At 38.1% G+C, this 72,089-nt stretch overlaps 1 protein-coding gene across 1 annotated transcript; it reads left to right on the top strand.

The window, feature by feature from the left end:
- The first annotated feature begins 48,042 nt into the window (after positions 1-48,042).
- LOC115923531 lies at positions 48,043-50,396 on the top strand. The gene is made up of 2 exons (XM_030984428.1): positions 48,043-49,622; positions 49,891-50,396. The coding sequence occupies exons 1-2, from the start codon at positions 48,574-48,576 to the stop codon at positions 49,994-49,996; spliced, it is 1,155 nt and encodes a 384-aa protein (XP_030840288.1). The 5' UTR covers positions 48,043-48,573; the 3' UTR covers positions 49,997-50,396.
- Positions 50,397-72,089: the final 21,693 nt, after the last annotated feature.

Genomic DNA, 72,089 nt, shown 5'->3' with positions numbered 1-72,089 from the left:
GGCCGCTGTGTTTAGAAAACGCGCAATTAAAAGGTCGGGTGGAAATGGGCGCGATTGAACCGTTTACCGCCCCTCCAACGGAGGCTTCTTCCCCTCCTGTTTTAAATACCACTCCCCATCTCCCCAGCCAGGCCTGCCATACATGCGGCAAGGCATTAGTGAGGAGCTAGGCTCCACCGTCCCCCAAGCTTTGCGCGAGCGAATTTGGAAGGGGGAATTTATCGAGCTGGGGCATATGCTCAAAGAAGGGTACCACACGTCAAACGATCTTACACTTGCCTTTGATCAGTCAAACGGGGGGTTTCACCTCCGCCCTCAATCTCGACCAATTTTAATCCGCTCGATTGAGCAGTGGACGAGCGCGATGTTGACCTTTGTGTCAATTTACACTGAGAGGCATGGTTCGCGGTCGCGAGAGCTGCTTAAATACATGAATATAGTGAGGACGGCTGCGGCGTCCAACTACAATTGGCGCGAGTACGATATTCAGTTTCGGTTGCGCCAAGCCACTCGGCCTGAAGCGTCGTGGGGATCAGTCGACACGGAGCTCTGGTTGCTAGTGGCAACGGCGCAGCCCTTTCGCGGTTACGGGGCTGGCCCGTTCTCCGGCCCTGCCTGGCTCCCCCAAGGAGGTCAACAGCGACAGCGGCAGCCAGCCTTTCGGGGTGGATGGAGCTCGGGTCAGCGCCGAGGAGCGGGTTCGGCCCCTAGCCGCCGTCAATCTAGGCCAGGCTTCTGCTTTGCCTTTAATGCAGCCGGAAAATGTGTTAAAGGGAAAAGCTGCCAATACTTGCATAAATGCATTAAATGCGAAGCTGCCTCCCATGGGGAGTTTGCCTGCAATAAAGGGCAAACGTCCGCCAGCAAGTAGAGTTTTAGCGCCGACTCCAATTAAGTTAGTTCGCATGTTGCCTTTCCTTCGCACCTATGATAAGCATACAGAAGGAGAAAAGTTGATTGAGGGTTTTAAGAATGGGTTTTCGCTTGGGTTCTCTGGGGAGCGCGTGCCCATGTCTGCTAGGAATTTGAAATCAGCTTATGAATACCCCCAGATTGTTCGGAGAAAAATCGAAAAAGAAGTACAGCTAGGGAGAATTGTAGGCCCGTTTTCTGCACCCCCCTTCGATAATTTTCGTTGCTCCCCTATAGGTTTAGTGCCAAAGCGCATAGAGGGTGAATATCGGCTCATCCATCATTTATCTTCGCCTAAAGGCTCGTCAGTCAATGATTGCATAGATCGGGAGGAGTGCACTGTCAGATATTCGGACTTTGACGAGGCGGTCAAGTTAGTGGTCGCGCTCGGCCGTAATGCCTTCATGGGGAAATCAGATATCAAATCAGCATTTCGATTGTTGCCTGTGAATCCAGCTGATTTTGACCTCCTTGGTATGTGTTTCGACGGTCAGTTCTACTTCGACCGGTGTATGCCGATGGGTTGTTCGGTTTCCTGTGCAGTTTTTGAGAGGTTTAGTTCCTTCTTACAGGCCTGCTGTCGACGCATTGCGTCATCACAGGGCATCCTTCATTATCTCGACGATTTCTTTTTCGTGGGCAGGGCGGCTGACGAATGTGCCCACCTGATGCGGTGCTTTAGGGCGATGTGTGATCGATTTGGCATCCCTATTGCTGACGAGAAGACGGAGGGCCCAGTGCAGGTTATTACCTACTTGGGATTGGAGATCGACTCCACCGAATTGCAGGTCCGGGTGCCGAAGGAGAAACTGAGGGTCTTGCTAAGCATGCTGGATGATTTCGCGTCCAAGTCAAAGTTGACATTGAGGCAGTTGCAATCTCTTACGGGCAGTCTGAATTTTGTCTGTAAGGCTATAGGTCCTGGTAGGGCATTTCTCCGCAGATTAATCGACTTGACGAGAGGTGTGCACAAGGCCCACCATAGAATTCGGATTTCAAAAGGTGCCAAGGCTGACCTCTTGGCATGGAGGGAGTTTTTACTGCATTTCAATGGGACAGTTTGCTTCGGGGACAGCGTATGGAGGCGGAATGATTTCTTTCAATTTTACACGGATGCAGCAGGAAGCATCGGCTTTGGCATATATTTTGAGTCACGGTGGGCCCAGGCACGTTGGCCCGAGGAGGTACTTGATGCCCATTATTCAATTGGGTTTTTGGAATTGTTTCCAATTGTCGTAGGGGTAGCCATGTGGGGGAAGAGAATTTCAGGAAGGAAGGTGGTTTTCTGGTCGGATAATCAGGCCGTAGTGGCAGTCATTAATAAGCAATCGTCTACATGTTCTCATATCATGGGCTTATCCGTCGCTTAGTGCTTTTGTGCTTAAGGTGGAACATCCACTTTAAGGCAAAGTATGTGCCTGGCGTCGATAACGAAATTGCTGACTCTTTATCTCGTTTTCAGATGGAGAGGTTTCGACGCCTTGCCCCGGACGCCGAGCTCGCCGGTACCCCCTTCCTCCCCATCTGTGGAGCAGCTTCTTAATGAGCGACGTGTCTTACTAGGTTCATCTAGGGCTCAGAATACCATGCGAACCTATGCCTTGGCATGGTCTACCTTCCAGATTTTTAGGGGTGATTATCAGTTTGACACTTTGCAAGAGCCCAATATTGAGCAAATCGCGTTGTTTATATCTTACATGTCTTGGCACAAATTTGCCGCTAGCACGATAGCGGCCTATGTTTCGGGTTTGTCTTTTTACTTGCGCAGCAACGGGAAGGAAGACGTCACACAATTGTTTCCAATAAGACGTTTAATTGACGGGTGTAGGCGGAGGCATTCAAGAAAAGATGTTAGATGCCCTATTACATTGACCATATTGCGGAGTCTGATATCTGCGCTGCCTTCCGCTTGTTCGAATTCTTACGACTGCAAATTGTTTACTGCGGCGTTTTTAGTAGCGTTTTTTGGCTTTTTGCGTGTGGGGGAATTTACAGCCAAGAATGGGGTAATCCCGCTCGCGAGCGGTGACGTAATTGTTTCGGGGGAATCCCCTAATCGCAGGCTATTGATAACGGTCCGTTTCTCCAAGACAGACCAGCTGGGTGTGGGTTGTGTAATCACCATCCCGGAGAGCGGTTCTGTGATGTGCCCAGTGCGTGCAGTGACTGAGTACACACGCATACGGCCAACTCAGGGCGCTGCTTTCTTTAGGCAATTTGATACATCTCCCTTGACTAGACCACACCTCCCTGACTAGACACAGGTTTACTCGTGTTTTACGTCTGTGTGTATCTTTCTTAGGGCTTCATTTACAATCATACACATCTCATTCCTTTCGTATAGGGGCGGCTACTTCCGCTGCGATGAAGGGTTTTACTGAAGAGCAGATTAAGAAAATGGGCCGATGGACCTCTCAGTCATTTCGCCGCTATATAAGGGTCGACCCGAAGTGATCAAGTTTGTTATTGGGCGCGGTTTAGCAAACAGTTAGTTCGTAGGCTGAGCAATTGATTTTTACCGTGACCTCGCCCCCCCTCCTGCTTCTTCCCTATTGCTAACTTTTTCAGATGTTTTTAGTTTTAAAAAGAACACGAAAAGTCGTCTATTATTTAATAGGCTTGGGAAATGTAATATATCTCAGTGTGTTGGATGTTTGGAACCCAAGATGCTGGCCGTTTGTTTCTTGTTTTCTTCCCCCTTTTTGCAGCCTCTTCACTCACACTCACCACTGGATTGCGTACCGAGCCTCAGGTATGGGACTCAATGGTGCACTGGGCAGATTTCCTTGCAACAAAACGGCGGGAAGGAAACCTCGGCCTCCCAGTTCGAGTCACGTGGATGGGGACGCGGGGCTTCGTCTGATGGATTCGAGGGATTACGTCAGCAACTTTCTCCACGCAGTAGACTCGCCCACGCAAGCGACAGTTCTACCAAGGACGTCTATGACCCCTGTTACACATGCGTCGGCTTTTAAAGCGGGCCCCGGAGGCGGCCTCACACCGGCAATTTGAAGCCGCCTCGAGATCATCAAACCCCTGTTACACATGATCTCGGGCCCGCAATTTTGCGTCTACACATAGGCCGGCCTCACGTCGCCTTTTCACGAGCTGATGTTGGGGCGGACTCCAGAAAGACAGAAAGAGAAAGTGATAGAATGATAAAAACAAAGAATAACATAAGAGAAGGTAATAGAAGGGAGAAACAAAGAATAACATAAGGAAAGACAGAAAGAGAAAGTGATAGAATGATAAAAACAAAGAATAAGATAAGGAAAGACAGAAAAAGAGAGTGATAGAATGATAAAAACAAAGAATAACATAAGAGAAGATGAAAGAAGGAAGAAACAAAGAATAACATAAGGAAAGACAGAAAGAGAAAGTGATAGAATGATAAACACAAAGAATAACATAAGGAAAGACAGAAAGAGAAGGTTATAGAAGGAAGAAACACAGAATAACATAAGGAAAGACAGAAAGAGAAAGCGATAGAATGATAAAAACAAAGAATAACATAAGGAAAGACAGAAAGAAAAAGGATAGAATGATAAAAACATTTCACATAAGGAAAGACAGAAAGAGAAAGTGATAGAATGATAAAAACAAAGAATAACATAAGGAAAGACAGAAAGAGAGAGTGATAGAATGATAAAAACAAAGAATACAGGTTACGTCACTTCCGCTTATAAGCCGGCCCGAGTCCACTTTTGGTGTTACACATACCGATTGCGGGACTGAGGCCGGCCTCAAACCACATCCCGAGGTGGACTGAGTCCACCTGGCCTCAGTCCGGCTTTTCGAAAAAAGTTGGTGTTACACATACGTCGAGCCGACTCCGGGGCCGGCCTCAGTCCACTTTCAGACGTATGTGTAACAGGGGTCTATGGTTCTTTCTATTACGTCTATGGTTCTACCATGAGTTGGCGCAGACCGTGCACAGACCCTATACGCAATATCCACGCCAGCGGCTAAAACGATTACGGGGTTCGGACATTCTCCTTCGAGTTTCGTATGATTAGGCTAATATAAAATCGCCATGTCCTGTTTCCCGTACAGAAGGATAGCTTCGTTAGTTATTCTTAATTTTGGCTTCTATGTCGATTAACATCGAGATCTAATGTTTAAATGGGGTTAATTATGACAAATCAATTGTATCTTCTCGTGTGCAGTATTAACGATTAGGTTATCAAGATTAAAGTTACTGCAGGGAGGTGTTTTATTACAAGCCCTGGTTACTGTATCTTTTTGGCGTCTTGAGATGATATTTAAGACAATATAATATGTTTTCTTTTGCTTCTTCGTCTTCCAAATATGAGGTGTTCACTTCCGTACATTGATATTAATGCACATAGTATATTAATTGGATTGCTGGTGTAATAATGCCAGGCTTAACTTGCCTTCAGCCGTTAACAGTATTGCAGTTAACTCATTATATGATCAGACTCTTGTGCGTTCAATCGAATTTTCGAAGCTAGAATCACAAACATGAATCACAATTCAAAACGCCGTTACAAAAAGCAAGGTCACTGCGGTTTGCGTTCAAGCGATTTTTCATCAACGCTGATTCTAGCTCATTGCGAGCCAAGCCACTGCGCATCACACTGCGCAGTATGGCCCAGGAACTTCGGCGCGCGCTTTCTGGAATTGTTTACGGCCGACTGTCGACTGCTGTTTTGAGCATAGATCGCAATAATAAGACAAAGAATGAGAAGGTGATAGAAGGAAGAAACAAAGAATAACATAAGGAAAGACAGAAAGATAAAGTCGATAGAATGATTAAAACAAAGAATAACATAAGAGAAGGTGAAAGAAGGAAGAATCGAAGAATAACATAAGGAAAGACAGAAAGACAGAAAGAGAGAGTGATAGAATGCTTAAAACAAAGAATAACATAAAAGGTGATAGAAGGAAAAAACAAAGCATAACATAAGAATAGAAGGAAGAAACAAAGAATAACAAAAGAGAAGGTAATAGAAGGAAAATAACATAAAAATAGAAGGAAGAAACAAAGAATAACATAAGGAAAGACAGAAAGAGAATGTAAAAAAAGGAAGGAACAAAGAATGACATATTATGGAAGAACAGAAAGAGAAAGTGATAGAATGATTAAAACAAAGAATAACATAAGAGAAGGTGAAAGAAGGAAGAATCAAAGAATAACATAAGGAAAGATAGAAAGAGAAAGTAACAGAATGATTAAAACAAAGAATAACATAAGAGAAAGTGATAGAATTATAAAAACAAAGAATAACATAAGAGAAGATGATAGAAGGAAGAAACAAAGAATAACATAAAAAAAAGAAAGAAAGAGAAATTGATAGATGCTTAAAACAAAGAATTACATAAGAAAAGGTGATAGAAGGAAAAAACAAAGAATAACATAAGTATAGAAGGAAGAAACAAAGAATAACATAAGGAAAGACAGAAAGAGCAAATGATAGAATGATAAAAACAAAGAATAACATAAGAACAGGTGATAGAAGGAAAAAAACAAAGAATAACATAAGAATAGAAGGAAGAAACAAAGAATAACTTAAGGAAAGACAGAAAGAGCAAATGATAGAATGATAAAAACAAAGAATAACATAAGAAGAGGTGATAGAAGGAAAAAAACAAAGAATAACATAAGAATAGAAGGAAGAAACAAAGAATAACTTAAGGAAAGACAGAAAGAGCAAATGATAGAATGATAAAAACAAAGAATAACATAAGAAAAGGTGATAGAAGGAAAAAAACAAAGAATAACATAAGAATAGAAGGAAGAAACAAAGAATAACATAAGGAAAGACAGAAATTAAGAGCAAATGATAGAATGATAAAAACAAAGAATAACATAAGAAAAGGTGATAGAAGGAAAAAAACATAGAATAACATAAGAATAGAAGGAAGAAACAAAGAATAACATAAGGAAAAACAGAAAGAAAAAATGATAGAAGGAAAAACAAGGAATAACATAACGGAACAGGCCACGATGGTATAGTGAACGCAAATTGCATGCAAAGCGGGCGCGCGGTTTTTCCCAAACCGGAAGAGGCTTCGTCATACAATCATGATTGAGAACTCCGTCCGTTCAATCGAATTTTAGCGACCGTGATTCTTTTGAATCATGATACAAAACGCATCTTTTTCAGCGTTTCATGTTTGTGTTTTCAAACACGTTTATTTTTACGACCGACGAAAAAATCGCTTGAACGCATTGCGTTTTAAACTAAACGTCTTTAGAAACCGTGATTCTAGGGTGAAAAAGTGTCGATTAAACGCACCCTAATAGGAAAGTTTACATCCGTGGAAGCATAGAGGTGACCTGTATAAACACCACGTAATGCGATATATATGGCGGCGAGTTGCGTCACACCTCGTTTGGCGGCATTCTTGCGAATTTGGACGCCTATAATCGCTTATACAAGAAATATATTGTTGTGGTAATGTAAATCTAGAGCAAGCGGTCTGTTAGGAAGGGGAGACAAAATTTGATGTTATTAGAGGATTGTTTTATTGCCGTATTTATACAATTTTACGAGCCTGACTTGTCCGTAAGCTGGGAATACAATTAGTATTGCCCAGGGAAGTCGTTTGTGCTCACCACGTTTTTGGTTGGGGTATAGGGGGGGGGGGGGGGGTGAGCGGGTTCCTGTCCGTTGAAGCTGAGATTGCCTGGCTTATGCCGTGTGTAACGCTCAGGGTGTCCGGCTGGAAGTCATCTTCGCTCACCCATGCCTCTTGTCTGTGCAAAAAGCCAGCAAGAGATGGGGGAAGCCCGTTCGCATGGCCAGGCGAATGGAAGAATTGTTACGGCTAGTCAAGAGATATTACTTTGTCGCCCGACCGGGCCCCCTATTGGTTCCTTACAGATCGCTCTCGACATATTATAATGCTCGAAGTAATGATTTGCATTCATTGTTGTTTGTTATGTTTTCACTATAATTCCTTTGCTGACCAGTTTGATTGAAACGAGTTAATTATGGTAATCAACTCTCAATAAAGACCATGGTCAATCACACTTACAAAATACAAATTTGTTGACTTCTTCATTTGACTCAGAGTGGGAATAACAGATGACTTGTTAACAAGCATAGATGAAGGTCAAATTGTATGTGCGGTAATGCTAGATCTAAAAAAGGCTTTTGATACCGTTGACTATGTGTTACTATTGAGAAAATTATGTATGTACGGGTTAGATGAACCATCACAGCTATGGTTTTCGAACTATTTACATGGTCGAGTACAATCTACATCTGTTAACGGTATAATGTCAGATTTTTTGCCAGTTGAATGTGGAATTCCCCAAGGATCCATTTTAGGACCCCCTGCTCTTCATATTACATGTTAATGATTTGCCGCGTGGCCTCACCCACTGTAAAGTAAGCATGTATGCTGATGATACGGTAATATATTGTTCGGCAAATGATACCATAGAATTGAGTGAGAAGATTAATGAAGACCTAGAATATGTTGAAAAGTGGTTGATACAAAACAAACTAAATTTGAATATAAAGAAAACTGAATACATTGTATTCGGTACGAAGCAACGTCTGGAGAAAGTTAAAGATAATGATTTAAACATTACTATAGACAATACTGTGTTAACTCGAGTTAGTAAGTGTAGACACCTTGGGCTAATTTTAGATGAAAGGTTATCATGGCAAGAACATATTAATACTATTCATAAAAAAGCAAGTAACGGATTATATATGCTGAAATCTATAAGAAATATAGTAAATGAATATGAAATGAAATTGGTTTATAATTCACTAGTATTGTCTCACTTAAATTATTGTGATGTAGTATGGGGTGGATGTGGAAGTACACAGAAAAACAAATTACAAAAAATCCAGAATAGAGCAGCTCGAATAATTAATAGGTCCTCTTGGAATTCCTCATCAGATGAAAATTTAACAAGACTAAATTGGAATACACTTGACAATAATAGAACAAAGAATGTAGCAATTATGATGTATAAGATTGTCTCAAAACAAGCTCCTGAGTATTTAGTAGAAAGGTTTATATTTGCAGACCATACATACAATACACGTTCAAGTCTGTATAATGTGAAAACAATAAGACCAAAGACTGAGACTATGAAAAGATCTTTTAAATATAGAGGGGCCTTAACATGGAATAACTTGCCACATGAAGTACAAGGTGCTAAATCGTTAAATATTTTTAAGGCAAAGCTGACGTAATACGAAATAAGTGTGTGGGGAGGGGCTAACTTATTAGTTTAAGAGAGCTTTGTTGTTGTTTGTTTTTAAGGTTTTATAGTTGTATACAATTTTTATCTCATAATTTCAACCTATTTATCATTGTTATTTATGTTATATTACTCCTACGCAATATGTTTTAAATGTCTATTCGTGTGCAATATGATCTTTGTAATACGTTATCAGTTTTTGTCTCTTCAAAAACAAAAACAATTATATATGTAGTATTTAACTGATCCATATTCATAATGCTCTTAAGTATTTATTATTATTCCATACTTCATTTTACTTCTACATTCTACATTATGTGTGTTTTCTTTTGTTTATTGTTTTAAAGTTTGATTATTTAATATTTAACATGAATATATAATATGTTTTTAACTTATCTATAATCTTGTTAAACTTCTTTTTGTTTTTACTTTATATATATAAATATGCAAACAGATTATGATGATCATATATGTAACTTATTTAATTGTTTATCTTTTGGGTCTACCAATATAGTTCTAATTAAGTAAAGTGTTTTTAGCTTATTTCCTATTATTGTCGTGTTATGGTTGTGAATCTGTCAGTGTTATATTACTTTTGTTTATATGTCATGATTATGTTGTTTTTTATCGACACGGCCCTGATTGAAACCAGTCTGCGAACTGTTTCGGGCTTTTACCGTGTATAAATAAAATAAACTCAAACTCAACTCAACTCTTCGTTTTTGATAAATTAAAAGTTCCCTTTCAATCTTTAACTTATAATAATAATAATAATATGGATATTTATATAGCGCCCATATCCGCCAGGTTCTGACGCTCATGGCTTTTTACACATTATTACCCTGGTTGTAGACGAGCTGCCAAAGTAACTAGCGCTCAATCATAATCAGGTACCCACTTACACCTGGGTAAAGAGTGGAAAATGTAGATTAAAGCATCAGCGATGACATTGTCATTAGCGCGAAAGTGATTAATGTCTATACATCGTCTTCTTGGAGGATCATACTCCAGTGCATCAATCTGATCTTCCTTTTCCTAAGGAAAATCAGAGGGTTGTGAAGGAGGATGAATCTCCAGAATCTTGCGTCTGTGGAATGTTTGAATAAGACTGGTGATGAAAAAAGCATTGAGGCAGAGTTGTGTTGAAAAGAACTTGAGCTGCAAGGGAAGAAATAGATCTCAAAATGAAAAATCTAGAGATGAAAATGAAAGACATGGAATGTGAAAGGGGTGAGCCTAAAAGGTTTGCCGTTCCTATAGACATGTTATGATAGTCCCTACATTTTGTGATGGCCAACATTATTCCAATGTTCTCTGGTCGGGAAAACCCCAGGCAGTTTATGCCTCCCTGTCAGTTGATAACTGCATCCAAAACAAAGCTCTTGTGTATCTTAACTCTCTCATCATACCCTACCAATCTGCTCTTCCTGGCCTTCGCTCTTGTACTGAGTACAGCACCCTGCTACGAGTTCCTCGAACATACACCAAAGCTGGCGACAATGCTTTCTAGGCATGTGCTCCTCGACTCTGGAATGAACTTCCACGTTTTATTTGATTATCACCTTCGCTTGATGTCTTCCGATAATGTCTCAAAACTTTCCTCTTTGACCAACATGATCAACAACTTCTTCGATAATTTTGTATGTAAAGGGCTGTGAAACAACAGTTAGTTTGTAAGAGCGCTATAGACATGACTTAATTGTACTGTATTGTATTGTTGAGAATGATACTCTGAAAGAGTGATATTTGCGTGCTTATGAGTTGGTACCACATGCTTTAATATAATACAGGCACAGTTTCAGAAATTCTCGCAAGGGCGAGAGCCCGACTTTTGTTGAGTTTGTGCATGAAACGCAAACTCACTTTGATCGAGACGAGATGCTGTGTTTTGGATACGCTGGAGCTTTGAGGTTATTTTTGCAGAAAGACCAAAGAGAAGGGAAATGCAACAATTTAGCCTACATGTGACGAAATCATGGATAGACCATGGGCTGTACTCTGGTTGAGAAACCTACGAATTTCCCCCTATTTTCCTTATACATGTAGCTACAAAAGCAGATTTACAAATGGCATCAACATTTTTGGACAAAGTTAGGGAAGAACATTGTTACTATTGTTACGCAGATGACATACAAATCTATCTATCTTTTAAACCTACAGGCCCGAATTCACAAAGGAGGTGTGTCGACAAACCTAGGTTTATGTGCGTCCTATGACGCGTATCGACGCGTTTTTACAAACCAGGTTTATAAGATTTTTGTTTAAAAGCATTATATTTTTTCTCAAATGATCTCGATATATTTGTTTTCCGTCAGACACTCACATAATCACTTACACAATCAATCTTTCACATATACTTCACATAATCAATAAATCACAAAATCGACCTCTTACACAATCAATAAATCACACAATCAACCTCTAACATAATCGTTTAATCAAGCGAGCATTCAATCCATTCAATCCCTCATTCACATGCACCCAAACAATGCAATCCTACAACCCAGGCGCGTACGCAGGGGGCCGGGTTTGGGGGGGGGGGGTGGGGCTGGGGGTTGTTGTTGGGGTTAACCCCCCTTTATTTTTTATGTGTGTATTTTGTAGGAACCCCCCCCCCCTTTATTAAAAAGAAAGAAAAAAGAATGCTAAGTGGTGACCTTAAATAGGTAACCTTCCAAAATGGGACCAAACAAAAAATGCCCTCTTACCCCCCCCCCCCCGCTTATTCAGCGGCTGGCTGAGTCGTTGCGAAATTTTTGGGACCAAAACAATATATATATGTCCTCTTACCCCCCCCCCCCCCTACTTATCCAGAGTCGTTGCAAAAATTTCGGCCCGATTAAAAAATGTTAACCCCCCGCCCTTGAAAAAAATCATGCGTACGCTACTGATACAACCCATCAATTGATAAGTTGTATGACTAATCGGTCAACCAGGCAAGGCATATAAATTAATTTATGCAATCAATCAATCACTCAATAAGGATTAATCTATCAACTTAAAAGAAAGATAAATCGAGCTAAATAAAGCGTTCTAAACTAATCATACCCTAAAGATCACATTGTCACTTACCAAAGACTCGATTGCAGTACCTCAGGAACTTGTCATAGATTGCGTTGTGGACATCGGTGATGTTTAACCGTCTGTTTTGCACCGAATGGCAGAGAATCATGACATCAGTTCTATCTACCTCCGAGGGAAACTTGAAATCCTCAAGGCGACTGTAAGGCAGCTCTTGCTCATTGGTCGCATACCTTGAGAACTATTGTTTCAACAAAGTTTGCAACTTTTCATTTAGTTCTTTGACACTGTCTAGCCCCCAGGATGTGCAAATATAGATGACGGGCTTGCGGTATCTCGTTACCATCCCAACAGGGCCACTCGATGATGTCGTGCTAAAGATATTCTTACCTTTCTTATCTTTTTCAGATTTGTTTAGTTTTTGTTTGGTGTCAGAAGTGTTTATCTTGTGTTTATCAGAAGTGTTTACCAAGCGCTGTTTGACTGATATCATCTGTTGTAAGAATAAAATAATGTTTGTAAATGGTTTTAAAATACATTTGTATATATATATATATATATTTATATATATATATATATATATATATATCAAAATTTACATCAATTATGCAGCGACAAGAAGATTGTCTTAAAAATGGCTATAAGCCATGTACGTTATTTAAAGATATTATACGATTGTGACATAATTATGTGAGTAATAGTATCTGACGTAAATCAAGATGATTAAAGATATCAACAACATCACAGATAGTTATTGATAATTAAATGGTGATATTTGTCACTCAGAAACCGCATGTAGCTTATTGAATAAACCTGGTTAAATATGTAATAGGCTTGATATTGATCAGAGCTAAGCAAATCCGCTGGGATTGAGATGTCCATCCTCCACAGGGGCCCCTCTCACGAGCATTGCTTTTTGGGGTCTCAATTTGGATCATGTTTGTTCGTCATGTGTTTTTTAATAAACTGAAACTGAAACTGAACAGTATGATGCCTTCATTATTGTTCTCAAAAAGCGGTATGAAGAATGGAATAGCATAACTATTCAATTGAAACTATAAAAAATTGATTCAATTAAAAAAAAAAATTCACATTTTTTTTTCAACTCCCAAATAGTAAACCAAAATAGTACTCTCATATAGTACTTTTAAAAATAGGTCAAATATTTTTGGTCACGTGACGAGCTCTCAACCAATCAAAAGCCAACACATTTTTGATGCAGGATATAATAGCTACCATAATTGGCTGGCGAATTAATGGTAAGCTACTATAGATGGCATTTTCCATTGCATAAAAAGAGTAGTAAGTTACTATAATAGCAACGTCATTGAATCGATCGAAACAAATAGGCGCATGCGCAGATCGGCGAGCGGGATGTTTATTTTTTGTCGACCGTCTGCTACTGTTCCGAGAAACCAAAGTTCAGTGTGGTACAATGGCGTCCCCAACTAACGTAAGTTTACGGCTTTATAATTTATCGGTCCACTTTTGTTAACTGCAGTACTTCAGAAATGAAAAGGAATTGTTGTAAGTCATGTTGACTTCGTAAATAGTGCGAATCTCTTCAAATTTCATCGAAAATATTGACGGTTTTTGTTACGGTGTCGGTGATGAATTGTGTGGTTTGTTGATGCAGCTGTGCCGAACGGGATGGCCCCGCGAATCTCCCCCGGAGCTCTGGGGGCGATTTAGCGGCATCTCTGTGTGTGTGTGCGTATCGTTCATTGTCTGTGATTGCTTGTTGTATACGTCCGCGAAGGTCTGCTATTAATTAAATTAAACATCGAAATACATCATCCATGGTATTTCAAACGACTAACAAGGCTCCTTACGATGCAGAGTCACAGTTCGATATATTTTTGTTGATTATTTTTCTGTTTTAAGTTCAGTTGATTTGAAGTTGTAATTTTATTATTTTAATGAACCACTCACTCAGCTCACTGACTTGGTACTTGGTAGGATTCCTCCAAAAGGCGCTGTAAAAATATTTAAACTGGAGGTGTGTCGTTGTGTGCGGCCACCATCTTAAGCCTAAGGTGCTGGCTTAAGTGGTTTTAAGTTGGTTTTCAACTTGATGAGTCAGTGACATTGAATAACTGACTATGATAACCGGATTCAAGCTGACTCTGTGTTGTTAAATTGAATTAGTGACGTGGGCAAGTTGCGTTAGACCCAAAACTAAAAGCTGAATAATATGCTGCTTTATTTAGTTTAGTTCAAGACTCGAATGCTTTCCGTAGCTTTTAACAACAGCTTCAAACGAGCTAGGCCTAGTGTGTGTGTTGTGTCAGTTGTGACAGACATTGGGCACTAAATATAGATCTAGGTCTACCCTATATCTAGATTGTTGCGTATATAATGTGATTGCACCCCTGTCAAAATAGAGGTTCAGGGGTTTGTGTGAACCCCCCCTCTAACAATATTTTGTTTTGTTTTAAAGGCCCACTGCACTACTTGTAGCTACTTGCGCCCTCTATATAACAAACAATGCCTAATCGGTGACCATTGGTCCCCCATGATCCTCTTTTTCTTATGTTAACTGAGAGCTGAGTTGATGAGATAACCACCTGTCCAGTGATCTTGCAGGGCGGTATAATCCCTCCTGTAAACTATGGCAGATAAGCTTTAATATTTAATAAATTTTGCTAAAGAGGGGGGGGGGGGGCGTAGGGGTTTTAATTTAAAAAATATGGTCCTATATACCCCCCCCCCATGTTGAGCAACACATTAAACAAAAAAAAATGATTGCTTAACAACCCAATAAACAAAATCACGAGAAAATCACGTCGATATCAAGGTATCGACTTGAGGAGAGTAACGTTCTTCAAACACCGTACATTTACGTAAATGTGTTAATACGTTTATTGCATTAGGTAACTTAAAACACACGTACACTAAATCACGCAATTGTCACTGCAATATCACCATTATAATAACGTGATTATCCCTACCTTGGAGACCATGGTTTGTAAACCTAATACTCCCGTGTTTGTTTGGTTATGAAATTACATCTTCATACACGAAATTATCGCGTCACAGAAACACGTGAAGCGTTAATGATAGTTTTAGTCAAAATATCTGCGTGAAATTCACGTGAATATTACGAAGCTGACTTGAGATGAATCATGTTCTTCATTCACGTGAAATTTACGTCGAAGAGGAAGTATGTTACTGTAACCCGCGTTCAACCCAATAATTACGCAAATGTTACACAATAAACCAAAATAATGACGTTCTCATCCCGTTTCTGAACATCGTGTCTTGGATCTTCCATAAGCCGGAAGCAGTTTGGGATTAGAGGGGGTTGGGTGGGGAGGGGGGGGGGGGGTGCAAACATCCCAGAAGAGAAAGCTAGTTGTAACTGGTCCAGTTGATGAACCATTTTTAATGCCAACTGGTAACCCTGGAAATTGAAATGGGCTAAATGATCCAGTTGATCCAGGCCAGTTATAATTCAACTGGTCTAGCTGAGCCATTAGAACCATTTGGTAAAACTTCCAACCAGTTGAACAGCAACAATACTTCAATACTGGTACGTCTGTATTTCCAATGTAAGGGCATTGGAAATAAGTAGACTTACATAATTGAATTAATCGAAAAAAATTCGTATACTTGTACTTTATTGAAATTATTTTAGTTCACAGTTAATGTTTTCCTTATTCATGTTTAACTATTTATACGAAGTAGCGAAATGTCCTAATAACTGGTAATCTATATTTGTAGTATTTTCGAAATGAATTGCATATAACTAAATCATCAGTAATTAAGAAATATGCTGTAAATTCAGATAAATTGTTTAAAAAACATAGATCTGCACGCACCCCATATTCAATATGCAAATGAATTGGTGTCAGCTGGGTCAACTCGAAATATGCCAACGCTCAGTCATCAACTGGTGCAACTGGAAATGTGCACACTCCAGTTATCAACTGGTGCAATGAAAATATGCCAACAGTCAGTTATCAACTGGTGAACATAGAAATATGCCAACAGTCACGGGATTATCACCACGGAACTTAAATAGTAACTGTGAAACCATCAAGACACCCAAGAATAACTCATTTTCACACATGGAAAACACGGAATACCCAGCTTATATTAATAATCCGTTTGAGTCACCGCGGAACTGCTGGCAACTTTGACTACGATTTAAATAGGTGTTTTAAGACACCTAATCATGACTAATTTTTCACACCTAAAAGTCACGTATGCCCAGCTTAGATTAATAATCCGTTTGAGTCACGAGATCATCACCGCGGAACTTATGGCAACTTTGACTTCCATTTAAATAGGTGTTTTAATACACCTAATAATGACTAATTTTTCACACCTAAATATCACGGATTCACAGCTTAGATTTGTAATCAGTTTTAACTACGTGATCATCACCAAGAAAGTTATGGTAACTTTGAAACCATTTAAATAGGTGTTTTAAGACACCTAATAATGACTAATTTTTCACTCCTAAAAGTCACGTAAGACAAGCTTAGATCAATAATCCGTTTGAGTCACGAGATCATCACCGCGGAACTTATGGCAACTTTGACTACCATTTAAAAAGGTGTTTTAAAACACTTAATAATTACTAATTTTCACACCTACATATCACGTTTTCACAGCTTAGATAAGTAATCAGCTTGAGCCACGTGATCATAACCAAGAAATTTATGGTAACTTTGAAACCTTTTAAAGAGGTGTGTAAGACACCTCAGAATTACTAGTTGAATATAACCAGAGATTCACTGACAGAACAATAAGACGATTAGCCGGTGTAAGTAACGTGATTATTACCATCAACCTTGGATAACCTGTGAAACCAATCAATAAAGGTGCTTACAAGACCAAATAATTACGTATTTATCGCCACCATCGGTTAACTGACAAAAAACTCGTTGCTTGGTCAAGTGGTTATTTGGTCATAAACATTTGATTTACAGAGGTAAGTGGAATCACGTTACTCCAGTCGCGTGATAAACTGGTGGTTTTTAGGTTAGATGAAAACGTGAACAGGAGTACCTTTTTTGTTTAACTGAAGGCACGTGTCGATAACGTTTAAATCTAGTTCAAAAGGCACTATACTTTAAAATCACTTAAAATACACTCCCAAAAGAGGTTACTTTTTGGTGTTCTGTTTATTGGGAATGAATGAATGAATAACATTTGAAGGTTAATGTAACTTTGGTCTTTGCAGAAACAAAGAGAAGAGGAAACTACAGTAATTGCCAAATCGAGCATCTGTGCCAGTTTGTTCAGGGGAAGAGTGCCGTTTTATTCGGCAAGCAGGAAACTGCAGCGAACGGGTAAGACTTCTGAAATTTATATGATAAAAAGTTACGTGCTAATATTAATGGTACTTACATTCCCTCCTAAATGACTTTATTTTGAGGTGAGACCCTCCCCTTCAGATTTGGGACGTGAAGAGACCCCGCCCGCCCCTACTCCGAGAACGGACGGACCCAATGCGTGTTACCAAAATGTCCTTTCGTAACAAAAGAAAAAGATCGACCCGTATTGACTTTACACACCGTACTTTTGCTGAAAAGGGGGGGGGGGGGTCGCTTGGAACACGCATATGCGTACCCTAAATAACACTGAGTGGGGGGGGGGGCGGGGAAGAGACCAATCACTGCAAAATATCGAAGGGGCATTTTGAAACTGAAACAAATATAACTGATGCTTTTAATTGTATTTAATATTTGTAATGTTTGTAGTATTACGGGATGATTCTTTTTCACATTTAGTAAATGTATTTTTGCAAGGATTAGAACTTTAATGACATAAAATGTGCATATATATGCATGAGTACTATTGCATTCTTGTTCCTGAAACTGTAATATTACCTCCAATATATATTTTTATGTAGGTGCAGGCAGGGGCGTACGCAGGATTTTTTCAAGGGGGGGGGGGGGGGGGGGGTAAGCGGACACTTTTTTTTTTTTTTTGGTAGTCCAAAAAATAATCGCAGCGACTCAGCCAACCGAAAGTCGCTCAGTGGGGGGGGGGGGGGGGGGGGGGGGGGGTAAGAGGACCTTTTTTTTTTTTCTTTTTTTGGTATCGAAATTTGAAAAATTGACATTTTGCTCCGTTGGGGGGGGGGGGGGGGGTAAGGTCATCTTTTGAGGTCGGTCATGGGGAATATATAGAGATAGCCGAAATAAGACGGGTGAGTCTTCTTGCTTTAAAAAACAATTACGATGTGAAATAAAATCTGTGCCACTTTACAATTATTTTGTTGTTGTCTGTCTTTGAGTTGTGCATTGAAATTTATTACACAGCTCAAACAGAATTTTTTTAAAGACTAAGTAAATGTGTGCTTTCTTTCTTTAAAAAAAAGAGAACAATTTTACATATCTTTGAGAAGTTCTATAACGTGTTATCTATTTCTTCTTCTCTTCTTGTTTTGTCTTCTCAATCTCCAGAGAAAGGAGCGTTTGAGTTTAACGCAAGGCATGAGATGGTGCTAAGCGCCATGACGACCCAAGTCAAGGAGGGGATCTTGCCTCAGTCCAGCGAGACTGGAGCTTCGACACTGCCGGTAAATATTGATTATTACAGGAGAATCATAAAAACCCTCACAGTGTAGAGGGTGTATTGGAATTTACAATTTATCAATGTAATTTTATTTTTGAAAAGGTAATTTGATTAAATATTTCCTGTATTTGTTATATTGTTTATTTCAAAATTTTACTCAATGTATTATTGTCATATATATTTTTTTAAAATTAATATAAAAAGAGCAACTGCTCTGAATTTCTTGAGAATAAGCAAAACACCTAACCATGCAATTTCCATTTCAAATCTTTGACCAAAAGAGGGAATAGTATTTACAATTAAGTTTTGGCTTTGTTTTCATTTCTACTTCACAGTTGTCTCAAAATGCAGGGGCCGTGGAGCTTCTTGAAAGAATGGGGGAGGAGGCAGGAGCGGTGGAGGAGGAGGTGGAGGGGGATGAGGTAGAGATGGTTGTGGAGAGGGAGCCCAGAAGGGGGAAAATGAAGACAAAATTTGGTGGAAAAAAAATAGTGAAAAAGTCTAAGGGGGTGTCGTACGAAGAGTACCAAGAGCGTCTCCTGCAAGTTGTGCAGGAGAAGCTTGAAGTGATGAAAAAAAAAATGATTTGATGAAAAGTAATCATGATTTGATGAAAAGTATGCTGACAGTGATGTCAGAATACTTTTCATCAAATCATGATTGTGGAAAAGGATTTTTTTTTTCATTTTTAGAAAATTTACCGTTATTGATTTGATTCCATTGACTTCAAACCTATCAAGATTCTCCTGCTCAATATTTGGTAAGACGCTTTTGGTATTCTTCAAACTATGTAAAATTTCACCTCCCCCTTTCCATTCTCTCTCTCCTAAACCATCTCCATCTCCTTCTCTTCTTCCAAACATTATTGGTGCCTATATTGATGCTTCATGATCAATGTCTTACCAAGTAACTTCACTTTGTAAATCGCTCAACTCTCATCTGTGTAATATACGTAGGGTAAGAAAAATACTCCCCAAAGAAACTTGTAGCCATGCTATTCGATCGCTTGTGCTTAGTAGGTTAGATTACTCAAACTCCCTATTTATTAATGTGAATAAAACAAATATTGAGAGGTTGCAGGGCATCCAACATCATACCGCCATGATTGTTTTGAAAGCAAGGAAGCAGGATAGGGCTACTCCTTTATTGGAGCATTTACATTGGTTGCATATTGAGAAGAGAATTTCTTACAAGGTTGTTTTGATTGTTTATAAGTGCATACACAAATTTCAAAGGCTATTTCCAGGAATTTCTTCTTCTACCATATAGCAGATAAGCTGATGTGACAGAGGACCATTCAGTAAACAATGTATTTTAGATTTTGACCAGAAGGTAATTTGTACATTTTGCAGACAACATCTAATTTTGTCATGTGCGGCATGAATCACAATTATGTCAGATTATTCCTGTCTGTTTAAAGTTGATAGTGACCTAGAATCCAAATGAAACAAAGAATATCGGTAATTCTTGAGACATTATTGTCAGATTCTGTTGAGTGCATGATTCAATTATTTTTCGAAGTTAACAATACATGTGAAGAGTACATTTGAATATGTGCACCTCGTAATTGCACCTCTTGCAATAACCAAACTGAAAAAGAATCAGACTTAACTTGGCACAAAACATACCACTGTGCAGAACAAGTATCTGAAATATTAGAACCTAAGTAGAAACACTTCCACAAAGACAATTCCAAGTTCCGATATTTTTAAGAGGAACTTTTAGATGGTTTCATCTTTTGATTACTCTCAGATTTACACATGTTTATATTTTCAGCCTTTAAATGTATACTCCACCTTTAAGGGAAGATGGTAAATTGCACTGTTTTGCAAGTTCCATAGTCCAGTTAGGTACAAGTCAATCTTTAACCTTGTTGTTATAAAATACAGCATTAAATCTATACATTCACATTTAAATATACTGTATAGTGCTTGCAAACAAGTTATGACATTTATGAAAAGTAATTATTGATGAGTTCTGCTCGAAGAGCAATGCCAGTCAGCTGGTTCTGGTCTGCAGGGTGGTGTGGCACTTCATCCGGTTCCACTTCAATGACTTGTTCCGGTTCTTTAAGATCTTTAGCGATGTTGAAGAGCACGGCACAGGCAATCATGATGTTGCATGCTCTTGGTGCAGACATCTGGATCCCTTGTCCCATCAGGCACCTGAATTTGTTTTTCAATTGCCCATTCAATTGTTCGATGGTCACACGTGTTCTGCAGTGTGCCCTGTATACATAGTAGTCAGAAATATTATAACGAATAAATAATCCAACACTGTATTAATCATTTTTTGCAAGCCATCGTACATGCTACATCTCTCAGGATCTTTATCAACCCAACTTACCCTTTAAGAAAAAGCATTTGTAAATATAGATATAATATATGCTATTATCTTGCCAAGACCTTTTCTTCCTTTATTACATCATTAACAAAGACTCAAACTACAATTGTATTCATTTTGTACCAAAAGTCTTTTTTAAGTTATACATTATTTATATACTATTATAAGATCTAAATATTTATTTATCTTTTTTAACTTATACATTATTTATATTCAAATGAACATAATTTATAAATGTATATAAAGTGTATGGTATTATGATCTATGTGCAAATTTTGAGATGTACTTTGTACAAATATAGTTGGTATTATGTTATTAAACTGATACATTCCATCACTTTTAATCATTGAAGGGCTCTCTGATTATTTGTAACACTTTAAAGATTTTAGTGAACGTGATGGATTGAGTACTTGCCTGTTGTAATTTCTTTCAGCATTGCCTTGTGGGTCCCTTAGTGGGGTGATTAGCCAAGGCTGGAGGGGGTAGCCGGAATCTCCAACCAAGATGCCAGGTAGATCTCCGTCTGCGAAACGCCCTCCAATGCGACTGTTCTGTGTATTGAATTATGAAGAAATGTATCATTATTATTTTCTTTGCAAAATGTGATTAACAAAACAAAACAAATACAGTTCGGGCTTCTCTCAGTCCATAGCAAACAAATTGAGAAAGATGTCAGACATTACATTGTACTCTAATATATTTCTTTAATATCAATGTGACATTTATTTGTTTAAATTAAAATTATTAATATACACTGGATTAAATGGTTGATTGATGATGATAATGATGATGGTGATAATGATTTTAATGATGAGTAGGATGATAATCATGATATTGGCAGTGATGAAAATAGTGATCAGAGATGCTGATAAAACTGTCACATACCCTCAATACACGGCTGTCACGAGTGCTCCCAGGCCATCTTGCACACACGTTTGTTATCTTGTACCTCGCATTACAAATAAGCTGGACGTTTATGGAGTGCTTGCCCTTCTGATTTATAGTATAGATGTACTCGTCGTCAAGAAGGGGAGCCCCATGCAGTTCAACGTGAGTCTCCTAAGAGCTGCGGCGTGATGTATGGCATGTAGTACGGTAGACCGAAAGCTTCAGTCTCTCTAATCGTCGGTTGTTCCACTGAGTCTGGCTCCACTAGACCTCCGATTATAGAGACTGAAGTATGTCTCATCGGGACTGTACGGGACTGTACAGAACAAATGGTTCGGTTCGACCGGACCGCGATGAATGAGATATGCTACGAGATTTTCACTCTTTACATCCTCATAACTGCTGCAATTATAATAAAAATTAAAAATAACATATATAAAGCTTATTTGACTTACGATAGCTTGCTCATTTAGATCCTAAATTAATGATTAATCCGAGAAAGTCTCGTCGTCAACATTATCCGTCTTGGTTTTAGTTGATGAATATTCATTTTTTCTTTTCGAACGTCCAATAGCTACCGTAGCTACATACGAGTCAGCCCGGCTTGACCAACGAACTCCCACGAAACGAGTGCTCTGATTCTGATTGGCCATTGGCTATGTTTTGGTAGGAATTGACCCGGAAATATATATCGGCCGCCGGGTCATATAGCTCTATGTTCGAGTGCATGAACGTGCATGAACGTACTGTTTCACAGTTCAAAGATACAAATTGGATAATTCATATAAATAAGTCCGAAAATTTCACATTCTATGATAGGTTAGCACATTTTGAAAACTGTAATTAGGAGATATATAGACCGACCTAATTTACATCTGATTTAGAAATCAGAAAATTAGATCTAAATAAAGAAAATCGGGAAGAAAATGTCGTGAACGAAAAGATGTTCATAGCCACCCCCACGGTACGAGATCTCTGGGTTACCATCTGTATTGGGGAATGACAACAAATGTCAGTTTTGTTAAAGAAATGACCCAAATCAGATGGTTATTTCTGTCTAGTAGTACGGCTGCCATCTTGGAATGAAAGCTTACCGTTATTGATTGATGGTAGTTAACGCTACCTTCAGAGCTGTAGTAACGTTACCGCTGTTTCTGAAGTGCTTACCGCTATAAAAACTACGTTAACTCTTTATGCAATGGAAAGTTAACGCTAACTTTAAATTTAACGCTGTTTCTGGAAATAGGGGCTTAACGCTACGTTAAAAGTTGTATGCAACGGGGCCCAGGAACTTCACCAAGCTCTTCCTATCTTTCGCTTTAATCTCTGGGATCTTATCCATCATCCCATAGGTCATGACCAGGCCCGCCTTCTCAAAGGTGGACCCCCGGGTGTTCTTGAAATTATCCATCTACACTACCCTCACCTTGTCTTCCTCATTTGGGAAATCGTGAGCTAGAGGAAAAGACAAGAAGAACTATTTGAAAATCATGCTCATATAACATCTTCTTCGACAAACCGTACAAAGAACATGTCATCCGCCACTATAGTGCCAATTGACACAGTCGCTAGTTTTCCATGTGCGCCATTCGGCATAAAAGAAAAGGCATAAATAACAGAAAGATTGCTGTGTGGAGCACAACATTTTGCTAAATACACAATTTCTCATTTCGATTAGCAACATGAATATCCTTTTGACATCAGTTTAGAATAAGTCTACATTGGAAACGATTAAATAATCTCGAAGCATTAAATAAATGTATGGCATAAAAAATACACTGTGGCACTCGGAGATCATGTACGAGGCACCGAATAGTTCATTAGTTTTCTTCTCTTTCTTCCAATATTTTTGTGAGCAACAATAGTGACAAGTACTAATACCTTTGGTGATTCAATTTTGATACCCCATTGTGAGAAAAGACAATTATGTTTTGTTATTGTGATAGTCTTAAGTTCAGAGCAGGAATTTAGAACGAGACAACATAACCAAGATCAACATTTTAAATTTAAAAAATAGCTAAATGGCCCTTTGAGAGCCTGAAACTTTTCGAAGATAAAGAATAAGAAATCAGTTGCTTCTTTTTTGTACCATGGACCTAGATTAACCTTCCATAGCTTAATGCATTTGTTCAATTGTTTGCTTTATGCGCATGAGGTATCCCTGAACAGCAAATTGTTTACAAAGTTTTGTAAAGAAATTGACATACCATTTTGGTTGGAGCTGAACAATATATTTAGCCACAAATAGTATGTTTTTTTTCTTTCTATTGATGATTACTGAGCATGGGTGTTTTTTTAAAGAGAGTTAACAGTAATCTGTATCATCTCCTGCATGTTGATGGAACAGTGCAATTGAAAACGGTGTTTCGGACGCTACATTTTTCGTAGACCCTCATGTAAAGGTACTGTAACCCTTTTACAACCAACATCATATACTGTTGAACTTTGCAGGAATTATGAATATGTCACGTTTGTCCTATCTGTGAAATTTAGACTTTAGCAGTATCTTAGTATTCCAATATTATGCAAGGAAACCCATTTAATTTTTCTATAGACTCCACTGTCAGACACTATTGAGTGACTGACTGACTTCTCTTTTTTCTTTCGGAATAACATGCAAAAATGAGCTGTAAAGGTACATGAGCATTTGTTTACATCAATAACAAACTTCTTGTGATATGGCCAAAATTAAACTGATTGAATCTTTGCGCAGCACAAAAAATATGCCCATTTTAATATTTGAAGTAGCAGAAAATATATGAACTGCAGGACCTATCTATCATAACATTTTTTGAACACCTTAAGGCAGCTACCAACCATAACAAAGAAATTTGCAATACCGTTTACTACAGTACTATTTTATATGTAAGGGGTTAGGAAAATTACCCTGTAACCTGTAGAGGGCGGAGTGCTGAGACAAGCCGACACCCGGCACTCTTTGCTTGGCCCTCTCACAGGTGAGTTGAACGATTTCAGAACGATTTCATTTATTATTTAGATGTATCATGTGGGTTGATGTGATTATATTGAAAGCGAGGATTTAATTTTAAAATGTATGATACTTAGTTTAGCGTTATGATTTGTAATATATGCATTTACATAAATTGAATGCGCGGTACCAAAATTGGTAGTGCATGCGCGCTAATGTTGTACCTGGTTAGGGGTTAGGTCCTAGGACAAGGGCCAGGGTTACACTCTAATTTATGAGATGAGTATAGGTCTTGGTTCAGGAACGAGGTAAGTGAGAAATAAAGGGAGCATAGAAAAGAAGTGTTTATGATAGAAGAGTAACCCGACACATGCTCCGCCGACGATTGCTCCCCCGACATTTACTCCGCAAAACGCGACAATTGCTCCGCGACATTTGCTCCGTGACATTTGCTCCGCCGACAATTGCTCCGCCGACATTTGCTCCGCCGACATATGCTCCGCCGACATTTGCTCCGCCGACATTTGCTCCGCCGACAATTGCTCCGCCGACAATTGCTCCGCCGACATTTGCTCCGCCGACAATTGCTCCGCCGACAATTGCTCCGCTAAACGCGACAATTGCTCCGGTGACAAAATCCTCGAACGACAGTTGCTCCGCCGACATTTGCTCCGCCGACAATTGCTCCGCAAAACGCGATAATTGCTCCGGTGACATTTGCTCCGCCGACAATAATGCTCCGCCAACAGTTGCTCCGCCGACATTTGCTCCGCCTGAAGCGACACTTGCTCCGGTGACAATGTTGATGATAATAATAATAACTAGATTTGTAATACTTGTTTTGAACAAATATAGGTGGGCTGGTCTAACTAAAATTTGAGACAAAATAAAGGGCAAATTTAAGATAGCTTATTGTCTCAGCTACAACATACTCGAAGTTCAGCGTAAACGAAGCTAAAACGACGGAGATATTGCTCGCGAAAGACGGGAATGTAGAATCCAGTTTTGAAAAAAGTCATGTCCCATAGAGAATACACGCAAAAAGTGAAAAATTGATATTCCTCCTTTAATCGCAAAAATACGCCATGATGCTTTTGTCAAAATGAAAAATTGTGAGGTCTACATTCGTAGAAGATTGTCCCAGCTAGAACATATCAAGATTTGGAAGAAAATCGATCAACATTTACAGAGATACAATCAATTTTCAAAAAATATGCTGACGTCATAATATGCAAATTGAAATTATGAGTTCGGAGGCCATTTTGATGTCGTCGTGAGTTAATTGAGGGTCAAATGAGACAAGAAATCATATTTCCAATTCAAACTCTACAAAATATGAAACAAAATTTGGGGTCACCTTACATCCTAAAGAGCTACAATGGATATTGTATAGGCATGTTTTTGCCCATATATGCTATGTATTACAAAAGGTCGCACGCACGGACGTGTATCTTAAACGGACGCTCACTCCGTTATTAATGGTCAGAAATATGTTAACAAGGTATCAAAATGCTTGGGAAAATGTGCCAAATATGATGACAAAGAAAAGTTGGCGATTCTTTGTTGCAAAATGCCAGAACGCGCGAAAAAACACGCGCGCATGCGCGTGTGCGAGATTTTTTTAATAAAATGCTTATAATGGCCTAAACGTATGTAAAATTATTTTGAGACTATTTTGAGCATTTCAATATTTTGCGCGCGCATTGAAGAGCGGATGTACGCGCACGTTCGCGTTTTTGACCTAAAATTGACCGGACGAATATTGACCTAAAATTGACCGGACGAATATTGACCTTAATCATGATAAATATGAATAAAAAATAGCTTTTGGTTATGAAGATATGATCATGAGTTGATTTTCAGAAAAATCTACAAAATGGCGCCTAGATGACGTCATCAGTGAAGGTCATAGTTGAAAACGTTATTGTGTTTTGTACATATGCCTATACTTGTGCCAAATTAGAAGTCATTTGATTGAGTCATTTTCAAGTAATCGTGCTTACAAAAAAGTGGTTTGAAATAAGTAAAATAAATGATAAAGGCAATTCTAATAAAATTATAAGGTGGTCTGTACGATATAAAGCTCACCTGATAATAAAGGCAATTTTAACAAAACTATAAGGTGGTCTATATTGATACAGCCCACCTTATAATAAAGGCAATTTTAACAAAATTATAAGGTGGTCTGTATTAGATACAGCCCACCTGATAAATAAATAAAGGCAATTCTAACGAAATTATAAGGTGGTCTGTACGATATACAGCCCACCTGATGAATAAATAAATAATAAAGGCAATTCTAACGAAATTATAAGGTGGTCTGTACGATATACAGCCCACCTAACAATAAAGAATAATAAAGGCGATTTTAACAAAATTATAAGGTGGTCTGTATAAGATACAGCCCACCTGATAATAAAGGCAAATCTAACGAAATTATAAGGTGTTCTTTACGATCTACAGCCCATCTGATAATAAATAAATAAATAAACGAAGGCGATTCTAACGAAATTATAAGGTGGTCTGTACGATATACAGCCCACCTAATAATTACAAAAATAACATTAGTAACACCACCAACCATAATAATAATTGTTGTCATTATTATTGTGATACTGCTTCTAATACTACTCCTACTACATGTACTATAGGAAGAAGGAGGGGAAGAGGAAGAATCTTATTGTTTATTTTTTTGTATTATCGAGGCATACAAATGCACAGGGAGGTAAGAGAGGGAAAAGTAAGGCGACGAAGAGGGAGAGAGAGGGAGAGAGAACGAGAGGGGGTAGCCTATGGCCCGGGTTCAAATTCAGTCCTCTTTAATTTATTTGACCCCGTACTGATGATCATAATTTAATCTACCATATGATTGCCATGTGTACGCCACACCGAATAGCACTAGCTCACATTTTGTTATTGTTGTCAAGAACTTATTGGCATGCAGCCAGTAGATTTTCATCATGTGTTTGATCTTGTATTGAAAAAAAGATCAAACACATTATCATAATCTACAGAGTGCAACCAAAAATTTCTTAACAACAATTGAAATTTCTTTCAGGAAGCCTAACACTAAAAGCTGTTTGTGATTCAAAGAGCATCGTAGAGACGATGAACAAATAAGAATAATAATACATTCACTTATATTTTCCCAGCCAAATATTCCGAACAAAAGTATCAACCGAGGGTAATCAACTGTTAAACGAATTTATCATGAGTCCTTGGAAAATTAATTAATACTGCTTGTCAAATATTATTGAAGAACAGCAAAATCGAACGCGATTGTCGCTACAATTCAGAAATCATTGCTTGCATTGCTTTTCTCTCAAAATTACCGTGAGATATCAAGCTACATAGAACTATGATCGACACAAAAGATATTGTCTTGAAAACAGTCAGAAACATTAGAACTTGAATGAATAAAACATAATGCAAATGAATGAGACTAGAATAAATAGGACACAAGTTAATTTCTACCATTTAAATCATCGAGTACCAAATACCTGAGCTAAAATCGAACCAGATGCATTTAATGGTAAACTTAAAGACAATGATTCATGACAATTGTCAATTGTCATGAGTTTATCGTCTAGATGTATTGCAAAAGATAATCAGAATAATAATGATCAGAATGATACCTCTACTATAAGGCCTAATTCTACATGTACTATAATACACCACTGCCATTGTAGATTATGATGATAATACAGATGATAATAATGATATGATAACAATTATAATAATACTATATACTTATACTTATCGTCATCAAAATCATCATGTTCATATTTATCATAATGATATCAATAATAATGATTATAATAATTACAATAATAACTTATCTTAACGATAATAATCATGATAAGGATAATAATCACAATAACAAACATAATAATAACAAAAATAACATTAGTAACACCACCAACCATAATAATCATTGTTGGCATTATTATTGTGATACTGCTTCTAGTACTACTCCTACTACATGTACTAGGAAGAAGGAGGGGAAGAGGAAGAATCTTATTGTTTATTTTTTTGTATTATCGAGGCATACAAATGCACAGGGAGGTAAGAGAGGGAAAAGTAAGGCGACGAAGAGGGAGAGAGAGGGGGAGAGAACGAGAGGGGGTAGCCTATGGCCCGGGTTCAAATTCAGTCCTCTTTAATTTATTTGACCCCGTACTGATGATCATAATTTAATCTACCATATGATTGCCATGTGTACGCCACACCGAATAGCACTAGCTCACATTTTGTTATTGTTGTCAAGAACTTATTGGCATGCAGCCAGTAGATTTTCATCATGTGTTTGATCTTGTATTGAAAAAAAGATCAAACACATTATCATAATCTACAGAGTGCAACCAAAAATTTCTTAACAACAATTGAAATTTCTTTCAGGAAGCCTAACACTAAAAGCTGTTTTTGATTCAAAGAGCATCGTAGAGACGATGAACAAATAAGAATAATAATACATTCACTTCTATTTTCCCAGCCAAATATTCCGAACAAAAGAATCAACCGAGGGTAATCAACTGTTAAACGAATTTATCATGAGTCCTTGGAAAATTAATTAATACTGCTTGTCAAATATTATTGAAGAACAGCAAAATCGAACGCGATTGTCGCTACAATTCAGAAATCATTGCTTGCATTGCTTTTCTCTCAAAATTACCGTGAGATATCAAGCTACATAGAACTATGATCGACACAAAAGATATTGTCTTGAAAACAGTCAGAAACATTAGAACTTGAATGAATAAAACATAATGCAAATGAATGAGACTAGAATAAATAGGACACAAGTTAATTTCTACCATTTAAATCATCAAGTACCAAATACCTGAGCTAAAATCGAACCAGATGCATTTAATGGTAAACTTAAAGACAATGATTCATGACAATTGTCAATTGTCATGAGTTTATCGTCTAGATGTATTGCAAAAGATAATCAGAATAATAATGATCAGAATGATACCTCTACTATAAGGCCTAATTCTACATGTACTATAATACACTACTGCCATTGTAGATTATGATGATAATACAGATGATAATAATGATATGATAACAATTATAATAATACTATATACTTATACTAATCGTCATCAAAATCATCATGTTCATATTTATCATAATGATATCAACAATAATGATTATAATAATTACAATAATAACTTATCTTAACGATAATAATCATGATAAGGATAATAATCACAATAACAAACATAATAATTACAAAAATAACATTAGTAACACCACCAACCATAATAATCATTGTTGTCATTATTATTGTGATACTGCTTCTGGTACTACTCCTACTATATGTACTAGGAAGAAGGAGGGGAAGAGGAAGAATCTTATTGTTTATTTTTTTTGTATTATCGAGGCATACAAATGCACAGGGAGGTAAGAGAGGGAAAAGTAAGGCGACGAAGAGGGAGAGAGAGAAGGATAGAGAACGAGAGGGGGTAGCCTATGCCCCGGGTTCAAATTCAGTCCTCTTTAATTTATTTGACCCCGTACTGATGATCATAATTTTATCTACCATATGATTGCCATGTGTACGCCACACCGAATAGCACTAGCTCACATTTTGTTATTGTTGTCAAGAACTTATTGGCATGCAGCCAGTAGATTTTCATCATGTGTTTGATCTTGTATTGAAAAAAAGATCAAACACATTATTATAATCTACAGAGTGCAACCAAAAATTTCTTAACAACAATTGAAATTTCTTTCAGGAAGCCTAACACTAAAAGCTGTTTTTGATTCAAAGAGCATCGTAGAGACGATGAACAAATAAGAATAATAATACATTCACTTCTATTTTCCCAGCCAAATATTCCGAACAAAAGAATCAACCGAGGGTAATCAACTGTTAAACGAATTTATCATGAGTCCTTGGAAAATTAATTAATACTGCTTGTCAAATATTATTGAAGAACAGCAAAATCGAACGCGATTGTCGCTACAATTCAGAAATCATTGCTTGCATTGCTTTTCTCTCAAAATTACCGTGAGATATCAAGCTACATAGAACTATGATCGACACAAAAGATATTGTCTTGAAAACAGTCAGAAACATTAGAACTTGAATGAATAAAACATAATGCAAATGAATGAGACTAGAATGAATAGGACACAAGTTAATTTCTACCATTTAAATCATCGAGTACCAAATACCTAAGCAAAATTCGAACCAGATGCATTTAATGGTAAGCTTAAAGACAATGATTCATGACATTTGTAAATTGTCGTGAGTTTATCGTCTATATAGACGTATTGCAAAAGATAACCAGGATAATAAGGATCAGAATGATACCTTTACTACTAGGCCTACTTCTACATGACTATACTATACTACTGCCATTGTAGAATATGCTGATAAAACACATGATAATAATGATATGATCAACAATTATGACTAGACTTTAATTCGTCACTTTAACGAATTAGGTGATACGTATGCTATTTTTGTATCATGAAAGTGTGCCGATGATGATTTATTTGTTTTAAATGACGATGACAATGATTAAAAGTGGTAAAGCGCCCCCTTCAGGTATTCGATAGACAATTGTTATATGATTAATTTACTAAACAAGCTCAAACTTTCGCCTGATTGCAGAGCCTACCAATTATTGAACTGATATTTCGACGCACTACATACGCAACATAATGAACAAGTCTAGACTGGAATGTAGTATCATTCACCTCCCATAGGCATAAGACGCATATTAAGCAAACAATCTAATGACGTCATCAAAATGAATAAATATTGGTAATAATCTTGTGAAGAATTGTCTCAGCTACAACGTATCAAAATTTAGAAGAAAATTGATCAATATTTGCAGAGATACAATCATTTTCTGTAAATATGTTGACATCATAATATGCAAATTCGTATTTTGACTTCCAAGGCCATTATGATGACGTTAAAATGTACTCAATGGCCAAATGAGAAATTAAATCATATCTCCGACTCATATAATCAAAATAAAAGAACAATCGGGGGTCTAGGTGCATCCCAAAGAGCCTAATGGCATTACACGCAAAAACGCGCGTGCATAATTTTCGAAATTCTTCAAATGGCCTAGAACATACTCTGTTTTGATTAAAAAGTGAATTTGAGCATTTTAAAATTCAGACGCGCGCGGATTTTGATGAGATGTTATGTCGAACCTTGACCTGAAGTTCATGTGTTTTAAATATGGTTCAGTTTTGATAACTCGTTATGAAGATAAGATTTAAAGTTGATTTCCACAAAATAGCGCCTGGATGACGTCACGATGATTTTGAGTTACTGAAAAGTGTCACAATTCTAAGTTATGCTAATATTAATCATCATGGCAAGTTTCATGATAATGGCTTTATTCATTCATGAGATATCCTGCGAACAAATTAATGGCAGAATAATGAATGGGAATAATAATAACTTGAATTTGACAATTTAGGTTATGCGTATGTTAATGTTTTAAATAATGAAGAATGTATTTTCACGATTTCATATTATCTTCTAAAATGCTCTTCCTATTAAAGGTAAAAACCAGCATTGGAAACGCCCCAATTTCAAAAAATGAAAGGGAAGCTCTTATTACCAATTATGTGAAAGAATATGTTTTGACTAATGATGATAACATGATGATAACAATTTTGCCGGGAAACCGCCTACTAATTGATATCTTTTGTAAATTAGTTTATCTACATGGTCTGTGAGAGATAAACGCACGTGTCGCGCCCGTGTGCGTATAGTCCCATATACATCTTTCTGTGTACAGTGCTTGTAACTTTACGAAGACTGAGCCAAATTTCTTATCATTTTGATGATTCCAAAACCTTGCAGTACACACCAATACTTATATGCTAGATGATCAATCTTTTCTGATCGATTCCACAACGTTTCTTTCACAATGCAATCGCATGACCATAACTGGCCTTTACCTTTAAGGTCTATCCGTATGAAAAGTTTCAACTGTGTAGTATATTGACCATTATGGATCTATGGAAGATAGATTGAGACGAGATATGACAATTGACCCCATACAATAAGCAGTTACACCTTTGACCCTAATTGACATAACGAAGAATGCATTTTCACAATTTCATCTTCTTCCAAGAAATGCTCTACCCGTCATGTTTACCTAGATTGTGCTGCGCATAGATTCAATCGGATTATTTTGGGCTATTACAAGAAGTGGGTTATTGATGTGGACAAATGCTCATGTACCCTTTAAGCTCATATAATGTATTTTATTACCAGAGGGAAAAAAAATTGGTCAGTCACTCAATAGTGTCTGACAGTAAAGTATAGAAAGTAAAGGGGTTTCCTTGTTTAATTTGAATACTAGAAAACTGCTAACGTTTATATTTCATAAATAGGACAAACGTGACATATGCATAATTCCTACAATGTTCTACAAAATTTGCGAATTTAACTTTCGATTGAAAATTTCGACATGATTCTATCATCTGATCCAAAAAAAAAAGACACAACTTTTATAGCCCATAGTCTCAGCTATAACATACCACAATTTGGGAGAACATAAAGCACGAATAAGCTAGATAGTGCTCAAAGATTAATGTCATGTAGATCCATGATTTGAACTATTAAAATTGGCACCTTCCACAGGCTTAACACGCAAATTAAGAAAATCTGTCAAGTCACCTTAAATTGCAATTTTCACTATGATGATGTCATCAAAATGAAAAAATAATGTGTAGTTAACTTGTAGACAATTGCCTCAACTACAAGATATCAACATTAAGAAGAGAACCAATCAATATTTACAGAGATACAATCAATTTTCCATAAATATGCTGACGTCATAATATGCAAATTCGTATTTTGAGTTCCAAGGTCAATATGATGATGACACGATATACTTAATGGCCAAATGAGACATGGAATCACATCTCCGACTCATACTCTATCCGAATATGAAAAAAAAAATGGGGGTTCCCGTCCATCCCAAAGAGTCATAAGGGTTTTGTGTAGGCATGTTGTTGCCCATATATGCTATGTATTACATGAGCACGCGCGCACGGACGTTTATCTTGAACGGACGCTCATTTCCTTATTAATGGTCATAAAGAAATAAACATGGTATCAAATTGTTCGGGAAAACATGAGGAATACTGTGTCCAAAAAAAATTCAGGATGAATTATTTTGCGTTCGGCCGTGACAAACGAAACATAAGGTGATCTGTATTATATACAGCCCATCTGATAATACATTTATAATGCGCTTCATACAATGTTTCTAAACGCAAGAGAAAGAATAAAGGATAAGGATGTGGGAGGAAAAAGGAGTTACCTAGAAGTCATTTCGAATATACTGAAATAAATTTTCATCTATCACTGTACGTCCCATATGATGTACACTGAACACTCATTCCATGTCGTGGGAAGTTTTTAAAAAAAAGTAGAGCAGCAAGCCACTTTCCCCAATACGCGCATACCTCCTAGTTAATTTCAAACAGCTCATCAATATGTAAGACCTGAAATGACCTCAATGCAAGCAAGCAAATGCATCTTACTAGGTAAACCATCTGCAAGTAAAGCATTACAGGGGCGTCGCCAAAGGGGGGGGGGAGAGAAAAGGGGGGGGAAGAGAGTGCAAGGGAAAGAAAAGAAAAAAGAAAAGAAAAAGAAAAGAAAGGAAAAGAAAGAAAAGAAAGGAAAAGAGGACACTTTTTTTTTGGGGGGGGGGGTCAGCTTTTTTAGGTCAGCCATGGGAATTTTTTTTTTTTTTTAACATATTGCTCCGTTTAGTCTCATTTCACAACGCCCCCTATCGTCAGAGCATGGTCAGAGTCAGCAGCCTAACATGTTAGCCTATGGACGTTTTTTTTAAAAAATCGTTAAAAATTCATTTTTTGTTTAAACGAAAAGCACATCCACCCCGACGTACGTTATCACTTGGATCGTTGGAGCCCTCATGTCTCATTGACTTTTGAAAGTTCACCCACCGTAATATTTTTCAAAATAGGTTGCAAGCTCGTCATTGCCTATAATACACTTGTGAAACACAGTCTAACTTTGGACTCAGTTTGCCAAGCGATTTGAAGATTATAGGTCGAGCACACGAAACATAAAAAGCATGAATTATCATAGATCACTTCTGCCTATTTCATTATGTCCATTTCATCCAACCCCCCACCATAATTTTTCAATTTAGTAAAAGCAAACATTTAGCCGAGGTAAGCAAAAACATGAATATTCATGACACACCATGGACTATTCGGTTATTAACAGAGGGGTGCAATCGGTCATCACGTCAAACTCCCCTAATTGCCACCAAGTATTTCATATAATTATAAAGTTTGGTATGTTTCTTTTACTCACTCATGAATTATTAAATATCAATGATGGTTTAAAGAAATGTAAAAGAAATTTTAGTTGATATTTATTAACAAAGTAATTTATATTTAGCAAAGCAATCTCACATACAAAATACTATCAAGTGTCGTCTGCTACGCCGATTGTCGCCTGCTTCGTTAAAGGCACATATTTATCGTTTGGACTGTAAGGTTTACCAGGGAGATTTGTATTTTCCTGCACTACAGCGTAAAGCAGGAAAATGTTGTATATGCGGATCATTTTAATGATTACGTAATGGAAGTGGCGAGGCGGTATGGTTTGAATAACTTAGGCAGGTGAAAGTTATTGTATTGAGAAGGAAAGGAATGTTCAGAAAGGCATCGAGAGGGAAGTGGGCGTGGTAGCCATTCTAGCTTTGCACCTACATCAGTACGAGAATACACCCGACGGCGCGGTGGCCTGTACTTATAGCGCGGGAACACATCACACCCAATGGCATACACCCGGTACCCTGCAACACAGTGAAACATTCTAAGAAATTAAAAAATTATCTACAAAATGGACCTCTTGAATCATCTGAGAAGTAACTTACCCTATTCTGATTACTTCAATGAATGTCAAGATAACAATGGCTGCTTTTCCATCCAAAAATAAAACAATTTCTCGATAATTTCACAAAATATATTTGCCGCCGCATTCAATATGACGTCATTGACAGCTGATTGGCTAGTTTGGTAGTGACGTCGAACGAGCTATGTTTGTGTTGCAGTGATCGAGCGAGCGAAAATGAGACAATCGGAGCAATATGTAAATAACATTTTTTAAAAAATCCTAAGGGGGGGGGGGGGGGGGGGGTTAAGGGGGTTTAGGGGGGTTTACACACAGACAAATACCAAAGGGGGGTTAACCCCCCCCCCCCCTCTGTGTACGCGCCTGATATCAATGCAGAAGTTTGAAGTCGGTGAGATGTATATTGTCGGTCGGCCGACAATTTTGTTTTCCCTACGAATTGTGACTTTGTATCCGCTTTGACGACTTCGAGAGTGACTACAACTAACCTACTATGTTACATGCTTACATAGAAAGAATACATGTTTATGCTGTTGAACGTCTAACGTGTTTGTGCACAATTTCAGGGCGAATTCGATAAGAGATGGCTACTTCCAGCTCGGAGATTAGGAAAGGGAAGGAAGAACTACGACATGGAATATTGTCGTACAAACCAGGCGAGGCTGTACCTTGTGAGGATAAACGAGTGATGTTTCCTGATAAGCTTGTCATCGGTATGATATATCCGTACGGACATGCGCCCGACACAATCCTTGCTCTGAGACGTGCTCTTCATGGAGATGTAGAGCCAATTAAGATTGCCGATAAACGTCAAACATCTACTGATGATCAGGAGGAATATCTGACTGGTTCTATATCTGCCGTCATGAAAGATCGCTTTGGTTCGTATATAAAGACACTGTAATGTTGATTGAATTGTGATTGTTGTACTTCAAATGAAACTGCACCTCCAATCATAAAATCCGTATGTTTTGTTGGTAATATGATGAATGATATGCCCAAGGTCTGTCTTTGTTATTATCAAACCAACATAATGCCCGTTGACCCTAAATAAACCAACACTGCGAAGAACATATAGACACTGTAAACATTCAGGGTAGAGCAAAACAAATATTTAATTGTCTCTTTTGGTGTTCTTTATCGTTTTTAAAGCGTACTTCAAAATGAGGGATATTAGGTCCAGGCCTATTAAAAAGGATGGCGGTTTTGCAAAACCACGAGATTATCCAAACTGGGCTTGAAATTACCTTCAAGTTAAAATAATACTACGCTGAATTATATATCTTATATTCTCTATGATTATGTTAAAGGTAATACAAAGTTTTGGTACTGGGTCATGAATTTGGAAACATATGCGATCCTACCATATTCAGTGATGGTTATCGCAGTTGAAATCGAGTTTGAAGTTCTGAAATTTTAGATTTTTTAAAAAAAAGCTTTTTTGCCTTTATTCAGATCTTCATACTTATACAAAATGATGAATAGGAACACAATTGTTCTTACAGTATAAACATACATATAGTACATTGTCTCATACATTGTAAACACAGACATATTTAAAAAATATTTTCCATTTGTATCCAAACTAATGAAGTACACATTCAAAACAAGTGTACAGAATGTGCTCCAATTCCTTTAAAAAGGAAAAAGTGACAGTAATACTTGGATACAACATTTACAAAGGAACATTTTTTACAACATAATAAGCAAATCAATTAGTTCAATATAAATTAATCAATCTGAACAAAGATTTTCTCATATAAACAAAAAGTATAAGGTGAAGGTGCTGCTTCATAATCCATGATACAAAAAATTGTTATATTTACATATAATGATATGGTGCATTTTTCATTATAACTATATAAGGGTCTTGTATCAGTGGAGGTCTTTAACTATACCGTTATTTTAAAAAAATAAAAAAATAAAATATAACAAACAAGCAAACACGATAGCAGATAAGTGTCCGAATCGATGAGAAAGTGAGGGAGTGAACAGGAAACAGGAATTACAATATATATACAATCAGTTCCCCTGCCTTAAGGGGTAACATTTTCCCATTTTTGATAATGTATTGGCAGTTTGTCCTTTAATTTTGCTTTTTCACGTTCAACTTTTTTTGAGTTCTCTACAGCCTTACATATTTCTTTACTAGTTGGGAACTTTCCTTTTTTACGATTACTGTAAATCATATATTTGACCAAAATCAATACATGATTTAACAATATATTATCTTTCATATTTTTTCTGAAACCAAGCAACACATCAATCCATTGCATATTAAGAAACTGAAACATCTTTAAACTGTTTCCCATCTCATTCCATATTCTGGACCCTTCAGAACATTCAAAGAAGATATGACGATAGGTTTCTACTTCTTTTCTACAAAAGGAACATAAATTTGACTGTGTTAATCCAAAAAGATACAATTTATCATTACAAAATATGATGTTATGTAAAAGTTTATACTGAAATTCCCTTAACTTCCCATCTAGAGTGGAAAATCTGGGGATTGAGAAACATGTTGTAGTTTCCGACTTATCTAGATTTAAAGCTATTACCTCTGGATGTTTAAAAGCAAATGCATCTTGTATTATAGCAATAAAAATGTTATAGAGCATTTTGGAAGAGACAGACTCAAAAGAATACACTGTTTTGTTAATGATAAAGTTAATGTTGGAAAGATCAACAGTGTCATTTAGAGTATCATCTCTCCCTCTGCAAATTCTCTTAGTCTTCCAGGCAGCTGGCAATTTGGTGTATAGATCATTAAGAAAAAACAGATCGTCTACATGAAGACCTTTCCTTATGAAATAGTCCCCTGATCTCATATCACCTTCTGCGTCCGTCAAATGTTTAACTTGAAAAATGTTCACATGAAATAATTTTGCATTAGAAGGAATTATCCTACCTTCAATAAAAGTATTGTTAAAGATAATTTGATTTTCATTATGTGTTTCTTTTACCATATATTCCTTCTCCTTTAGATAATTCCAGATCTTTAAAAAATCCAAGTATATATTGGGTGCCTTAATATTGATTGTTTTGGGATTATAATTGCAAAGAAATATTAACTTTCCTCCTACCGTTCTGAATATACATTCAAAAAATTGTTTCCATTTCATGTCATTATTTTCACCAAGTAGTTTCTTAATCCACACTACACGCTGTGCATAGATCATGTACTTGAAATTCAACATTTTCAAACCCCCTTTATCATAGTTCAAATATAAAATATTCCTTTTTTATCTTATCATGTCCATTCCATATAAAATTAAAACATATCGTTTCAACTTCCTTGAAAACACTTGGTGGTACCGAAATTATAGAAGACACATATAGTAATTTAGAGATTGCAAAAACTTTAACCAATTGAATTTTCCCAAAAAGTGTTAAATCCCGTTGCTTCCACCACCCTAACAATCTTTTTATTTTGCTCAGTATTTCCTTATAATTCATTTCTTCTTTAACATTGATATCCAAAGAAAAGTATATTCCAAGAACTTTTACCAGAGAAACCATCTTACCCAATGTTATACCGGTCAAATTTTCATTACTGTGACCAGAAGAACCAAGCTTCATAATTTGTGTTTTGTCCCTATTAATTTTTAATCCAGATACCTGAGAGAAGGAATCTAATAATTTTTCTAAGATTTTCATGTCTTCTGTGTCTTTCAAAAAAATTGAACAGTCGTCCGCATACATTACTATCTTCGTCTGTATATTGCCTATCAAAATACCTTTTAATTTTTGTTCATTGCGAATAGCCACTGCTAATGTTTCTATGATTAACAAAAATAAATATGGACTTAAGGGATCTCCTTGTCTTACTCCCCTGCCTATTTCAAAATAGCCTGTGGAAAAGCCCCCATTCATGACACAGCCAACTACATTTTTGTACAAAACTTCTATCCATCTACAAAAATATGGGCCGAAACCATTTTTTTCAGTAAGAAATTCATATATGAGTGTGAGACAGTGTCAAAAGCTTTCTCGAAATCAACTGTTACTAGAAAACCCTGTACCTTGTATACCTGTGTGTAAAATATGACATCGTCAATAATTCTCACCGCTTCTCCTATATTCCTACCAGGCAAAAATCCAACTTGATCTACATGTATCACCTCTTCCAATACATTTTTTTATTTTTTCCGCCAACACTTTAGACAAAAGTTTATAATCCACATTAAGGAGGGTAATTGGTCTGTTATTGCGAATATATAAAGGGTTTTTATCTTCTTTTTTTATTACCGTTATTACACCCTGTTTCTGTGTGGTGGACAATTCACCCTTCTCAAAGGAGGCATTGAAGGAGTCCAAAACAAGCTTCCCTATATCAGGCCAAAAAATGCGATCAAATTCCACTGACAAACCATCATTCCCGGGCGATTTGTTTAAAGACTTTTTATTTAACATTGAAGTACATTCCCCAAATGTAATTTTCTCATCACACGACTTCTTACTAGCTTCACTTATATTTAAGTGAGACATATTAAAAAAGAGATCATCTGTCCTATCCATCTTTTCATTTTCTGAGTATACTTTATGAAAAAAATGTTTAACTTCTTTTAAAATTTGTTTTGGATCAGATGTTTCTTCATTCCTACCATCTAATTGTAATTTGTCTATAAATGTTTTTTTCTGATTGGATGCCAACAGTTGTTTAAAATAATTTTCATTGATTTCACTTTCTTCAAACCATTTTGCTAACTTTTAACCCGACTACTTTTTGATCATATAACACTTTGAGTTCCTTTCTCTTTGACTCTAAATTTTGTAAGGTATCATTATCTGGAGAAATAACCAATGAAAGTTCAAGCATCTGAATATCTCTCTGTATTTTGCGTAGGTTTTCCTTCGTTTCTTGTGCCCTACCTTTGGAATATTTCTTTGTTTTTTCATGAACTTTCATTTTAACGAAATCCCACAGGACTCTGGCGTCTGTAATATCTTTTTTCCCCTGATCTACGACAGATTTAATTTCTGCTCTCATATATTGAACATATTCTACATCTAAACACAGACTATTATTGAACTTCCAGTAAGATGGACCTATATTCTTAAAAAAAATTATCACCCAAAGGCAAGCCTAGATGAATGGCAGAGTGATCAGGAGCTATGGAGGGTATTATATTACACTCGGCAATTTGTTTCTCCAGTTCGTTTGAAACTATCCAATAGTCTAACCTACTTTGAATTAAAGGGGTATTTTGTCTGTAAGTAAATTGAATCGTGTCTATAGGTTTCTTTCCCTCCATATATCCAGCATATCAAACCTTCCAAGGAAATCCTCGAATTCTAAATTAAACTTGTGACCTCTAATACTCCCTTTACTTGAAATATCAAATTCAAAATTCCGAATCATATTAAAGTCGCCACCGATTATCATAAGGGATTTGTTTAAATTGAATTTATTTAAGCGAACACTTCAATTATTTAAAAAATCTATTTGTTCCTGCTTTTTTTCTCGAACTGGAAAATAAACATTACAAATAATGTATCTTATGTTTTGTACCTCAATTTCTAAAATAATGTACCTCCCGTCTGAATTACACTCACTTCTCAATACCTTCAACTTCAGTTTTTGTGAAATCAGAATACAAACTCCTCGACTGTGGTTGCTCCCGTGACTACAAAAACACTCCCCACTCCATTCCCTCTCCCATCGATCCTCAACATCGTTTGTACTAAAAGTTTCCTGAAAAAATTATATCTCCTTTCTGTCTACTCCACTTTACTATAGCGTTCCTTTTGGTAACGTCTCTAAGACCCTTAACATTCAATGAAACAAAATTCAACAGCTCGTTCTTCCTATCCATCATGCATTATTACATTTCCTAATATACATGTATATACGATCAATACCTCATTTGTCCTTAGATCATTAAATTGAACTTTAAATATCGACAAGTGTACCAATGATAGCATTTTTGCACCTTTCACCTTAACATAAAAAGACACAACACTAATACAAAGACAAAACATCACAACACACACACACAAACAAAAACTAACCAAAAACACACAAAGACGTGGACGCATCATAGCGCACCGAAAGGAACCGAGGGCCCGTCGCAAGAAGCTAAACCCCCTTTTCCGGACCATTTTAAGTAACTTTTTGTTAACTTGCTGTACTCCATCCCCCTACTCTTTAAAGTCCATATCACTTCTAACATATTCTCTCCATATATTTAGGTTCTAATAAATTATATTCAATGGGTATCTTATAAGTATCCATAAACAAAACAAGTCGTATGGACAATAACAGCTTTCTTGTGAAAAAAAGGAAAAAAAAAAAAAGAAAGAAAAAAAAAAGAAAAAAAGAAAAAGAGGACGACTGCTAATAAAAGTCTTCTTCTGAAATATGGAGACCTTTACCACAACAATTACTTTTTAAAAATAATTTCACAGTCATACAATTCTCTATAGTACAACTTTTTTAAGTACGTAGAAATTGGAAAATTAACAATAACACGCATTTCAATTGAAAGCGCAATGAACCATATTCAAGACAATATCATATGAAAAAATTTGGACACCATTCATTTCTTTATGACCACGTTTTGATCCATTTCATTCAGAAGTATGAAAATAAATCATTAGTTTGACCTAAATACATACTTATTTCCTCTAAATAAACATTATAAGAATTGGTCATAAATTAGGTATGAAATGAAATCTTTCCAAACTGTCTCATTTCCAAACTGATTCATTTCACCTGTCTCTTTTCATCTTAAGCAACGAGAGTCGTAATATATTCAATGTAAACGATTTTCAAAAACATTTCAAATACTGTACAATTTATGTACTTTTACATGAGGTTAAAATCAATGAGTTTACATCTTGAACTAATTGAACTCATATTGTATATTAAAACCAGAGAGTGTTCAGACAAGCATTATTGACATAATCTCTTTAAAGTTCACTTGTATATTTTTCAAGTGGCATCAGTTCGTACATAACTATCCCCACAAGAGAGCGAGAAAAAAAAATAAAAATAAAAATAAAAAATAAACTCCTAGTACAGTTCAGACCGAACTTTCAACACAGTCTTGACGACCTAAATTCATCACCACAGTCCTTATCGGTATCTTGGTAGGCATACCATAATAACTTGAAGCGTTGGAATAGCACAGTGAGTCATTCATTGATTTCCCTTCGTTATTGAACTGTGCGGTATAAAATTATAAATCTCAAAGAGCTCGTTTACAACTCATTTTGGCAAAGGCGGCATCAGTTTATGTCCGTTGATATACGCGTTTCATCCAATCACAGCACGCCATGGCGAATTAAAGTTGCCCTTTTCCCTGCATTCCAACTGCAAACTTGTTCCGATCAGCTTGATACGCGTAGATTTGTTTTCATTTTTCCTCATTTGGTACGCCTGTTGCTCCAACATAAATCTCTTTCTTTTGAGAGGTGCAGGTAGGTCCGTTACTAAACGGGTAGCAGGTCTGGCAGCAGCTTGACCTTCAAGGGTCACTGGACGCATTCTTGCTCTTTGTTGATATGCATTCAACACCGAATCTCTGTCCATCATAGCTAGAAACCGGACAATGATTGGATCATGACCAGTTTGACCACGCCCGGCATTCCGCTCATTCCCCTGCGTTACTATGCGTCGTGGCAGTCGATGGCTTTTGCAAAGAAGATTTTCTCAACCTCCTCCTTTGAGAATCCCAGTTCTTCAATAACGTTTCTCACAACTTGAACTACCTTTTCATCCTTCTTTTTCTCAACTCCGTATATAAGCAAGTTCATCTTGCGATCATGCAGCTCAAGAGCCATTAACTTTTGTGTCAGATCCGTTTCCAAATTCTCATTCTTTTTCCGCAATTTAGGCAGAGCGTCATTTTCAATATCGGTAAGCCTGGCTGAGGAATCAGCTACTGCTGCCTGCAAATCAGTCATGTTAGCGCGTATTTCAGCTATTTCCTTGTGGATTGATGTTACATTTGCATTCAGTAAGTCGAGCTTCTCAATAATTTTGTCGGTGATTTTAAACGAATTCAGAGTGACTCACCATGTCTGTCACTGGGGGCGCCATATTGTCTTTCTCCCCAGCACTGGGCTGCGTGTAGTCAGTGGGCTCGCGGAGAGACGTAGACCGAAGAAAGGCTCCTTCCGCGACCGTCTCACCGGGAGGTTCAGCCGACGTGGCGCTGGTTAAACTTGAAGCCTTCGTAGTTGCTGAAACAGTTTGGGTTAAACCACTTCTAGTTTTCCTGTCACGTAATAGATATGGTCCCTTGTTTGCCTTACTCCTTTCCTGTCTCTTGCTCATAGTAATCTTATAGGATGGAGCACAATATTATACCTCTGATCCGGGAAAAAAGGGGGAAAATTAGCAGACTCTAACTACGGAACCTCTCGTCCTCTTCATGCGTTCTGATCAATGATAATAAACTCTTTATGTTGTATAGCTCCCTCTCAAGGTTAAGATATTTATTAAGCTTTAAAACAATGTTTCTTGACTAAAATCGACCGATTAGCTATTCCCATTCGGAAATTATATATCACAATTACATATTCTTAGAATTTCATGGTCGCAGCTACCATTGTACGGCCGTAGTCGCTTTTCGAAATTTATCTCAATTTACCGGGAGCACCGGTACATTTTTATATTCAATTTTTCTCGAAAGTAGAAGTGTTTTAGGGGCTAAATTTTCTAGTGCTAATACATCCACAGGGATATCCAAATATATCAACATTGTAAAGAATCACTATCCACCCAATTTTCAATATTCCCAAAACTTTGTATTACCTTTAATATAGACGACTGTTTGTGGCACAGCAAGCGTGATCATTTGTTCTTCATGCACCCGAATCCCTTTGGTTTTGCACGGGGTGCTTACGAGCTCTATCTATAGGTCCCTTTCTCCATTCCGATTTCTTTAAAAACTTCGTAGGCATAATCTCTGGCGTCCAATCGAGGTCACCTTACCCTTCTTTCTCCCAAATTTCTCATTCGTTACCATCCAGGTGCCATTTTGGCTTTTCAGGCCGTATTTGAAGCCTTTCTTTCGGCCTATCCATCTCCACAGACTCCAAACAAATTGCTCTGGATAGACCGAATGAGGCTTTTTCGTGTGCCATGTAAAAATACGGGCTCTTTAACTCATAGCCTGGCATGAGGCTGCTTGCACGCTATTGTTACTCTGCTTCTTGCATGCTAGCACGCATTCGTAATAGCAGTTATTGTTCATGCCCATTGGACTGTGCCTAGCGTTTCGCACGCGCTATTGTTAGTACCAACGCGTTAATCCGATTATCTCGTTATAAATCTGGCACTTGGGGGATTAGCCCTGTGGCAGGATAAGAGTTAAAGTACAGGTCCAACTTACTTTCAGTAGAGGAAGAAAAATCTGACAAACCAATTAAAAACAGTTTGAGCAAAATCGAATAACTAATAAGAAATTTATGAATTTTTGAAAGGGTAGGTAAAACTATGAAACAATGAAAATCAATACACAAATTGCCAATTTGGTTATCAGTTAGTAACGTCATGCCCTCACTATTTATCAATCGTTTTATTTAGTTTAATCCCATTAATTTATCTTTTTATCCCCCAAACCTTTATTCCCCCATACCTTTGCCCAGGTTATATGATTTGTATCATATTGCATGCTTGACATTTCACAAAATCTTTTATAAACTTTGAAGAATTGATACTAATTTTCTGAATATTGGATATTCATAATTATTGATTTTTATGTAAATAGTTTATCAAAATTCACATTTTTCATGATTTAACTGGAACAAATTACTATTTACTAGTGCATCCACACAAAAACATATTTCTATCAATCTAACTTGGATGCTGGTGTGAAGAAATAAGATTCTTAGGGGAAAATTTATATTATCGATAAAAATAAAATAGTTAGTGGATAGTGAGGACATGACGTCACAGACTGATGAGTGAGTCTCCAACTTGTCTTGTGCTTTTAATTGTTCCACAGTTTTATATACTTTTTCAAAAATTCATAACTTTCCTATTAGTTATCCGATTTTGCTCAAACTTTTTTTGATCGGTTTGTCTGATTTTTCTGCTTCGATCTATTGAAAGTGAGTTGTTTTTGGAGTGGACTTGTACTTTAATGCATGTCTATCGTTTTAATACGATTGCAGTTCTAGTAACCATTATATTATTATTTGTCCCCCTTGTTTGTGTGTATGTTTTTTTATTTTTTAGATAAAGCATTTTGTGTAGGATTTCCTACCTGTAAGCAGGGAGAGTGTAAGAGATGGAGATACCGTCCACGAGGCCCATTAGAAGTCATCCATGGCACCGCGCGTATATTGTTTCCCCTACCGTAACCCCCTCCGAGACCGCATTAGCACTGAGCCTCCCTTTCCACCCACAGCCCAGCCCAGCGAGCACGTCGGCTTAGGTGTTGCCGGCCCGTTAAGTGGTGATGAATTGACAACTGTTAACACTCATCCAACAAATGCGGAAACATGTAACAAAATTTCATTTATAGTTCTCTCGGGAGATAAACCTTTGGACTACCTTCCGTTTTTATCTACAAATGTCGGAAATTTTCGGAAAATGGCAATAATTAGATGAGAAAATTACGATGATGAAAACCTTAAACTTGCTGATTGATTGATTGATTTCGCTGGTTCAAATGGTTATGTCTTCAGTAGAGTTATCCGAGCACGAACAAGACATTTGATAACCACTAGAAAGTTGCACTGGTCATATGCTGTGGATTCTTACAATTTTTTTTTTTTTATAGCTATGCAGTGCCACGGATTACTGCTAAGCTTTTTTTAAACGACCGAGTGAATAGAGAACTTATGGAAGCAAACGGCGTTGCGTAATATTCCGTAATGTTTAAAATGCCAGCGGGATCATTTGTTTTGATAAGGGCAGCTGTTGATGGATTTGATGGCTGGAGAGGGTTACATTTCTTGTTGTTAATACCCCCTAATTCACATACACGGATTTTTTTACGAGTCCTTAAGGCCCGGTCACACAGATGGGACGCATGGGGAACACACGGCCAGCGCATTGGAAATTTGCAATTTTGGCCAGTGCGTTGTCGTGCGCCCAACTTTTGTCGAAGCTACAGCGAGCTGACACCAAATGCATAGCATGTCGCTAGCGCGCTGAGCGCATACAGGGCGCATACAGTGCGCATACAGACCGTACACAGAGCGCACATGATAACAACTTCCACGAATGCACAGCGTGGTGCTAGCGCGCTGGACAAATGGTCCACGCATGCACCGCGTTCTACGACGTACGGCCAGCGCATTGGAAATCGCAAAAGGCCGTGTGCCTAACTTTTGTCATAATTTTGAAAAGCTAGCGAGCTGTGCGTATACAGGGCGTGTGCTCCGCGTATGTATGGCGCTGGTCTAGCGCGCTCCACGCATGTCTGGCGTGCCTTTGGCGTGTACATTCACGCGTCGAGCTCCGCGCACACTTTTAAGCATGCTCCAAAAATCCCGACGCACACAGCGAATGACGACGAATGCATAGCGTGGGTCCAGCGCGCTCGACGAACGAGTAACGAATGATGACGCACGCCTAGCGAACGACAACGCACTGGCTCAAATTGCTAATTTCCAATGCGCTGGCTGTGAGTCCCCCATGCGTCCCCTCTGTATGACCGGGCCTTTAAAGATCGCCAACTCGTAGTCAATCGCAATCATCCGTATAAATAACTCGCTGGTATCCGCAAATAACTCATCACAACTCGCAACAACTCGCAGAAACTCTTAAGGATCCGTGAAGGAGAGGCAAATTTTTTGACATGTCATTGATTGATTTTTCTGTAAGTAACTTGTAAATAGCTTGTAACGATCCGTAAGTATCGTAAACTGTTCGCAACAACACGTTACCATCCGTAAACTGCTTGCAAGAATCCGTAAATGACTCGTAACAATTTTGTTAAAGATTTGTTTCGGTTCGTTTACGATTTGTTCACGGATTATTTACGGATTATTACGAGTGCTTACGTGTTGTTTACGATTTCATTCGGGTCTTGGTACGAAGGCTTTACGGATTGTTACGAGTTATTGTGAGCACTTTAAGTGTACTTATGAGTACTTTACGAATAGATATGTATACGTTACGTATTGTTTACATCTGGGGGGGAAAGGTATAAAAGCTGCAGGTTTTTGAAGAAATCATTTTCAGTTGCTTTTTTTTGTTAAAAATCGTAAGGACTTGCAAATACTCGAAACTAACTCGGAACTATTCGTAAGAACACGTAAACATGTCGTTACTAACACGTAATACCCCCTCACATACACAGATTTTTCTTACGAGTCCTTACGGATCACCAACTCATAGTCAATCGCAAGCATCCGTAAATTACTCGTAGACACCCTTATGGCACAGTCACACGGCCACTTACGGTAGCTGCGGATGCTTACGGATAAAAGTCCGTAAGCATCCGCAAGGATCCGTATCATCCGTAAGCATCCGTATCCATCCGTAATTCAATCCGCAGGATCCGCAGACATACGCAGATCCGCAGCGGAATTTTGAAAATCTCAAAATTTTGCTGCGGATGAAATATACGTAAGCATCCGCAGAATATACGTTATCCATATGTAAAATACGTAACTCATACGTAAGATACGTAAACTCATCCGCAGGATACGTTAGATACGTAACTGATCCGCACACTTTGTCGGGTGTGCGGATGCCTGCGGATACATAGGGGTACGTAAACACTATTACGTAGTAGTTACGTATGTTTAACGTATTTTTGACATATATATTGCGGATCTTACGATAGGACTTGCGGTAATTGCGTATGCTTGCGGATGGGATACGAATATTACGGATGGGATACGGATGTTACGGATTGGATATGTATGTTACGGTTGAGATACGGATAATATGCGGAATTTTTACCTATGTCTTCTTTCATTTCGGCGGATGTCGCCCATGCCAAATGGTCTTCACTTGGGTATGCAACCCTGGATGCTGCCAGCATCCTCATCATTGTCAGTTCTTCAACTGTAGACTTTCACAGGTCACTCAAGATGGAGAGAGAACGCCGCCTTGTGTTGCTGGATTGTTTGATGGCCATCCAACACAATCAGATGCAGATGAAGATCCTGATGGCCAAGATGCAAGCCAACCTTGAAAGGAGAAAAGAGAGGATGTGTTGGGTTCGTCACTGGATCACATTGCGACCACACCAGGGTGCCTTTGGTAACCTGATGCACCTGCTACGCAATGAGGATGTTCAGGGCTTCCGCAACTTCACCCGCATCACACCTGCCATGTTTGCCGAAATGGTCACCCGCCTCACTCCTCGCTTACAGAAGTATGATACCTGGTACAGGAAGGCCCTTCCAGTAGGCTTAAAGGTCGCCATCACCATGCGCTACCTTGCCAGTGGGGACTCCTACCACAGCCTGATGTACCTATTCTATGTACACCACTACACCATCTCACTCTTGGTGTTGGACGTGTGTCAGGCCATCTACGCTGAGTATGGCGAGGAGACCATCAGCAACCCATCTACTCCAGAGGGGTGGAAGGGCATTGCCCAGACCTTCTCCGACCGGTGGAACTTCCACCATTGCCTGGGAGCCTTAGATGGCAAGCACATCCGCATCAAGGCACCCGCGAACTGTGGCTCCCAGTTCTACAACTATAAGGGGTACAACTCGATTGTACTCCTTGCCCTGGTTGATGGCAACTACAAGTTCCGGTGGGTGGAGGTGGGAGCAGGTGGTGCGAGTTCTGATGCCCAGATTTGGAACACGTGCAGTCTGAAAGAGGCAATTGACGATGAGAACATTGGAATACCACCAGATGAGCCACTGCCTCATGACGATCGAGACATCCCTTATTTCGTGATTGCTGACGCTGCATTTGCACTACGCACCACCCTGATGAAGCCTTTTGGTGCCAAGCCACTGACCATGGAGGAGAGGATATTTAACTATAGACTTTCCAGAGCCAGGAGATGTGTTTAGAATGCCTTTGGCATTCTTGCAAACAGATTCCGGTGTCTTCTGAGTGCTATGGCACAGGTGCCTTCCACAGTGGAGACCATCGTCCTCGCCTGCCTGTGCATCCACAACCTCCTGAGAGACCAGGCATCCGCTGAGCAGAATGGCATGATGGACAGAGAGGACGACCAGCACAACATCATCCCGGGTGCATGGAGAGTCCCTCTTCTTCTACCTTTTGAGCCTCTTCCTCTGCCTGGGGAGGCTGTTGTGGCTGCTCACTCACTGGAGGATTCTTCCTGGTTTTTCTGCTACTTCTTCTGCCAGACATGATGCACACGAAAGTCCAAAAAGATGGAGAAGAAACTGTTGAATAACTGGAACTAGATCTCAGACTTGATGAAATGCGACTGAAGCAAGCTCCGATCCACGTGGGTTTATATGCGGATGGTGCGGACGCCAGAGGAAGCCGACATGCGCAGACACGAGCGTAACTTATCCGTATCGTCCGTAAGTCATCCGTAAAATCCGTAAGTCATCCGTAAGTCGTCAGTAACATGTGTCAGCGGGTTGGCAGCGGATGGGTTCATCCGCAGGTTTTACCCGTAACATCCGTAATTCATACGTAACATCCGTAACTAATCCGTATCGTCCGCAGAATATAGGTAACTTTTGCTCAAATTTCCGTATTGGGGTTAAAAATTACGCATTTTCATTATCCAAATATACGCAGGCATCCGCAGGTCCGTAACATGGCCGTGTGACTGTAGCATAATGTTCCGTGAAAGGAGAGGAATTTTTTTTGACATGTCAAAAATGTTCTTACGATTGTCCACGGATTAATTTGTCCGTACATAGCTCGTAAATAGCTCGTAACAATCCGTAACCATCCGTAAAATGAGATTTTTGTAACAATTCGTTACGGTTAGTTTACGATTTGTTTACAGATTATTTACGGATTATTGCGCGCAGGTTACGTATGGTTACGTGTGCTTACGTGTTGTTTACGATTTTATTCGGGTCTTTTTACGATGGCTTTACGGATTGATACGGGTTTTTACCAGAATTTTATGTGTAGTTACAAGTAATTTACGAATAGATACGTATACTTTACGTATGCTCACGAACTGTTTATGATTTGGGGAAAGGTATAAAGCTGCAAATTCAAACACTTCATCTTCAGTTGTTATTTTTTGGCTAAAAATCGTAAGGACTCGTAAATACTCGTAACCTACTCGTAACTATTCGTAACAACACGTAAACAGATCGTAACTAACACGTTAGTTGCTTCATGACAACTCGTAGCAAATTGTGAACTGTTGCCGTGAATACATCGTAATAACTTGTAATAATCCGTAATAAACCGCAAACAGCTCGTAATAACTCTTAAACCGGTCGTAAAAGTGGCCAAATAGTAAGGATCCGTGAAAGATCCGAGAATTTGTGCAATCCGTAAGGACTCGTAAGAAAAATCTGTGTATGTGAAGGGGGTATTAGTGGTAACCCGACACATGCTCCGCCGACGATTGCTCCGCCGACATTTACTCCGCAAAACGCGACAATTGCTCCGCGACATGTGCTCCGCGACATTTGCTCCGACGTCAAATGCTCCGCCGACAGTTGCTCCGCCGACAGTTGCTCCGCCGACAATTGCTCCGCCGACAGATGCTCCGCCGACAATTGCTCCGCCGACAATTGCTCCGCCGACAATTGCTCCACCGTCAATTGCTCCGCAAAACGCGACAATTGCTCCGCCGACATTTGCTCCGCCGACATTTGCTCCGCCTGAAGCGACACTTGCTCCGCCGACATTTGCTCCGCCGACAATTGCTCCGCCGACAATTGCTCCGCCTGAAGCGACAATTGCTCCGCCGACATTTGCTCCGCCGACATTTGCTCCACCGACATTTGCTCCACCGACATTTGCTCCGCCGACAATTGCTCCGCCGACAATTGCTCCGCCTGAAGCGACAATTGCTCCGCCGACATTTGCTCCACCGACTTTTGCTCCACCGACATTTGCTCCGCCGACAATTGCTCCGCCGACAATATTTTCTTTACACCTATTTTTTTTCGTTTCTTTTTTTCTTCTTCATTTTCTGAATGCATTTCTTGAAATAATGTAGATGAAATGAAATGAATGAATGTTGATGAAGTGGGAGGAAAAAAGGAGTTACCTAAAAGTCATTTCGAATATACTGAAATAACTTTCCATCTATCACTGTACGTCCCATATAATGTATACTAAACACTCATTACATGTCGTGGGAAGTTTAAAAAAAAAAGTAGAGCAGCAAGCCACATTCCCCAATACGCGCATACCTCCTAGTTAATTTCAAGTAGCTCATCAATATGTAATACCTGAATTTACCTCGATCAATGCATCTTACTAGGTAAAGCATTATACAATGTACTAGGTCATTATGGAAGTTTAGAAAATAAGGGCACTTATATACGTAAGGAAGAGAACCCATTCAGACGGGAAAATGAGATGGCAGCCTTTCTGCTTATTCACATTTATACAAATCATTTTGTTGCAGTTTGATGTTAGTTCTTCATGATAAGCCAATTGCTCTTCTTCCGGTGGCTTCGTGAGTCCCTTAAATTATTCAGTGAAAACAAAGTACTCGAATGAAACGGAGTGTTTTACACACTAACATATATATATATATATTAAAGCTACATACACTTAACTAAAGGAAAGAAACCTTTAGAAAATGGACTGGATATTATTGAAAATATTATTCTAAACAAGAATGTACTACATGATTGTATTACTTTACGTTTCAATTTCACGAGAGAAATAGAACTCGAGAGGGGGAGCAGAGAAGAAGTGATGGAAATGAAAGAAGACTAATAGCATAAGAGGAAAGAAAAGAGCAAAGAAGACAAGAAAACGGTGTAAACAGGAAAAGGAGGAGCATGGGAGAGAGAGAAAGAGAGAGAGAGAGAGAGATAGCCTTGAGCTTTGGATCAGCTAATGAGTAATACATGAAACAGATTTTGAGCGGAGTAATTATCTTTCGCCGGAGAACTTGCGTAAGGAGCTATAACTTTATTTTTTTATTTTTTTAAATCAAACATTATGGGGAATAGCAAAAAACGGTTGTCTCCTTTGCTCTTTTCTTTCCTCTCAAGTTATTAGTCGCCTTTCATTGAGGTAATTTCAGGTCTTACATATTGATGAGCTGTTTGAAATTAACTAGGAGGTATGCGCGTATTGGGGAATGTGACTTGCTGCTCTACTTAAAAAAAAAAAAACTTCCCATGACATGTAATGAGTGTTTAGTGTACATTATGTGGGACGTACAGTGATAGATGGAAAGTTATTTCAGTATATTCGAAATGACTTTTAGGCAACTGCTTTTTCCTCCCACATCATCAACATTCATTCATTTCATTTCATTTACATAATTTCATGAAATGCATTCAGAAAATGAAGAAAAAAAAAAGAAACAAAAACAACCCGTGAAAAAAAAATATTGTCGGCGAAGCATTTGTCGTAGTACTAGTAGCATTTGTATTTAATGGGACACTTTTTGGGCGGAGCAAATGTCGACGGAGCAATTGTCGGCGGAGCAATTGTCGGCGGAGCAAATGTCGTCGGAGCAATTGTCGGCGGAGCAAATGTCACCGGAGCAATTGTCGCTTCAGGCGGAGCAATTGTCGGCGGAGCAATTGTCGGCGGAGCAAATGTCGGCGGAGCAAATGTCGGCGGAGCAAATGTCGGCGGAGCAAGTGTCGCTTCAGGCGGAGCAAATGTCGGCGGAGCAAATGTCGGCGGAGCAATTGTCGCGTTTTGCGGAGCAATTGACGGCGGAGCAATTGTCGGCGGAGCAATTGTCGGCGGAGCAATTGTCGGCGGAGCATCTGTCGGCGGAGCAACTGTCGGCGGAGCAACTGTCGGCGGAGCACCTGTCGGCGGAGCACCTGTCGGCGGAGCATTTGACGTCGGAGCAAATGTCGCGTTTTGCGGAGTAAATGTCGGCGGAGCAATCGTCGGCGGAGCATGTGTCATGGAACCGGTATTAGTTGCTCGTAGTTATCTGTGACAACTCTTAACAAATCGTGGAATTCTCCCGTAAAGCATTGTCGAATCGTAAGAACCCGTGAAAGATCCGTGAATTTGTGCGATCCGTAAGGACTCGTAAGAAAAATTTGTGTATGTGAAGGGGGTATAAGCCAAGTCAATCCTGAATATATTTCCCTCGGGATATTCTTTCGAGACGGTATCTCCATCTCTTACACTCTCCCTGCTATAGGTTTCTTTAATTTGTGATGATCCAACCACTTCGTAATTTCGTTTAGTGTATTTTTCATTTGATTGGCTAATCCATGTTTGTAAGAAATATCTTATTGCATGTATTTATAAAAGTGGTGAATAAATTAAATTTAATTCAATTAAAAACAAGCACTTCTCAAAGACATGTTTAATATCATGAAGCTCAAACATCTTTATTTTTTGTTGCTATTTTGGTTGTTTCTACTTTTTGTTTCGGAATTGTACCATTGTACCCACTGCGATTCTTACAAAATTGTACATGACTTTCATGTACTTTGATACACGCGTACATAGATCCGTAGATTCATCGTTATTTTGGCTCCATCTTGTTATGATTCAAACTTCTCAAACCAATGTATGATTCTCTTCATTAAACACATTAGCTCACTGTTTTGTTATCACAACAAAATTGTTCTGGTTTTCTAAAATTGTGTTGCACAAGCAGTTACTTCATTGGTGTTATTCAAGCATATTGCATCCAATTAGTACCACACAAGTTTATATTTTCTTTCCCCATATGTAGGCTAAAAAAAAACATGTTCATAGTTCCTCAGAGGCAAAACAGTGCAAACTGTATCAAACACATTCTCTATTACAGGCAAATGGCTCGAATTCGAAGACGCTGCACAAGACCTTACTAGGAAGGTTGGATGTATGGTGCTGTTAGTAAAGTAAGTATTACATGTTCTTTGCCGATATTTACATATATATATATATTGTAACTGGAAACAAATATTTAACCTCTTTATCGCAATTTTTTAAAATGTAAATCTCTAAATACATATAAAGGTTTGAATTTAAAAGGTTTTCTGCAAACCCGGTTTATAAGAAACAAGTGTTGATTAGATGCTGCTTGTAAGTATCGGCTTGTATGGTGATGTAGATATACAGTAGGCGTGCACCATGTGTGAGAGAGAGAGAGAGAGAGGAAGGATTGAGGATTGAGCACTCCTGACGAAGGATAGTCAACCTGTTCGAAACGTCGAGCCACTACCTGTAAGCATGTTTCTGACTCGTACAAATTCCTTTTTTTTTCTTTAGCCCGAGGGATTTCCCGTTTTTTCCTAATCTTATCGAGAAGATAAAGAAGATCACAGGTAAGTTTGATCCTAATCCATTGTGGTATGTAGGACAGTAATTTAAACTAAAGACATGGGAATGCATGTTTTTAATACATTTTTTTTTTATATAAACAATACTTTGTTGATACCTTGTTTAATTCTACGAGTGGAGCTTTTGTATATTGAAAGTTTGCAAATTTGTGTGTACGTATTTTGAATTTTTTGGGTGTTATTTGCAGTGCTATTGAATTGGTAGGTATCTAACGATAATGACACTTGTATAAGAATGAAATGTATCCGTTATATAAACTATTCCATGAAACCTACGATAAAGAAATATTATTCATGTCATATTATCTTCACTTTCTACTAGTAATATAACCTTGAAATCAAGCACTTTTTAAAGTTTTTAGTATCAATGTTTATTAAGTCATATATTTCACACTTTATTACACATCATTAATTCCTAACACGTTGATATCGTGGACTCTTACACGCTCTACGTCCGTTCATGTTGTAAATTAAATGCCGGTTCCTTCCTTCGTGAAGTGCATGTTAATACTTATACCTCATTTCTTTATGCTGAGGCCTTTATTATATATTAGGCCTATGAAATTACACTATTTTTTCTCTTTTATGTAATGTCCATAAGCATCAACTCGATCGAAATATTTGGACAATTTTAATTTTTTGTTATTACATTGTGTGTACATGCACATATCATGTCGGTCCTCGGTTTGTAATATATTTGACACATGCATGATGTGTATTATATACCTTTCCCACACAAATTCTAATCCGCCTCCTTGTTCACATGGTCGATTTTATTACAATAACCAGGGAGTTGGAATGTCCATTCCAACTCCCTGTTCTAACCATGGACCTATGTGTGAGACATATGGACAATCCAGGAGCCAAAGATTTAAACTTGAACACGATGAAACAATTATTGCGTTATATTTGGATAAAACATACGGTAATATGTTTATAAAAATAAAAAAAATTAAGTGTAAACTAAAGTAGTATCTTCAACCAATCTGTTTGTATATCCTAAAATACCATTTGGTGCTAATTAAATATACATTTATAGATACAGTTTTTTCTTAATTATGAGCCGAGGCATGGGGTGATTCACACCGAATACCCCATATTATATCAACCGAACACAACGTGATCTTTACTTCATTAATTTGTTCATGGCATAATAACTTTTTATACGTAATCAATGGTCTTTACACTGACGACTGATCTTTACATTTCCCATCATTTTCCGTTTTATTTGTGTCTGTCGCAGTTGTTGTAATCAAACGATATCATAAAGAAAATCATTAGACTGTTTTATCCTGATTGCCCCAATTCATTTACCTACCATGAATGCTAAATTTACCTTCCATTGTCACAGTAGTAAATGTATATCTCCTGGGCTCTTTCCAACTCCTCTGCCATCTCTCTTCTTTATTAACCCCTCTATCTCTCATTGTCCCTCTCTCCCTTTCCCTTTAAATTGTCCCTATTATATTCACAATTTAAAGATGGCGGCAACATATAAATAAACACAAAAGAGGATGAATAAAGCATTGCAGTTTCTTTGCATTATTTTGTTTTAAAGTACACCTCTTCCCACCAAAAAAAAAAAGATTTGGTGACGTACGTGTGGTAACTAGAAGTCATTACATCTTCGAGACCTTGGACGTAATTTCTATTAAACGCATTGCATATATTTCGAATTGATAGGTCGCGTCCCTATCTGTGCCATACTTTCTACCGAGAGTCCTGAAGCCATCAAAAAAGCGAAAAATGATTTAAATCATCACGGGATCGCTGATATCTACGAATTAGCTCTGCCTGCATATGATCACATTCTCTCAGATGAGGATCAGTTGCAGTGGCTTGACCTCTTACATGGATGCCTCCAAGAAGGTGACAGAGTGTTAGCAATAAATGAACTGAAGAAAATACAGCTGGAGGAGAAACTAAAATCAAAAGAGCTGCACACCGGAACCATGGCGGTAAACTCACAGAAGACAGAAGAGACGACAAGACATGAGGTTGAGCGACTACATAACGAAAAGGAGGACGAACGAGCAACAGCGGATATAGAGAAGCACTCATTGGCAGCAAAAACGACGAAGAAACTCGAGTCTCACAAAGAACGTTTAGATATTTTGACAGGAATCGTAAGGGAGACAGAGGGAAACGAGACGATTCTAAGAAAGCAAATAGAAGAATTAAAGAACGAAAAAGATGAAAATGAAGCACGATTTGAAAAGGAAAAAAGGTCAATGGAATATAGCTGGAGAAAAGAACTTGATTCTAAAGAACAGCTTATGGAGCAACTTAAGCGTGAAACCTGGAAGCTGAGAACCAAAATTCAACTTGAAAGTGAGATACGATCAGCAGAGCAGAAAAAGAAAGCAGAGACACTTCCATGGATGCAGAGATTTATTCCCAGCATGATTTTTGGAAAGCAAGCTCCAGGGGGTACGTTTCCATAATCTATGTCCTTTACAACTATTTTGTTTTTACATGTTACATAAAAAAATTCCCATTCCATTTTGGCTTAGTTTTAAGATAATTACGATTTAAAGTTTTTCTCGTAAAAAAAATGATCTTAAGGTTTGTTTTCTTCAATTGATAGTACATTCCTATATTTGTCTTCTTGTTTTTTCCAAAAGTAAATGCAATTCAAGTGCATTTCTAATGAAGGAATTATAATTCAGAGATACATGCTTAGCATTAACTTACAAATATAGAAAAAATAGAATTACAGTGGACGTTACAAATCTTTCAAAAATGGTATCTTTTATATTCCTTTTTATTTTGTAATCATACTGAATCTATCCTTCTACCCTTGTTACAGGTACCTCTTTATATGAGGATAATTCTGCCGGAGTATCAGGAAATGTTGATGCCTCTAAAGCAGGGTGAGATATAATATATCCGTTTTCCTTCTAGTTTTTAAAGCAATTACTAGGATATGTTTTGCTGCTTTTTGCTGCTTTTTGGGGGTAAACATGGTAACCGATTGGTGCTGTCTTCTTAAATTTCAAATTATAAGAGCCAACGGTCGTGTGTAATCACGACAGCAATTGTGTAATATGATTATCCAGAGGCGTTTTTGGACCATTATTAGTTCTTAATCGTAATGTAATCCGACTCACGGTGAGCTCAGTTATACATTGATGAGCACAGGCGTAGCCAGGATTTTTCAATTGGGGGGGGGGGGGGTGTGGGCAGCATGAAGGATCGACTAAGCAGGAACAAACATTTGCATCACCACCACTCATGCATGCAGGCCCCGCTGAACGCTTTTCAAAGTGGGTTGGGGAGGCTAAAGTATTTACGATCAGGTAGAGCGGAGCGTAATTTGGCATGGGGTCTAGGGGCGGACCCCCGGAAGATCAGGGGGTATGAGCATTTAATTACGGTCAGATAAGCATATTTTGATACCTTATTTGTGACATTGGCAAGTCACAAATTGGCGTGGGGTCCAGGGGGCAGAACCCCCTGGAAGCTCGAGGGTTTTAGGCATTAAATTACGGTCAGATAATCATCCAGGGGGCAGAGCCCCCGGAAGCTCAGGGGTTTTAGGCGTTAAATTACTGTTTGATGAGCATATTTTGATACCTTATTTGTCAAACTGGCAGGACACTAATTAGCTTGGGATCCAGGAAGCGGAGCCCCACGATCATGTAGGCCTCTAAATATGCATAGTTCTTGCCTGACTGTCAATTTGGGAATTTGTCATTTACCAGCATACATGTATGCTTAAAAAAGTATAATTTAATAAAAAGTGAGAAAAAATCCCGGAAAGCAACATTTGTAAATCACAGGTATCGAGTTAGAAATAAACCATGTTTGAGTTTTATTTGCAGGGGGAACTGCCCCGAATCCCCCACCATCCGTGCGTCAGTGCGTGTGGGTGCGTGCGCGCGTGGCGTCCGGGGGGGGGGAGGGTCAATACAATTCCTACATGAAGGATGAGGTACTGCATGTTTTTTTTAGGGGCTGAATAGGGGGGGGGGGGGGCATGGCTCCCTTGTTCCCCCTGTCTACGCCTATGTTGATGAGTCTTATGATTTCCAACTACAATGTCGGAGGGATTCCATTTTATTGTAACGTGAACACATCATTCCTACGTTTTCTGACCGCCCCCATGTTTGTCGTTTTTATGACCGTGTTCAATCCTAGAGAGGAGCCCCCCGATGACGAGTTTGCAGACGTCTTAAAGCAAATAGCTGACGAACTTTATGACGAAGCCAATATTGACAGCCTTGGGGGTCAGCTTGGAATCCTACAGGGTGATATACAGAGAGCGCTCAAGACTAATGTGAAGTTCAACCATGTTACCAGTGATGGAACTCGTCATATGCTCACACAGTGGAGAAGAGGTGTGTCTAGGAAAGATGAACGGATTGAGCTAAGGAAGGCATTGCAAGCTGCCAAGTTGGTTAGCATTGCAGACCGTTATCTCAGCGAAGGTAACGTATATTTTCATAAGCAACAATATTATTTCGGTAATAAAGACCCCATTTAACACTTCAGCAACATGATATTTGGTTAATTTTTTGCTGAACATTGGTTTTTCAGTAACAAAAGAAACATAATTCATATTTCTGCGGTTACTTGAGATTTAATAGAGGATTTTTTTTTCTTCACATGTGCCTATTTTCCTTTCTAATAAGTACCTCTTTGCGTTATGATAAGTGCCCCGCTAAAAAAAGAGCTCCTTCCCCATCTCATAAATACCCCTTTTTATCTCTGATAAGTGTCTCGTTTTCTTTTTAATAAGAGCCACTTCCCCCTTCTCGTGAAAGCCCCCTTTCACCTCCGATAAATGCCCCTTTTAAAATCTGATCGGTGCCTCTTTTCTTTCAACAAATTCACATTTGCCTTTACCATAAGTGCCCATCTTTCATTCTCATTAGTGCCCCTTCTCATATCTGGTAAGTGCCCCATTTCAGAAGCGATAAGTGCCCCTTTTCACACATATGGCTCCGAATAGTCTCATTGGACAAGGCCCCCTATCGTCAGAGTCCAGAGCCTAACATGTTAGCCTATGGACTGTACCAAAAAAAAAAATCGTTAAAAATTCATTTTTTGTTTTAAAAAAAAACACATCCACCCCGACGTACGTTGACACTAGCTCTTTCATTGAAACCCTCATGTCCCATTGACTTTTGAAAGTTCACCCACCGTAATTTGGTCAAAATAGGTCGCTAGCTCGTCATTGCCTATACAGGGTGAGTCAGAGTCCCACTTTTTAAACGTTGTATTGTTTGAAGTTTGACTATTTAATCAGGGGTTTCAGGATATGTCTTGGTAGAGTTATCCTCCCAGTACATTTAGGTACCATTTTCATTTGAATCCCTTCACGCATGACTGAACATCAGACAACTAGACTGCCATATTTCACTTGCACCAACTTACCTGGTGAGGAATAAAACAGTGCATTGAACAAAGACAGTCAGACAGGCACACAGACATACACACGCACGCACACGCACACTCACACATATGCACACACGCACACACGTACACACGTACACACACACACATACACACACGAACACAGACAACACACACGGTTACAATTTATTTTCTGATAATTTTCCCTTTTCTCATCAAGCATTGATTTGTATCAAGATCCCTGAATGTTTAAGTGGCATTTCCCTGACAATCTTTCCCTTTAGTTAACATTCACTACCACCATCATATCATCATCATTAATTGTCATCATCTTAATCTTAATCATCATCATCATTATCATCATCGTCATCATCATCATCATGAAGTGCACATGAATCCTCTCGACTTCTTCTTGTGGTGGCACTTGAAGTCAAGGATCTTCAGCAGCCCACCTGTGAACATCGAGGAGCTTCGGAGGAGAATCGTGGACGAGACAGACGTGGTACGCCAAGATGGGGACATGATCCGGCGAGCTTTTCTAGGAATGCTTCACCGTGCATGGCGGCCATGTCGAGGATTGAGTACGGAGGATGGAGGACTTTGGGCAAATTCATTGTTGTACCACTATAAAATACCTCAACAAATACAAAAATTGTTTGTGTTTTTATGCGTGTGCAGACGCGAGCGTGTGTGTGTGTGTATGTGTGTGTCTGTCTGACTTTCTTTGTTCAATGCACTGTTTTATTCCTCACCCAGTAAGTTGGCGCAAGTGAAACTGACAGTCTTGTAAAGATTGTTTGATGTTCAGTCATGCATGAAGGGATTCAAATGAAAATGGTACCTACATGTACTGGGAGAATAACTCTATCAAGACATATCATGAAATCCATAATTAAATATTCATACTTCAAACAATAAAACTTTAAAAAAGTGGGACATTTTTTCTGACTCACCCTGTATAACACATGTGAAACAAGTCGAACTTTGAACGCAATTTGCTTCGCGATTGTAAGGTAACAGCTCAAGCACACGAAGGATAACAAGCATGAATTATCATAGATCAGTTCTGATGGGTTCATTATGTCCATTTCAGCCAACCCCACCACAATTTTTTTTATTTAGTGTAGGCAAACATTTTGCCGAGGTAAGCAAAAACATGAATATTCATGAACGCCATGGACTATTCGATTATTTACAGAGGGGTGCAATTGTGCACCACATCAAACTCCCCTACTTTCAGTCAAGTATTTCATTGTATTATGTAGTTTGGTAGGTTCATTTTACTAACTGTTTAATTATCAGATATCAATGATAGTTTAAAGATATGGAAAAGGTTCTTGTATTTTATATTTAGCAAAGCAATCTCACATACAAAATCACTATCAAGTGTCGTCTGATCCACCGATTGCCGTCTGCTATATGACGTTCAAGGCATATTTATCTGCGGACTGTGGTGTAGACAGTTTAGTCGTCATTGTAGATTTATAATAAGCCTTCTGTCATTTATTAGTCTTTAATGGTTGACACACATACAATTATCACACACATGAACACTCTCACTTCCCCTCCCCAACACATCATTTCCGCACATCCGGTTCACACATCATACCCAATGGCATATACACCCTGCAACATAGTGGAACATTCTAGACGTCGAACTAGCTACGTTTGGGCTGACAATGTTCCAGCAAGCGAAAATGAGACAACCGGAGCAATATGTCTGATAATTTCCCCTTTAACAAGGATACGTGGCCCTTTTCCTTTCTAATAATAGACCCGCCCCTTTTCATAAATCCTCCCCTTTTCCTCTTATAAATGACCCTATCAAAATCTGATGGGTACCCCTTTTCCGTAGACAAATGCCCAATTCCCATTCTCATAAGTGACCCTTTGTAAGGAGTGCCCCATTTTCACCTCTGATATTGTTGCGCTTTCACATCAACGAAAATCCAAATAGGATGGCAAAGGCAAGGAGTACGTGGATGAACTTTAAGTTTAGTGTACGATAAGCCATTCTGTCAACAGTTAAGAAGTCCAAAAAACACAAAAGCGAAATATAGAAAGAAAAATTAATCAAAACTGGGGAGGAAAATACCAGTGGTGGTCTCCAGCTGAGCAGCGCCCTATGTTATGTTGTTATAGACCAACGTCTAAACAAAATTGTTTATTTTCGCTTTGAGATTTTCTCTTTCAAGGTGCCCTTTAAAAAAACAGAAGGTGCCCTTTTTCGTTAGTGCCCCCCCCCGCCATTCGGAAGTCGCTCGGCCGCCCATGTATGCTTATGCATGTACTTGATCATGGAGCTACCATGTCCAACTCAAAGTACTCTCTGCATCGAGGCCACCAACAGACGAGAATTGTGTACACCCCCCCCCCCCCCCTCGCCATAAATAAGCCACACAGGTTCCTGCATTGAACAGGCGAACAGATGCCTTTACAAGCGGGTACAAGTTATAAAACAAACGACAGGAGAAGAGGGTCGCTATTCATAATAGGAGTAGAGAGTCGCTATTCATAATACGAAATGAGGTTCGCTATCCATAATACCACGAGAGGGTCGCTATTTATAATAGGAAAAGAGGGTCGCTATTTAAAATATGAGTAGGGGTCGCTATTCATAATTTCTTTTCATGAATAGCGATCCTCATTTCGTATTATGAATAGCGACCCTCTTCTCCTATTATGAATAGCGACCCTCTTCTACTATTATGAATAGCGACCCCCTACTCCTATTATGAATAGCGGCCCTCTTCTTCTATTATGAATAGCGACCCCCTACTCCTATTATGAATAGCGACTCTCTTCTTCTATTATGAATAGCGACCCTCTTCGTCGATTATGAACAATGACCCTTATGAATAATGACCCTTATGAATAGCGACCCTCATTTTGCATTATGAATAGCGACCCTCATTCCGTATTATAAATAGCGACCCCCTCGTCGTATTATGAATAGCGACCCTCATTTCGTATTATGAATAGCGACCTTCTTCTTATATTATGAATACCGACCCTCTACTTTGATTACGAATAGCGGTCCTTATGAAGAATGACCCTTATGAATAATGAACCTTTTCTCCAATTATGAAAAGCGGACCTTATGAATAGCGGTCCTTATGAATAGCGAACCTTATGAATAGCGTTCCTTATGAACAGCGACATTGACCGTCCGCCACACGGGCACCGCCCACCGCCACTGAGCGTAAAATTATGTCCATTACGAGTGTGAACTTAATATGTTGATCTCAACCTATATCCTAATGGGTTACTGTCGTTTAACTATACACCTTTTGCGATTGGTTCTAGGACAATTACCCCCTGGGCAATGATGATCATTCCCGGAAAATTACCTCCCGGAAAACAACCCCGAGTTCAATTACCCACCAGAAATTCACCCCCCCCCCCCGGAGAATTACCCCCGAGGACAATTACCCCCCGAAGACAATCCCCCGAGGACAATTACCCCCAGAAAATTACCCCCGAGGACAATTACCCCCCGAAGAATTACCCACGAGGACAACTACTGCCCGAGGACAATTAGCCCCGAGGCCAATTACCGCCGAGGACAACCAATCCCGTGGACAATCAGGATTCAACAGCAAAAGACGATCTGACACATTGAGATATGTCTACGCGCGAGCCCATAAAATCCCATGAAATCCCAATGAAAATCCAGCACGTTATCTTTCTCATTATCACACATTTCCCTTTAACTATAATTGATGCAACACCAGTGCGGTTGCTGTTTTCCACGAAGGATGTAAGTTTTAGGTAAGTTTTAGGTCCAGCGCGTCTCAAAATGCATGGAAATACATTTCTCTGGAGCAGCGTTATTTCAATTTTTGGTTACGTTACCCTCTTAACCCTTACTGTACGGGGGGGGGGGGGGGGGGGGTTGAAGGCCCTCCTTGACATTTTCGGAGATTGCGCCGCAACCGCTTGGAATTTTGAATTGTCGTTTCATGACATTTTTTCCTCAAGTCTTACGCACATTTGGATACCATTTTTGTCGAAATGAGATAGACCTGAAGGTGTTACATAACAATTAGTATGTGCATGTCATCAAAAAGTGCTATAGTTGCATATATTCATGTACTGTACAAGCAGAAATGTGAATACAGGTGTAGATGTATTTCTTCCTAAGTGGGAGTTATGAATTGATATCAAATTGCTTCATGTTTCTCAAAGTAACTTGATGTATTCCAGAACAAAAGAATACATTAGAAATAAAACAATCGATATAATAAGAAAATAAATTGATGAATTTCGAATGCTTATTTTGAGTATTCATAACTTATGCAAATTAACCGATGTATTTTTAAATATCATATCAATAATGAAACCTCATGAATTTAAGATGAAGGAAACATTTATTCAATACATTTTCAAGATTCTTCACAAGCAAAATTAACATTTTGCATATTAATTAATTAGGCTATAACGACTAAAATGTGCATATCAGGAAAAAACTAATTATACCATCTTGTTCCTTACGTAAATATCTACAAGCATGCACATTATCGTGTTCATCGGACATTCGACGGCCGAGATCATAGGGAGGGGGAGGGGGGGGGGGGGGGGGGGCTCCCAGCCCCCAGTCAGTGAGGTGCTCAAAATAGCCCAGTACAGTAAGGGTTAAGAATTGAAAATTTTCTCCCAATCCCAAATTCTTTACAAACTATTTATTTTGCATTACTCTGGCACTCGTCAAGTGCTATGCACACTCGTATGGGTACATCTGTTTCTTAACTTAGCGAACGAGCAAGAATAAAAAAGGAGAAGACATTTTCTAAAAAATAATTTGTAATCAACACACTATAAACGTTTTACAGTCTTGCATGCGGGCACCTCCCCGCCGAATATACTTGAATAAAAAGTGATATATTTGGTCATGACCTTGACACACGAATATGAGGATATTCGGGCCTCTCATTGCCTTTATTTATCATGTTAAAGCCCCACTGTCCTGCTTGTAGCTACTTGCTCCCTCTATATAGAAAACTTCCCCAATCGGTGCATATTGGTCCCCCATGATCCTCTTTTTCTTATGTTAGTTGAGAGCTGAGTTGATGAGATAGCCACCTGTCAGTGACCTGGCTGGGTGGTCAAATCCCTTCTGGCCCAGTAGTATTAACGGTCTTAAATAAATGTAATGAGTGTGGTAACAATGTAATTTCGAAATAAAAAATATATTATATATTCGGGCTCCTTGATGTCAAAAATTGTCATCGAGCGAGGACGAAAGACACTTTATTAATTTTAACATGTTATTTGCTCATAAAATTACATACTGCTATTTGTTTTTCACAACATAAACGTTTTCCCCCCAAGTGTTGTTATGTAACTAACATTCTCTTGCGGCACCCCCGGGCCGGTGGAAAAACGCTGCTGAGTTACAAAATCAGTGAGATGAATGTACCAGAGAGGGGATATTTGTTTTCTTTTGACATGGCACCGTACATAGAAATCCTCAATTTTGGAATAGATCATGGATAAGGGCCCATTATACATACAAACATAAGTACACGATCAGCTGATTTTTTAAATATTTTTTCTTACAGAGGATGCATAAGTAATGAAATCGTACATCCTAATTTCTTTGTTTGGCCATTTTTGGGGGAGACAGGCTGTAAATGCGTACTCATCTGCGTGCAATGTATTGTTAAATTTCTAAGACAAAATTTCACATATATATATATATATCTAATTCAAATATTGTACGATTATAATCATTCATGTATTTTTCATGTATTTCTTGTATATTTTCCTGGCTCGATCGCACATTGTAGTTGTGAAACCATGTTTTAAAACCATGCAATAAGCCTTGTACGACTGAACATTAGTTTTTCGTAACCCATTTTTATTTGATTACTAATATACCCATATAAATGAAATGCCGGAATAACCACTTGCGTAGTAAACTGGTGAAGTCTTATTTTTTTGGCCATTTCGTCAAACTATGTGGATTAGTTATGAATAACAGTTTGGTTATTTATCTTGATGTGATCATGATAATGTCTGGTTTAACTAAAATATAAAGAAGATAGCGTGAAAACGCGCACCGGCTGTAACCGGGCAAACATTCTAAATAAGTGTCGCACTACAGCACTGCCGATGTATTTGGGACATCCGAAGACAAGTCCTCCGGTGGTAAACCCAACTAGGTAACGCTTAGCATTGCATTTTATCCTACAAAAGGTTATTGTTCTATTTAAAATGATTTGCGTTTCAATTCCTTATTTTTACAGAAAGCTGTAATCAAAGTATAAACACATAGCAAACTTTTCTCAAAACGCGTTGTCATGGATTGATTTTTGAAAACAGTTTCATGTAGATCATCGTGTTGGAAAAGGAATATTCCATGGGAGTGTGGTCAATCATGACAATGTTGATTCTGATTATTTAACAAAATGAATGTCATAAATGATATGGGATTTTCTTTACTCAGGAGGACAGGTCATGACACAGGAGACTACGGCAACCGTTGACCGACCTCTTCTAGACGACAAGTCCTCCAAGAACCAAGGGGATGTGGCGAGTGGAGGTATGGACCAAAATTCTGAAAAAGAGTCAAAACACAGCACTGCAGACCTGGATGGCACATGCGAATACATGTCCTCTGGTAAGAAGCATTTTTCCAATGAAAATTGTCATTCAATCGTTCTTGAGCAAGAACAAAACAATAGATTTGAACGAAGGACATTGTGTGACATATTGGTAAAACAAACATCGTTACATCAGTTGCACATGTCTCCATTTATCTAGTAATACAACAAATTCATTGCGTTTGATAGAAAAATACCCGCTCAACTTCATACAGCTGGTATTAAGAAGTCGGTAAGAAGCTAACCAATTAAGGGTACCCTTAATATTATAATTTGTCTTAAAACAATTATCGGCTGATTTAGATATAATATGGGTTTCAATTCAATAATACAGTTTCCGATAGAGAACTCCAAAACAAGTACGTACACCTACATGACCCTCTATTTCTGAAGTACCTTGTACGGAGAAGGTATTACAAACTGTCGTTAGTAAGTGGCATACACAACAAAAATGACGCCCCATCCCTCAAAATATAAGTTGACCTGAAAACAATCATTTTGCAAACCTGCACTAGCTGCCTGAAGGTCTAACAGTTCGTTTTGTCATGTGTATTATTATATTAATAATAATAATAATAATAATAATAATGTAACTTATATCGCGCCAAATCCACTCTGTGGAGTGCTTAAGGCGCGTGTAAACAGGAAAAACGATCAAGACTTGAAAAGGAATGTTATTTGTATTCCTTTATTTCAACCTAAAGTTGTATTTTAAATACAAATACAAATATAAATACAAATACGAATAGAAACATAACACTAGTAACAGTCATGTACACTTTGGAACTGTAGAGTATGATACATGGATTATATTAATAATGATTATGAGTATAAATTGTATAATAATGATTGTGGCACACTACCGCACTCACCCACACTTTCATGGCTGTATGTGTGCGCATTTGGGTGTGTGAGGTCTGATGATGAAGATGATAATTATGAGTAGGATTAAGGTGATGATGATGATGATGACGAGAGTAATGATAATACCTCAGTCACACCAACGAAGTATGGCATGCATAAACAACATGATGGCAAGATATAGGTGAAGGGTATAACGTGAAAACATATGACTTTGAAATGAACAGGATGTATGCACAAACATAACATACTTCGTTACAAGGACATACATTTATACAACATATACATACTTACACATATATATGTATGTATGTTTACATAATTAAACATTTACATAATTATACACATGCATACAGCACACGTATATATACATACGTATCCATACACATGCCCTTCTACAATAGACATAGACATAGACAATAGACACACTCATCACCCTTATCGGGTATAGGGCTGATATTTATGCACTGTAATTTAGAATGATACATTTTTTAAGCTTCCAAGAGAAGCTTAAAAGAGATACAGATTTCCTTATAGGTTCAGGTAAATTGTTCAAAAGCTTAGGACCGGTAAAACGGATAATATTTTGAAAAATACGTTTATGGTGTTTGGGAATATATATTTCTTCAGATGATCTGGTACAATACGTATGGATATCTGAAACATGTTGGAACTGGCCGTAGAACTGAGAAGGTAGTTGTGAGTTTAGACATGTTATATGATATTGTACATTGCTGAAGTTTATTTATATCTTCAATACGAAGCAACTTAAGAGATTTAAATAAAGGATCGCTACTGGATCGTGGGTGAGAAACTTATATGATACGTAAAATCTTATTTTGCAGTGCACAAAGCTTTTTTTAAAGACGTGTTCGATATGTATTTGCCCATATAATATTACAATAGGATAGGGATGGGAGAATCAAAGAACAATATAAAGTACGTAATATCGTTTTCGATATAAACATAATTAGGCGGTAAATAACACCCGTGTTTAGAGCTATTTTTTTTCTTCCAAGTGCATTTTTATGATTTGTCCATAAAAACCCCAAGAAACTTAGTGGAATCCACTCTGGGAAGAATATTATTATTTAATTTGATTTGTACAGAGCTCAAGTCAGGAGTTTTGGAAAGTTGTAAACTCTCATGTAGTTACATTTCTTGAAGTTGATTGTTAATTTATTGGCAGCAAACCAATTGCAGACACTTATTAATTCGGTGTTTACAGTTTTACATAGTAAATCGAGATTTTTGTGAGAATATAATTAGTTCGTATCCTCAGGGTAAAGAATAAAAGAAAGCAGGTTGGATGATCGGTAGATATTATTTACATACAACATTAAAAGTAAGGGGCCTAACAATGACCCTTGGGGGACCCCGCATGTAATATATTTAAAGTCAGACAGTTTAGAATCCTTAGAATCCTTGTCTGAGCGAAGCGCGGAAGCTTTAACGTTTCATTAGATTATTAGAGAAAGAAGACGATTCGTTGTATACCGCTCTCTACTCCTAATCCTTGTCTGAATTCAGTTTCCCCATCCTGCGCGAAACGCAGAGGTTTTGACGTTTCATTAAATTATTACTTTTAATCCTTGTCTGAATTCATTTCCCCCTCCCGCGCGAAGCGCGGAAGCTTTGACGTTTCATTTAATTATTAGAGAAAGAAGAAGAAAAAAGTATCTATAAAAGAATAAGAATTATCAATATTATTTTAAAAAGTATGCTTCAATTGCTTTCAATTGCTACGACCAACCTAAAACATTATCCGCAATGGACCTTTCTTCTTATAAATGTATGTACTTATATTCCGTTTTTTCGAAATAAAGCTATGACAGCAAAAACAACAGTGGTAACGCCATCATGGTACGTCACAAATCTTTAATATACTTGTATATAAGAGAGCAGGCTGAATTGTGATGAAGATAAAAAGCACTTTGTTCGCTTTGTTAATCTTTGTATGTCAGTTTTGAAGAATAGCATAGTAGAAATGTCGACTGCAATGGAATTCTCTTCAAATGCCCTTTGGGGGGAAATATTACAGGAAATATTTGTAAATTATTTGTCTCAGGCATTATATTCTGATACCCGAACAAGACTATTCCTTGCTTATGAGGAAATCCTTATCCAGACACCTACCCATGGACATCCACCCCGGATAACCAACCCCAGTCAACTACCCCCTAGGGCAACGACCCTCTAGGACAACTACCCCCGGGACAACTACCACCCGGACAACTACCCACAGACAACTACCCCCTAGGATAGTTGTCTGGGGGTAGGTGTCCTAGAGGATGGTTGTCCGGGGGGTAGGTGTCCTAGAGGATGGTTGTCGTAGGGGGTAGTTGTCTGGGGGTAGTTATCCATGGAAAGTTGTGCGGAGGTAGTTGTCCTAGGGGGTAGTTGACTCGGGTGGTTATCCGGGGGTGGATGTCCGGGGGTAGTTGTCCTAGGGGGTAGTTGACTGGAGGTGGTTATCCGGGGGTGGAAGTCTAGGGGGTTGGTGTCCTAGATCCGACAAAATCATTACATGTGTGTGTATTATATATTATGTCAATCCTTTCCTATGGAGGAATGTTCTAATGACAAACAAAACCTACTCTGAAATCTTATTACAAGTCTACATAAAATATGAAAATAACGATGTTATCAATTCGTCTTTATTCTAATAATACTGCACATTCAATTGATAAATAAGCATAAATAATGCAGGACCGAGGTTTACAAATAAAAATGAAGGTTTCACAGGCAGGGTAATATAACTTGTTCAAAATTATGTGCGGGACAAAAAGAAGATTTATTTATAGATGGTAACTTAGATGGTAACTGGATATAAAGATACGTAATATTTCATGTTGAAATAATATAATGATAAGTCGTTGATTATTTTGGTATTGTGGATTGGCATAATGTGTATCATCCATTAAGATTTTATGGCTTTAGAATGATAAATCAATAAGAAATTAAGTTAGCGGACAAAATATAGGATTTCCCGGCCAAATTCGCGTGTTTGTCATTCGAATTCATTTACTTTGCATTTAAGTTAGCGCAGATCGGCTTTGCCATGCCAATTATCATTCAATTTTCCAGTTTTTGTATTCAATTTAGGATTTTGGTCGAAGGGTTTCATAGATCTGTCATTCAATTTAAAAACTGCTGAACTAGCATTCAAATTAATATTCACTTGTCGAAGCGTAATTTTTATCATTCAAATTAACACCTGTCATTCGTATTCGTTGTTGTTGTTGTTGTTTTTATTTCCGAAATCAGATAAAAATATCATACATAGTAAAAAAATACAAAGTAAAATATTTATACATGTACATAGACAAAAATCGGTGGATAGCCCAATTCAGCAGTGTTTACAGAACACTACTGTTCTTCCTTGGGGTCCTTACACTACAATATTAACATAAAAGTGACATAAAGCAGAATAGAAACAAAACATAAATACAACTTTTTAAATACCAAGGTAACAAAATATACAAAAATAATATCATACGCGTACACCCACACACACACACACACACACACATAGTTATGCAAAATCATTTGAGTTTAAGGAAGTGTGCTAAGAAAAAAATATCAGTTATTAGGGTATGGAAGGATCTTATGTAGTTACATTTCGGATGTGTTCTGGTAGTTGGTTATGTTGTGTCGCCCCCCTATAGAAGAATGTTCTTTTGCAATTATTTGAATTTGGTTTAGGGAGATCTAGATTTCGGGATGAGCGAAATGAATAATTATACGTGCGATATTTGATATTATTTGACATATAAGACGGAGTGTAATTATTTAATATCTTAAAAATCATAGTACATACATGCTTTTTGTAACGGCAGTCTAGAAAGTCCCAATTTAGAGTATCATGAACATGTTGATTGGATGTATGAGAATAAGGATTTACTTTCATTATCACACGGCCCGCCCTGTTTTGAAGCTTTTGTAAAAGTGAAAGGGAGGATTTAGTTGCGGACTGCCAAACCATGTCTCCATAGTCGAAATGTGGAATAATTATGGATTTGTAAATTAGATTCAAATCAGATTCATTTATAATATGTCTTAATCTACCAAGGAAGCCAATAAGTTTACTGATTTTCTGACACATTATATTTATATGAGCATCCCATTTTAATTCATTGTCTATATTGATACCGAGGTATTTTGTACTGTCAACCTTAACAATATTTGTATCTCTTATTTTTACATTAAGTACATTACACTTTGATAACTTATGACGGGTGCCAATGA

The sequence above is a fragment of the Strongylocentrotus purpuratus genome, unplaced genomic scaffold (genome assembly GCF_000002235.5).
Source record: "Strongylocentrotus purpuratus isolate Spur 01 unplaced genomic scaffold, Spur_5.0 spur5_scaffold_14, whole genome shotgun sequence".
NCBI lineage: Eukaryota > Metazoa > Echinodermata > Echinoidea > Camarodonta > Strongylocentrotidae > Strongylocentrotus > Strongylocentrotus purpuratus.
This window is presented reverse-complemented; position numbering and strand designations above follow the sequence as displayed.

Coding starts and splice junctions, on each gene's coding strand:
- LOC115923531 (XM_030984428.1), top strand. CDS start 48,574: ATGTCTTCTTTCATTTCGGCGGATGTCGCCCATGCCAAATGGTCTTCA. Junction 49,623..49,890: donor AGGATATTTAACTATAGACT/TTCCAGAGCCAG, acceptor CCTGGGGAGGCT/GTTGTGGCTGCTCACTCACT.